This window comes from Gossypium raimondii, chromosome 6 (genome assembly GCF_025698545.1).
Source record: "Gossypium raimondii isolate GPD5lz chromosome 6, ASM2569854v1, whole genome shotgun sequence".
Lineage (NCBI taxonomy): Eukaryota > Viridiplantae > Streptophyta > Magnoliopsida > Malvales > Malvaceae > Gossypium > Gossypium raimondii.
This window is the reverse complement of record NC_068570.1, coordinates 1,694,060-1,766,148: the sequence shown is the minus strand read 5'-3', so window position 1 is coordinate 1,766,148 and position 72,089 is coordinate 1,694,060. Positions and strand designations below refer to the sequence as shown.

At 32.6% G+C, this 72,089-nt stretch overlaps 5 protein-coding genes and 3 pseudogenes across 5 annotated transcripts; 2 read left to right on the top strand and 6 right to left on the bottom strand.

Moving 5' to 3' along the window:
- The first annotated feature begins 8,144 nt into the window (after nt 1-8,144).
- LOC105773252 (polyadenylate-binding protein 2) lies at nt 8,145-12,337 on the top strand. The gene is made up of 9 exons (XM_012594978.2): nt 8,145-8,697; nt 9,453-9,571; nt 9,819-10,475; nt 10,577-10,654; nt 10,737-10,826; nt 11,049-11,180; nt 11,411-11,557; nt 11,653-11,796; nt 11,892-12,337. Exons 1-9 carry the CDS (start codon nt 8,448-8,450, stop codon nt 12,135-12,137), a joined length of 1,863 nt encoding a protein of 620 aa, XP_012450432.1. The 5' UTR covers nt 8,145-8,447; the 3' UTR covers nt 12,138-12,337.
- Nucleotides 12,126-13,360, bottom strand: LOC105774277 (protein ENHANCED PSEUDOMONAS SUSCEPTIBILITY 1-like; annotated as a pseudogene).
- A 1,751-nt stretch (nt 13,361-15,111) lies between these two features.
- LOC105774276 (protein ENHANCED PSEUDOMONAS SUSCEPTIBILITY 1) lies at nt 15,112-16,817 on the top strand. The gene has a single exon (XM_012596718.2). The coding sequence runs from the start codon at nt 15,312-15,314 to the stop codon at nt 16,677-16,679; it is 1,368 nt and encodes a 455-aa protein (XP_012452172.1). The 5' UTR covers nt 15,112-15,311; the 3' UTR covers nt 16,680-16,817.
- Nucleotides 16,818-20,017: 3,200 nt separating this feature from the next.
- On the bottom strand, nt 20,018-26,072 carry LOC105774807 (uncharacterized acetyltransferase At3g50280-like; annotated as a pseudogene).
- Nucleotides 26,073-35,385: 9,313 nt separating this feature from the next.
- On the bottom strand, nt 35,386-37,927 carry LOC105773317 (subtilisin-like protease SBT3). Its single transcript, XM_012595091.2, has one exon. The coding sequence runs from the start codon at nt 37,777-37,779 to the stop codon at nt 35,485-35,487; it is 2,295 nt and encodes a 764-aa protein (XP_012450545.1). The 5' UTR covers nt 37,780-37,927; the 3' UTR covers nt 35,386-35,484.
- Nucleotides 37,928-44,310: 6,383 nt separating this feature from the next.
- Nucleotides 44,311-48,785, bottom strand: LOC105772958 (probable E3 ubiquitin-protein ligase RHG1A). Its single transcript, XM_012594487.2, has 6 exons — nt 48,368-48,785; nt 45,515-47,201; nt 45,376-45,426; nt 45,019-45,117; nt 44,795-44,935; nt 44,311-44,718 (listed from the first exon to the last, which is right to left on the bottom strand). Exons 2-6 carry the CDS (start codon nt 47,159-47,161, stop codon nt 44,587-44,589), a joined length of 2,070 nt encoding a protein of 689 aa, XP_012449941.1. The 5' UTR covers nt 47,162-47,201; nt 48,368-48,785; the 3' UTR covers nt 44,311-44,586.
- An 8,114-nt stretch (nt 48,786-56,899) lies between these two features.
- On the bottom strand, nt 56,900-58,520 carry LOC105771656 (protein ENHANCED PSEUDOMONAS SUSCEPTIBILITY 1-like; annotated as a pseudogene).
- Nucleotides 58,521-69,620: 11,100 nt separating this feature from the next.
- Nucleotides 69,621-71,169, bottom strand: LOC105774857 (protein ENHANCED PSEUDOMONAS SUSCEPTIBILITY 1). The gene has a single exon (XM_012597429.2). The coding sequence runs from the start codon at nt 71,119-71,121 to the stop codon at nt 69,754-69,756; it is 1,368 nt and encodes a 455-aa protein (XP_012452883.2). The 5' UTR covers nt 71,122-71,169; the 3' UTR covers nt 69,621-69,753.
- Between the last annotated feature and the right edge of the window lie 920 nt (nt 71,170-72,089).

Here is a 72,089-nt window from a genome sequence, read left to right as displayed (position 1 = left end):
GGGCGGGCAGGGGGAAGAGACAGTGACCGTACAGAATTGAAAGTAGGCAGTTAAGACGTGGAAGGACTAAGGAGTGATTGTGATTTCTTTTTAGGGTCTTTAGATCAAGTTCGAGTTTTAGAGTTATATATTATTTGAATATCATTTTAAAGATAAGGATTAGACTTATATCGTACGGTGAATGAGAACCATAATTTAAACAATTTTCCGACATATTAAAAATTAAGTAAATTTATTCGAGTTACACCCATAACTCGCATCCGTAATGTGTGCATATAAATAATTAATTTGCTCCTACCAACTGTATAAAAAAATCTCCATAAGCAATTATAAAGTAACAAAATTTATATATGCATATAAAATTTGCATCACCTATTTGGTCGGCAGTACCAATTAGTTATATTATTTTATTAAGCTGATGTTCTCATGTTGTAATAAGCCATTACCATTTTTTAATGTCCCAATAGTTCTTAATTATTCATTTGCTACCTTTTAATAATTTTAATACTATATTGTCAAGACTTCTAACTTGATTTTTTATATGAAAAAAAATGTTTAAATGAGTTAATAAAATTCCCCACTATCTATATGGATTATGTGGAATGTGGCTCACATTTCGGATGAAACAGACGACAATATCGTGACGAGGAAGAGTCAACGTCAACATGGCACCAGTACCCAATGAGAAGAACCCATCGTCTCGACGACACGATGCATGACGTCCAGACGAGCTGAACATGACTTCATGACATAGCGACGTGTTCTCCACTTAATCAAGTTTCTTCTCTTAGTTAAACTCTGTTATCTTTTCTCAGTTTAACTTTGATTATTTTAGGAATGTTTCAGTCGTATTTTCACACGGATTTTAATCTATAAATAGGCATTTTAGCAACCCTAGATAGTTTTAAATAACAACAACAAAATGAAGAGAGAGTTTGTGGGAAATTCGGGAAAACTTTGTATTTCATGCTGTTTGTTCCTCCATCTTGTACTCCACTTTCAATTTTTGCCTATTTTAGTGAAGTTTGCTTTACTTATGATTTTTTATCCTCCTTGAATGAGATTTTTCTACATAAATATTTATGTCCAATTTTTTCGATTTCCATTTATATCCAATGCATAATTCAAGCTGATTCTAGATGATTTACTTATTATTCCTTCATATCTTCCTACTTTTCTAATAAAAATCTACATATTTACTAAACATTTTCTCACTCTCCAACCTTCATTCACCTTTTTTAATTATAATTTTTGTTTTGTTTTTATTATATGCTATCCAAAAATCATATTAAATTTCATTGTTATGTTCATAATTAATTTAGTCAAACTGCAATATTGCAATCAACTTGCTCAATTGGTGGTTGGTACATACATGAAATCTTTATAGTAGATTCAAAATTGACCTTTCTTTTTGTGATGTTATTTATGACTTAGTATTTTTACAAACTAACAATATATATTCTTCTTAACTTCATGAACAAAATGAAAAAAAAATTAAAGGTGTATGTGATAATTATTTTTGTTTACAATAGGTTACTAAGCTTATGTTAATTGATATATTCCTAAATTTTAAACAAGTGATTGTGTTAGCTATACGTTTTGCTTAGGATAGAATGGTAAAAGGTTCATTAATTGTTGTGAAATAACATGTCACCCTCACACTTTTATAAGTTGTGGGTAAATTTTTGTTTCCCTTATATTACATTTTAGTCACTTATGTTTGAAATATTACGTTTTAGTCATTTACATTATCGTTTTGTTACGAAGTGGTCACTCTATCGTTAAGCTCTGTTACCTCTTTAACGGCGGTCTTACCTGACAGTCCAAATTAAATTTATTTAATTAAAAACCTATTTTCATCCCAGCAACTGAACATTCAAGTTGGCATTTAAAACCCATTTGGACTGCCATGTAGGTCTATCATTAGGGAGGTAAAGGAGTTTAACGGTAAGTGACCATTTCGTAACAAAACGATAACGTAAGTGACTAAAACATAACATTTCAAACATAAGTGATTAAAATGTAATCTGAGGCAAACAAAAGTGACTATTTTTATAGTTTACCTTGAGGAATAACATGTCATCTTTATCATATATCCATGAGTTTGATGTTCTTAACTCACCTAAATGTGCATCATTATCTTATAATCAACAAGTGGTTTGTGTTGCTAACCCACTATTTGTTTGGGTAAGTTTGTTTGTGCATTTTTAGTTATGGGATGGGCTTGGAGATGTCCTTGGAAGAAGGTGGAGTGGATTTGAATGCTTTTGAGTAGACATGATGTTTAAAGGGAATCATTGCTTCTAATGCTAAATTCAATAAAAGATCTATTTTTGAAAATGGAATGAGTAAAGAAGATGAAGATGGAAATGAAAGAGAAAAGAGAGATCTCTTTTTGAGGGGAAATTACTATGAATAATATGTCTTGTCCAAAGGTTATCTATCCTTTATTATTGGTATGCAAGTGGGGTGGCATAATGGGTTGGTTTTGTCATATATTTGGTTAGATCAGTCATGTTTTCATATTTTGGTATAACAATAAATTCTTTATGTTAAAGCAGGTGAATATCAAAACAAACAAAATATATCATTAAATGAGCCTATTAAAAATGAGAGAGTCTAAAGATTTAGTTGCATCCTCTAGAGAATAGGAAATTACTATTAAGTAATAGGATTTTTGTACAATTAGGTCTCGTAGTTGGGAGCACTTATATAAAAGTCAAGTTGTTTGATTTGATATAAATAATCTCATTATAAGTTCTGATCATAATAATTTTCAGCGTACTCGAACCCACGTCCTCTTACATTGATAATAATCATATCCATACCAATCGAACTAAGATTCCATCAACAAATCAAAATGTTTTTATTTTTACTAGACCTTGTGGCTACGAGCATTTATGTGGAAACCACTTTCCTTAATTGTAATTTTTGCAAGAGAAGTTCTATGACAAGTTGTTTCGATTAGGATTTTTCACAAACATTTAATTTTTTTAAGTAAATAAAAATAACAAATAACTTTTTATATAATATTTTTTGAACAATATGTAACACCCCTTACCCGTATTCAATACCGGAATAGGGTACGAGGCATTACCAAAACACATGCACTTGTAAACGTATTTAACCGAGTTATAAAATTTCATCTAAATTAAAACTTTCAAAATAATTAACATGCTCCTATAACTTTTCACAGTATATCCTCAAAATGTTATAATCATAATAATTAGGGCTTACGAGACCCGATACATACTCATGCAATTCAATGCTTCATTTCCATTTCCTTCAATTCACAATTTCTCATGCTCACGATTTAGATCATATCACTAGCAATTTCCATTTAATTCAGGTACAATTCAATGACATCAAGTTCAACACTAATACGCATTTACCATTTAACTCAATGTTTATTGATTATACCATTCAATAACACATTTATGAAATTCTCAATTTTGCAATGAAAATATCACTTTAGCTTGAATAACAACATCGTCCTGATATAAATACACTACCACTTATCCATTTACTTTAATTCTTTTGGGCCCATTTGTCACTTACCATCCTTAATCAAATTAGGGAACAGTTATGGAAGATTGAGTACTTCACTTTCACCTTGCCATAGTATAACTATGGTCTTACGTATGATCACTTATTACTTGTCCCTGATCAGATAAGTATAGCTAAGGCTACCACTTATCACTTTGTCTCTTGATCAGATAAGTGTAGCTAAGGCTACCACTTATCACTTTGTCACTTGATCAGTTAAGTATAGCTAAAGCTACCACTTATCACTTTCTCACTTGATCAGATAAGTGTAGCTAAGGCTAACACTTATCACTGTGTCACTTGATCAGATAAGTATAGCACTTATCACTTTTTCACTTGATCAGATAAGTATAGCACTTATCACTTTTTCACTTGATCAGATAAGTGTAGATAAGGCTAACACTTATCACTTTGTCACTTGATCAGATAAGTATAGCACTTATCACTTTTTCACTTGATCAGATAAGTGTAGCTAAAGCTACCACTTATCACTTTATCTCTTGATCAGAAGTACTCAAATCCGGTGTTCCGCTTAATTTGATCATTTATTCGATTTTTCACATTTTTATTTTATTCTCATTTCAAAAATGAATACATTTCATCATACATTGTATAATTCATGAAATTAACATTTAATCATTAAATTTCAGCCATATGAACTTATTATTTCATTATCTTTCCACACTTGTTTCTATGCACATCACACAAGATATAAGCATATCATTCAACCATAGTTGCAAGCTAGTGTATTTAAACATAACTCTTTTTAGAACTAACCACACGATAAACCATTTCAATGCATAACTTATAAATTTAACGTGGCATAATCTAGCCACTACTTGGCCAAAGTCTAAGCATATACACCAAATATGTTAGCCAAATACACGTATAGCATAAGCATTATAAGCATGGATGAGCACAACATTTATTCATGTATCAGGCTTACCAACATGTGTTAATTCATAAACCATTCATGACATTATTTCATGCCAAATCATATACCGAATATACCATACACACATACTATGAAACTTTTATTTTCACACATGAGCTTAAACCATGACCAATAATGCACAAATATAAGCATCATTTCTATTCCATCGTTTGTCAGTTAAAATCAAGCATATGACCAATTATACACAAATCATTCATATATTTCCCAATTTTCCTCCTCCTCCTCTCCATTCCACATCCTTAATGTGTATAACACACTTAAACAACATTAGCTATAATTTCACTATTCACTCACATGTATATTCAAAACTGTTTATCCGAGTTAGAGTCACTAAATTATTTTTATCCGGAGCTACAGAGCTCCAAATTAAGATCCGTTAATTTTTCCTGAAACTAGACTCAAATATATTCATACCATAAAATTTTCAGAATTTTTGGTTCAGCCAAATAGTACAGTTTATTCTTTAAAGTTTCCCCTGTTTCACTGTTTGACAGTTCCAACCACTCTTCACTAAAATTAATTATCTCATTGTACAGAATTCGGATGATATTTTCGTTTGTTTCTTCTAAAAATAGACTCATTAAGGATTCTAACCATATAAATTATAACTCATAATAATTTTTTTACAATTTTTAATGATTTTCCAAAGTCAGAACAGGGGAACCCGAATTCATTCTGACCTTGTCTCACAAAATCTATTATATCTCATGATTTACAATTCCATTGCTCACACCATTTCTTTTATAAGAAACTAGACTCAATAAGCTTTAGTTTCATATTTTATTCATCCTCTAATTCAATCTCTAAAATTTTTGGTGATTTTTCAAAGTTACACTACTGCTGCTGTCCAAAACTGCTTTAGTGCAAAATGTTGATTTCCATTTTGCCCCAAATTTCACAGTTTATACAATTCGGTCCTTTCTCAATTAACCCCTCAATTAATCTAATTTTCTAAATTAATACTTTACCTAGACATTATAAGTTGTTACACAACTATTGAAATTCAGAATTTCCATATTTAACTCTATCTTCAAACTCTTTTACTATTAGGTCCCAAACATTCACTTTCTATTCAATTCTTTCAATAAAATCAGCATATGAACAATTTAAAGCTCTAATTTCATGATAAATCATCATATAATTCCAACACATATTCATATCAACTTTCAACTTCTTTCATAAAATCAAAAACTAATGAATTTAACAAGTGGGCCTAGTTGTAAAAGTCATAAAAATACAAAAATTTCAAGAAATAGTCAAGAATTGAACTTACTTGTAATAAAAATATGAAGAACCAGCTTGAAGAAGCCCTTCCATGGTGTTTTAACTGATGAGAATTCAGAAAAATGAAGAGAAATCTAGATAATTCCTCTTTGGTCCTAACTTTATTAAGCAAATTTTGCAATATTCCAATTTTGTCCTTAATTCTTCTTACTTTCTTGCTGATTTCATGTCTTTGCCGTCCAGCCCAAATAGACCTTGGGTCTATTTTCCTTTTAAGCCCTCTTCCTTTTATCATTTAAGCTATTTAATCATTTCTCAAAATTTTGCATTTGTTACAATTTAGTCCTTTTTGTTCAATTAATTATCGGAATTTTAAAATTTCTTAACGAAACTTTAATACTAACTTTTTAACACTCCATAAATATTTATAAAAATATTTATGGCTCGGTTTAAAATCCCCGAGGTCTTGATACCTCATTTGGATTCTAATTATTTTAATATTTATTTCTAGTGCACTATTCACTATTTCAAAAATTTTCCTAACTTCACATTTAACTTATACTTACTAAATTAATAATATTTTCTACCCATTTGTCGAATTTAGTGATCTCGAATCACCGTTCCGACACCTCTGAAAATTCAGGCCATTACAATTTTTTTTCTCGTAGGATTTGTGGTCCCGAAACCACTGTTCCGACTAGGCCTAAAATCGGGCTATTACACAATAATTTTTATATAAAATTTTAAAACCATTTTTACTATTAAATAAATAAGAAAATTAAATTTAAATATTAATTAAATAAAAATAAATTTCGACTCAAACTATTACAAATTTGATTTGTAAATAAAAATCATCCAAATACATGCAATTGGACAAGGATAAAATCCCAATAATTCTTAAATAAACAATATTTTTATCCTTAAATTTACAATTGTGCTTTTTATTTTTTTACAGCCTTACGGTTAATTGAATAGAACTAATATTAACTGAATTAACCGAACTTTTAATCATTTAACCGTTGACCGAACCGAATTTTTAAAAAATTAACCTAACAAAAATATTTCGTTAAGTTGGTCGATTAACCAAATTAACCGAACTTTATATGTTTTTTTTTGTTAAAACAAGTATAAAACATATAAAATAAATTTAGAATGTTCATTTGACCGAATTAACCGAATTAGTAATAGCCTAATGCATATAATATATAATATTATTTATTAAGTTTGGTTAATTAACCGATTTCGAACCAATTAACTATTAACCAAAATTCCAAAAAACTTCTAACCGACCTCCGAACGAATTAGATCAGGTTAACCGAATTAGATCGATTCGATTGGTTAATTCGGTCTTAATCAAAGTTTGAACACCCCTAACCTTCTGTTCCTTCAATAAATACATTGTTTATCTTTCTATATATAGTTTTATAATCAACCGAATTGAGTAATTAGAAATTTAATATCTTTTAAATAAAATCTTAATTTTGAATATCAAAATAGGAAACAAATTTTGGGAGACAATTCTTTCCATTTTGAATATTTTTTGGATTCTAAATTTAATCCCACCTTAATATAATTACAGAGAATTTTAGGAAAAAAGAAAAGGAACAAATTATTGGGTTTATTTCATTTGCAAGACTAGAGAACCCAAATTGATAAGGATCCAATATGATCTTTTTCAAACATTATTTTAGTGAATTTTGGTTATCACAACTCTCTTTATTGGGCTTTGATTAGCATTCACCTTTTATTTTTAAAATTTTAAAAATTTAATTATAAAGTTAATCACTCTAATTTATTAAAATTTAAATTAATTTTTTTAAAAATAAAAATAATCCAATTGAGTAACACCTTAACGTAATACAACTCAGATCACACCAAACGATAAATACTCGACCATCATATCAACATGGGTTCTAATATTTTTTTTGGTTTTCATAAAAGTTAATTTCATAAACTTTGTAAATAGAGAAATAAAATCTGTAATTAATTTGTTTCCATAAATAAAGACAAAACCTACCATTTTAAGTAGAAAACAAGATCTAATCCAGATATATAAGACAACAATAAAGGGACAAAAAGTTAAAAATTGTGGAGAGCAATTATGTAAAAAGAATTTCCATTTTAAATTTAATATTTCTATTTTTATTTTTAATAATTTAATAATTTTATTTTTAGATTTAAAATTAAATTTAATAAAAAATTAACTATGATAACCATTACACTTAAAATTTTAAATTTGAAAATTTAAAAAATTAAATAAAAAAATAACACAAAGATCTGACGGCAACCTGATTTTGACCACGATCATCGTACGGCTACAATTTAATTTCCATCAAAAGATCTGACGGCGGAGATCAACCTTCCTAAACGAAATAGGGTTTCTTCGAAACTATTCTACGTATAAATACCACACAGTTCTCCATCGCCGGTGCGGTGCAGTTTATGCCCTCCTAATTTTTAATTCAAAAAAAGAAAAATCAAAAACTTTATTTTTCTTCCGCCATCGTCGCCGCCGCCGTTTTATCTACTTCCGGTTCTCCGGCGATTCTATCCCAATTTACCCTTCCCTCTCCTCTTTTATCCCCAAATAGTGAAATTAGTCTCCATTTTTTTAAATAGTTCTTTTGTTTTTGTTTCTCTGTTAGTTTTTGATTGAACATCAAAGAGGAGAAGGGAACAAAAAAGAAAAAAAAGTAGAAAGGATCCATTGGAGTTGTTGTCAATGGCGCAGATTGAGGTTCAGCGTCAACCGGCGATTTCCGTACCAAACGCCGTCGCTCCGCAAACCGGAGGGGTGCAGTTCATACCGACGTCACTATATGTTGGGGATCTTGATGTTACCGTTACGGATGAGCAACTGTTTCAATTGTTTGGACAAGTTGCTCGGGTTGCTTCCGTAAGGATTTGCCGCGACTTGGCTACGGGCCGTTCACTCGGATACGGTTACGTCAACTATAGCAATCCTCGTGATGGTTAGTCTTTTACTTGGCTGTAAAAATTGATCTTTATTAATGAACAGTTTAAAAGGCTGTTCTAAATTTTGGCTGAATTCTTTTGGAATTTGAGTATAGATTAATTGTTGGGAAATTTTATGAATATACGTTTGGTTGGATGCTACAATGTAGTAAGAAAGTGTGTATATTGATGAATTTACTTTTATTCAATGTTCAGAACAGAATTTACTTTTAACTGGAAATCCATCCTAGCTAATTACATTACAAAAATAATTTAATTGCAAATTTTGGGCATTATAGTATCCATGTGATTTGCAAATTCCCATTGATAGTAAATTGGTAATGTTTTTAGAAAGTGCAAGTGTAGTCAAGTAGTATTGACCTTTTTTGGGGATAAGTATTATGTATCATTCATCCAAAAATGAGGATTACTTGCTACTCAAGCAATTTTCTATATAGAAGTACTATACATCGAAGAAAGATATACATGTGCTATACCAGTGCTATACGAGTCCTCAATTTAATTTACATAGTCCGTAGATAAAAGAATTTAAGTTTTGACAGTTTTGCTAATATAGCTTTGCATTATCATCCAAAGAATTGTTTGAGCTTCTGTGATATAAAATAATTATAAAGAAAATAAATGATCTCTTCACTATTTGTTCCTTTGATGCTCATATTTTAGATAATCATAACTTGGGAGCATCAGTTCTCTCTTTTGATTTGTTTTGAGTTAATCAGTGTTGCCTTTTTTTTGTTATTTATTTGTGCAGCGGCTAGGGCTTTGGATCTACTTAATTTCACTCCACTGAATAATAAGCCTATTCGTATCATGTATTCTCAAAGGGACCCTAGTCTTCGTAAGAGTGGTACTGCAAACATATTTATCAAGGTATTTAATGTCTCTTTACCCTTAACCATTTGTTTGTTTTTCCCTCCATTCTTCCATTTTGATGCCTGTTTCGCTCTTAAGAAATTCTCTTCCATTTGGTTGGATGTTATTTGGTTGAAATATATTTGTAACTGATCCTTCGATGGAACGAAGGCATTCACTTGCATGCATAATTGCTCCATTTGTAAGTTATATGATTGGCTATTTGTGCATACCTACACCTTTAACTGTTAATTTTTGACTGCAGAATCTGGACAAGTCTATTGACCACAAAGCATTACATGATACGTTTTCTGCATTTGGAAATATTCTGTCTTGCAAGATATCTACAGATGGTTTTGGCCAGTCTAAAGGCTATGGTTTTGTGCAATTTGACAGTGAAGAATCTGCTCAAAATGCAATTGATAAATTGAATGGCATGTTGATTAATGACAAGCAGGTCTATGTTGGACATTTCCTTCGTAAGCAGGAAAGAGAGACCACATCGAGTAAGACCAAATTCAATAATGTTTATGTGAAAAATCTTTCCGAGTCTACAACAGATGAAGACTTGAAAACAATTTTTGGTGAGTATGGTGAAATTACTAGTGCTGTAATTATGAGGGATGCAGATGGCAAGTCGAAGTGTTTTGGATTTGTCAACTTTGAAATTGCTGATGATGCTGCTAAAGCTGTTGAAGCTCTTAATGGAAAGAAATTTGAAGAGAAAGAGTGGTATGTTGGAAAAGCCCAGAAAAAGTCAGAAAGAGAGCATGAGCTAAAATCTCGTTTTGAGCAAACTGTGAAGGAAGCTGCTGATAAACTTAAGGGTATGAATTTATATGTTAAAAACTTGGATGATAGTATTGATGATGAAAAGCTGAAGGAACTGTTTTCGGAGTATGGCAAAATTATTTCGTGCAAGGTTGGTCAAATACTTCTAGATTGTTTGATTGTTGATGCCAACTTTGTAAACTTGTTTCTACTGGTATTTATTTTATGCCCCTTTCTCTCAAAATTTTATAGGTCATGCGTGACCCTAGTGGAGTTAGTAAGGGCTCTGGGTTTGTTGCATTTTCTACACCTGAAGAAGCATCACGAGCTGTAAGCTTGAATATTTTTTTTTTTTTGGGCTGTCATTTTAGTATGAGATTATAGTCTAATAAATGTTGCTATCCATCTACAGCTTGCTGAGATGAATCATAAATTGGTTGTTAGCAAACCACTTTATGTTGCACTTGCTCAAAAGCAAGAAGAGAGAAGAGCAAGTCTACAGGTAATGCGACAAGGAGAATTTCTAGGACCATTTGCACTTCCTTTTGGTGTTTATCTTCAGTCTTGTTTATGATCTTATGACGGGACATTTTATTTGTTATTTCTATATTTCTTTTCAAGTTCATATTCTCAATGACTGAGATGTAAGTTTTTCTGACAGTTCAATGAATCAATATACATTTCTTGTTAGTACTCTCTTATGTGTTTATTTCATTTCATTCAGGCTCAGTTTTCACAAATGAGACCTCTTGCTATCCCCTCGGTTGCTCCTCGTATGCCCATGTACCCTTCTGGTGCACCAGGTCTTGGCCAACAATTTTTATATGGGCAAGCACCTCCAGCTATCATTCCTCAAGTATATTTTTACTCCTTGTCCAACCTCATAACTTTACATGCTTGTTCTTTTGGATGTTTGGATTATATGTTTTTTTTTTTATTTTAGAAGAATCCTTGCTACTGTCATGAATAGTTGTGATGTGTTAGTACCATTCTGTGACTGTATTTGGTTTCATTGGCAACACTTTTTGGCATCACCTTGAGGATATTTGAATTTGAAAATGCTTGTTTGCTTGTTATCTATTCTAGGCTGGTTTTGGTTATCAGCAGCAACTGGTTCCTGGAGTGAGGCCTGGTGGCCCTCCTGTACCAAATTTCTTTGTTCCCATGGTACAGCAGGGCCAGCGCCCAGGGGGACGACGCGGAGCAGGTCCATTTCAACAGGCTCAACAACCAGTAAGTTGTTTTTATATGTATACTAACCTCCATTTCATGCTTATGCTTATGCTTTGGCTGAAGTCTTTTGTTCTAATTCACCAAACTTGTTCCAGATGATGCCTAGGGGACGTGCCAATCGATACCCACCTGGTTGTAATGTGCCGGGTCCATTGCAAGATGCTGGCACTGGACAGCCTATGCCTCTTCAACCTTTGGCTACTGCTCTTGCAAATTCAACCCCTGAGCAACAAAGGACGGTGAGTCTTTTTTTTCCAATTTCCATGACTATATATTTTGTTCAATTTAATTACCTTCAAGACCTTTATATTGTCAATTTGTGACTGGTGATCAGATGCTTGGTGAAAGCCTATACCCCCTTGTGGAACATCTCGAGTGTGATGCAGCAGCCAAGGTTACCGGCATGCTTCTAGAGATGGACCAAACTGAAGTTTTGCATCTCATTGAGTCACCCGAAGCTTTGAAAGCTAAAGTAGCAGAGGCCTTAGAGGTGTTGAAGAGTGTTGCTGCAAAGCCACAGGTCAACAATCCTGCAGACCAATTGGCTTCACTATCTTTGAATGATAACCATGTCTCTTGAGTGACTGGAATTTTGGTATTGTAGGGTTGAGTTTGGAACATTTATTTATGCTTTTGTTTTTTTTTTGGTGGTTGCAAGGATTCTAATACTTTGCTAGCATTGTGTTTTTTCGGTTTGGCTTCATAGGCTTTTTCTATTTACTGGATTGTTATTTATTACAATAAGTTTTGTTTAATGTCATTGGAACTTTATTTTTAACATCATTTGGATCTCATTACTTACATATCATGCTTTCGAAGATTTTGGACAGGTTTAAATTGTCTTAAGAGGAAGATGCTATTCCTCTCATGACAGTTCCATAACAAATTAAAATGTTGTATTAGTCCCTGTACTTCAATACGGTTCTTTACTTTAAGGTTTTGCTCCGGAAAGAAAATTAGAAGTAGAATGGAAAACATGGGACTCTGCTTGGTAGGAAAGATTGAAAAATGAAAAAAGGAATTCAAAATTTGTTTTTCATCTAAGGAAATAAAATAAAAATTTTTAAAAATACATAAATTTGAATTAATATATACCTTTCTCATTCATTTTTATGAAAAATCAATCTTTTATTTTTTTTTCTCTTACTTTCCCTTCCAACAAAGTACATTTAAATTTAATTTATTTCTCTTTTTTACTCCCATTCCTCCACTTTCTTTTTCGACTCACAAATGGTAGTGATGACTTCGAACTGTCAATGCTTTCCCTACCAAACTCATTTCCATATGTATTGAAACTTGTGAGCCTGTATCACTACAGTTTGTGGGTCAAAAAGCTGAGAAATCTGGTGAATAAAAGGTGAATGAAGCCAATCATTGACGAAGCCACGAAGTGATTTGTCTGTATGGTTAGCCACGGCTTGGTTCAATTTCCAAGCTGCCCAACCCAGACCATGTTCAAGCAGTTCACTGGCTGTGGTCACTGCTGTCAGCTTGAGTTGAGTTCCCAAAGCAATATGGGGGCAATGGTGACTCCAGTCTCGAGACAAAAGTGCAGTTAAAAACTGGAAGGAGGAGATTTTAGTGGTGCTAGATTTTGTGTTAGCTGTTTCTTTGAGCTTTGCAATGGACTCTGCCGAGAAGTGGAATATTTTCTCTAAAACATGGGGTGCTTCAACTCGGGTTATGAACTCATCTTGGTGAGTGAAAGGAAGGGTAAGCAATGGGCCATTGTCACCCTCTGGAAACCATCTCTCCAACACTCCCATGGTAAAGCAGGGCCAGCGCCTAGGGGGACGACGCGGAGCAGGTCCATTTCAACAGGCTCAGCGACCGGTAAGTTGTATACACGTGTATACTACTAACCTCCATTTCATATATTATATAATTTATTTCATATGAATAATAAAATATATTATATTCTTTTCAAAAAATATTATATTATAATGTAAATATTAAAAAATATATTAAGTTGCATATTTGTAGATTTAATAAAAAAATCATATAATAGTAATAAAATATATATTTATTAAAACTTAAATCTTCTCAAAATGAAAGATATATGCAGCTTAAACAAACTTAGATTAGTCATTTACAGATAACTAGATAAATTTTAAGGTCCATGTTTTAGTTAAACAAACCTTGAAAATCAAGGGCTTGGGTTTACATTTATTATATGTGCACATTTTATAAGCAATAATAAAATGATAAAAAATATCTAAAATACTATAAATTATAAATTATTTTATAAAATAAAATTTTTTTATCATTATTCAACTAAATTAATGTTGGATTGATTATTAAAAAATAAATGTGATTTTATAAGCAATAATCATCTCTTCTTTATTCCTTTATAAAAGGAAACCCTTCAAATCTGTGAACAATAAATTATTAAAAAATAATTTAAGAATTTTTATATTAATAGTTATATTAGGAATGGAAATGGATGAGATCAAAGATGGGATGTTTCTAAATTCATTACTGTTTCACAATAAGGGCAAGATCAGGAATTTTTTTAAGGAAAGGATGGAATTAAGTTGTATAATTTTATAAGAGTTATAATGTAATTTTACGATTTTAATAGTTTATATATTTATAAAATTTTAAAGAACTAAATCAAAATTTTATTATTTTAGGGATCAAAGTGTAATTTTATGCTTATGCTTTGACTGAAGTCTTTTGTTCTAATTCACTAAACTTGTTCCAGATGATTCCTAGGGGACGTCCCTATCGTTACCCACCTGGTTGTAATTTGCCTGGTCCATTGCAAGATGCTGGCACTGGACAGCCTAAGCCTCCTCAACGTTTGGCTGCTGCTCTCGCAAATGCAGCCCCTGAACAACAAAGGACGGTGAGTCTTGTTTTTCCAATTTCCGTGACTATATTTTGTTCAATTTAATTTCCTTCAAGACCTTTATATTGTCAATTTGTGACTGGTGATCAGATGCTTGGTGGTTACAAGGATTGCAATAACAGCATAGATAAATTCTCAATCGAACATTATATTAAATTAGACCCTAAGTCGTCAACCATTGCGTAGGTAGCTTTCCCAACTCTTAACAACCATCACTACTTGGATGGTTACCTACTTTTTAATGCGACAATCCTTTCTTCAATTCATTTAAATTGTTTTTATTCATGTGATTGGTGAAAGGATTTCTTTTTTTATTTTTTTTAAACTTTAACCATTAGTAGATTTAAGGGATATAATTAATATTGTTTGAATTAGGTTAGAATGATCAGATCAGATAGATTAATTGAATTGGAAATCGATGAGTGTATCAATCCGAACAAGGGTAATGAACTGAGAACCATTAATGAATCGAAATCGTAACTAATTGAACCGGTTAAAACATCAAATTGTTACGTATATTTGACTTAAACCTCTAAAATAAATGTAGACGGAAGATCAAGAAGTTTTTAATTTTAACTGATTGAATTTACGATTAAATCAGTCAAGTCGATCAAAATTGAGAATTAATGATTTAATTAATCCAATTACAAATCCAATTATTAAAACATCAATACATTAAAATTATTATATAATCAATATTGCTAAAATATTTAACTTGGTTCCCAGCAATTCAATAACCACATAAAGCCAAGCTGCGAATCAAAAGTAGACCAAGCAAAATAATTTTCTCTCTTCGTTTTTGGCAACCATCAATATATAAACACATCATTACTTCAATATTCAACAACCCTGCTAATCCAACCTCAATATACTTTATCCTGTTCCTCTCTAGCAACAAAAAGAATGGATCCATCATCAGTTCGAATCATCTCAGAATGTTATGTTACACCACAACATGTTTCTGATCAATCAAAACAGCCTTACTATTTGACAACATGGGATCTTGCTATGCTGTCGGTGCAATACATCCAAAAGGGTCTTCTCTATGCCAAACCAGAGGGTAACTGTGAAGAAAACTTGATCAACAATGTCTTGGGTCGGCTCAAGCAATCCCTTTCCATAGCCCTAGTTCATTTCTATCCCTTAGCAGGTCGGCTCGCAACGAAAATAGAAGAAAACCCGAAGTCTCATTTCGTCTTTGTGGATTGCAATAACAGCCCAGGAGCCAAATTTATACATGCAGCTGTTGATTTATCCGTGTCCGACATTGTTTCCCCTACTTATGTTCCGTTGGTTGTTCAATCGTTTTTCGACCATGATCGAGCAATCAACTATGATGGTCACACCAGGCCTTTGTTATCGATTCAAGTCACCGAGCTGGTAGATGGGGTGTTCATAGGTTGTTCCATGAACCATGCTATTGGCGATGGAACCAGTTTCTGGCATTTCTTCAACACATTGTCTGAAATATTTCAAGCACAAGGAGATACTAATTTGAAAATCTCACGTCCTCCAGTGTTAGAGAAATGGTTTCCAGAGGGTCATGGTCCATTACTTAACCTTCCTTTCACTAACCAAGATGAGTTAATTTCCAGATTTGAAGCACCCGAGCTTTTAGAGAGAATATTCCATTTCTCAGCGAAATCCATTGCAAAGCTCAAAGAAAGGGCTAACACAGAATCCAACACCACCAAAATTTCCTCCTTTCAATCTTTATCTGCATTTGTATGGCGGTCAATAACAAAGGCACGTCGTTTCCCAAACGAAACAGTCACTGGTTGTAGGTTAGCTATAAACAATAGGTCAAGGCTAGAACCAGCTTTATCCCCAGATTATTTTGGTAACTCAATTCAAACTGTTAGAGCAGTGACCACAGCTGGTGAACTACTTAACCATGGTCTCGGTTGGGCTGCTTGGAAACTACACCAAGCTGTGGTTAACCATACAGATAAACAAGTGCGTGGTTTTGTCAATGGTTGGCTTGATTCACCTTTCATTTACCAGATTGCTCAGCTTTTTGACCCACAAAGTGTGATGATGGGAAGCTCACCAAGGTTCAACAAGTACGGAAATGAGTTCGGGTTAGGGAAAGCATTGACGCTTCGAAGTGGATATGCTCATAAGTTTGATGGGAAAGTTTCGGCGTATCCAGGACATGAAGGTGGAGGAAGTATTGACTTGGAAATTTGCCTTCCACCATCTTCAATGAAAGCTCTTGAATTAGATGAAGAGTTCATGAGTGTTGTTTCTTGTGGTGGAATTGGTATCTGATAATAAAATTGATTTGTGGGAATAGAAGTCATCAAATTGAATTTTCCTTGATTAGGTGCTTTGGTTTGAAAGAGGCTTGCTTTGTTCAAACGTTTACTATTCCACTATATTAATCAATAAATGTTTCATCCCACCAAACACCTCAATCCTTATGTTGACATACAAGAGCCCATAGTTGAAGTGGAAAACGATTTAAAGTTGGGTAAACTACATAGTTAGTGACTCAACTTTTATAAATTTTTCTTTTGGGCACCGAAAATAAGAAGTTAGCAATTTAGGCACCGACCTTACATATTTTTATAATTTTAGTCATTAGCCGTTAATTTTCCAATAGATTCACTCATTTTAGTCACAAAATTTTAATAAATTTTCATTTTGATCACTCATTTTATCTTTTTAATTTTCTTTTTTAGAATTAATTTTAGAAACTTTTGGGGTTTTATAGGAAAACTTAAATTTTATTTGGAAAAACCATGTTATCTTTTTAATTTCATTTATTATTTTTCCTTTTAGATTTAATATTAGTTGTTTTAGTAAAAGAAAACTAATCTAGGGTTTCACAAGGAAAAATCTTGATTTTTACATGGAATTGGATACAAGTGAAAGACGTGGTTTCATCTCAATAATTAAATAGCTTAATTCCTATAAAAATTACTGGTTTTAAAAAAATCTTAATTCTAGAAAAGAAATTGAGTGATCAAAATGATTTTTACTAAAATTGAGGGACTAAATAAGTATATATAATAACAAATTAGTGATAAGTGACTAAAATGATAAAAGTATTTAACAATAATGATTAAAATAATAAAAATATGTAGCCGCAGTTTCTATTGGTTAATTAAAAGGTGAAAATTTGGTTTAGAATTTAGATGAGAGGCAAGTGATCTCATCCTTGAGAACACAAATTTTGAACTTTGAAATCGCATATTTTTATTTTATTTTATCAGTAAGGATTGGTCTCAACTCTCAAATCTATAAATGATTCATCCATAAATAAAATATACTTTTATAAGTGTAACAGGTAAAAGTAGCGAATTTCGTGCGGAAGGAGTTAAATTTTTTTAAAATTTTTATTAATAAATAAATAAATTAGTCTTTGTATGTTAATTCAAAGAAAAAATTAATTCTTTTTTTTTAAATTTTCATCCCTTTGTAATGTTAAAAATCGATGTGGCTGGATGAATAATCGAATAGTGACACATAACATGCCACATGTATCTCATGCTGATGTATAGAAACAGTTTTTAACAGTAGAAATGAAAAGAAATTTTAACAAGAAGACCAATTTACTCTTTGATCTAGAGTACAATAATTAATTTTCTCAATTTTAAATAGATAAACTAAAATGCAATCTAATTACTAGCTCATGAACTTTCACGATACTTTTATCAAATGAAAATATAATTAAAAGTGAAATAAAATTAACTATAGATCTGTTGACCATAGGACCTCTTCATAACTATCATATATAGGCTTAACATATGTTTTTCATTAAAAGAACATGGCTAAAGAAATTGAATGACATCCATTTCCTACGGAAATAACTTTCAATTAAGCAAACATTAATGCCATTATTAACTTAAGCATTAATTGGCATTAAGTTGACTCATTGTATTGTAGCAATGAAAATGCCTTTCAATTAAGATATAAGCAAAAAAATAATAAATAATAAATAAATTAATGGAAAGGGATTGTTTGAGCCTTACCAAGACATTGTTGATCAAGTTTTGTTCACAATTTAATCCCCTGGTGGTGGTTTGGTATAAAGAAGACCCTTTTGGATGTAGTGTAAGGAAAGCATGACAAGATCCCATGTTGTGAGATAAAAGGGCTGTTTTGATTGTTCCGAAACATGTTGTGGTTTAACAAAACAGCCAGAGATGATTCGAACTGTTGATGAATCCATTTTTTTTGGTGCTCAAAAGGAAAAGATAATTTGCTGGGAACTCGTTGTTCTCAAAAGGAAATTACCCATCTTTTTAAATCATTGATCTAAGCGAGGATGCCTGTTGGAATTCGAGCATCAACATTAATTAAGAAACTATTTCACATGCACCGAGGAGTTCTTGCTTTTATAATATTGCATAATAAAACTATTTCACATGCAAAACTTGATCTATTAATAAATTAATCTTGGATAAAAAAACATTGTACCATGTGCTTGGAACATAATGCCACTTTGGAAATTTTTACTTATTAATTTTGTTCAAATTATCAATTCGAAAAAAATTAATCGATTAATCTATAAAATATTGAAAATCTGTTGAAAAGAAAAAAATCTATTATTGAATTATTTGATTTCTTCAATGTAAATATGAATTTCTCGTTTTAAAAATCATTTAGAGTTGAATTATCCGATTCAAAAATCAGATTCCATCCACATCTAGCTTTAAGTGGAGTAGGTGCCGCTTCTATGATACCTTTCATAAACTCAATATAATTACTAGCTCATGAACTTTCACGATACTTTTATCAAATGAAAATATAATTAAAAGTGAAATAAAAATTAACTATAGATCTGTTGACCATAGGACCTCTTCATAACTATCATATATAGGCTTAACATATGTTTTTCATTAAAAGAACATGGCTAAAGAAATTGAATGACATCCATTTCCTACGGAAATAACTTTCAATTAAGCAAACATTAATGCCATTATTAACTTAAGCATTAATAGGCATTAAGTTGACTCATTGTATTGTCGCAATGAGAATGCCTTTCAATTAAGACATAAGCAAAAAAAAATAATAATAATAAATAAATTGTTTGAGCTATGAACCATGTGTTGGCCTGATAGTTAAGATATTCACTGTTCCATGTATGATATGGAGTCGAGTCACACTAATCGTGTTACTATTTAAGGTTTTGTCTTCCTCTTATAATTTATCAAAAAAATTTATTTGAGTTATGAAAAAAACTCTAATAATTTAAACAAAGCAAAGTACATTTAAATTAAAGTTCCATTTTTGGGATAGTGTTCTATTGGAAAAAAAAATCAAACCACTCCCCATTCATGTTACATGATTTTTAATTTGAAAGCTAAAATGAAAGCAATAATTAAAAGTTTTAGAAAATTAATAAGAAAAAGCTTCAATTTCATTCAATATTATAATATTAAAATAAAAGTATATAATTTAAGTTATGATGAAAATATTAAAATTCCGCAATTAAAAAGTTCAATAAAAAATTTGTTAAAAATAAACTTAAATTTATTTTTTTCAATTAACAAACAAAATATAATTAATAAACATAATTCAAGAATTTACCACAATGACTAATTACACATTTTAACCTAAATAAAAACATGAAACCCAGGGGGCAAACGACATCAAATGGGTTATGAAACAGCAGCCATGAACGCTTCGTCTGATTCAAGAGCATTCATTGAAAATGATGGAAGGCAAATTTCTATGTCAACACTTCCTTTTCCTTCACGGGCTGGATACGGTGAAACTTTCCCATCAAACTTATTACCCTATCCACTTCGAAGTGTAAGTGCTTTCCCTAACCCAAACTCGTTTCCATACATGTTGAACCTTGGTGAGCTTCCAATAATCACACTCCGTGGATATAAATGTGGAGAACACTGGTAAACGAAAGGTGACCGAAGCCAATCATTGACAAAACCACGCACTGATTTGTCTGAATGGTTAACCACAGCTTGGAATAATTTCCAAGCAGCCCAACCGAGACTATGATCGAGCAATTGACCGGCTGTGGTTATTGCTATCACGGTTTGAAACGAGTTCCCAAAGTAATTAGGGAATAATGGTGGTTCAAGTCTTGACCTATTGTTTATAGCCAACATGTAACAAGTAACAATTTCACATGGTAAACGACGAGCTCTTGTTATGGACCGCCACACAAATGCTGATAAAGACTGAAAGGAGGAGATTTTGGTGGTGTTGGATTCTATGTTAGCCCTTTTTTTGAGCTTTGTAATGGACTTTGCTGAAAAATGGAATATTCTCTCTAAAACATGGGGTGTTTCGAATCTGGTGATGAACTCATTTTGATGAGTGAAAGGAAGGGTAAGCAATGGGCCATTGTTACTGTTATGAGTATTAAGTATGGTTAGTTTAGCAGTTAGCAGTAAAGTTTAGCAGTTAGCAATAAGTGCAGTCAGTTAAACTGTTAAGAAACGGTTATGATCTTACTCTATTAAATAAGTCTGTATCCTCTCTTCAAAGAAAAAATATAGAAGTTTATTTCATGGTTATTCTATTCTTCAACATGGTATCAGAGCAATAGGTTTATAATTTTTTTCTTCTTCATGGCTTCTGATCCTGTACTTGGGGATGATACTCCTCATCACTCTTCTACTTTTGAGGGAGATCCTTCGCGAAGTTCTGGAAGTGCCGTGTCACACACAGTCCGTTCTTTTTCTAAACATGATACTATCAAGCTCACCGAGAGTAATTTTCTTCTCTAAAAGCATCAAATCTTGCTCATTCTTGAAGGTTATGATCTTGAAGGTTTTGTACAAGGTACTATTTTCGTCCCATCTCTTCTTGTTCTCGGTGTTGATGGTCAGTTGGTTGATAACCCGTTGTTTCATGCTCACAAGAAACAAGACAAATTTCTTGCTTCTTGGCTATTGTCGACAGTGTCTGATGAGGTTCTAGTTCATCTCACGTCAGCCAAGAGCAGTTCTGACATTTGGTCTGCTATTGAAAAATGATTTGGTGTTAAGTCTAGCATTAAGGTTTCAAAAATGAGACTTGATCTATATTCCTTCAAGAAAGCCAGCCTTTCGATTAAAGATTACTTGTCAAAGGTGAAACGGCTGAGTGATAGCCTTATTGCTGCTGGCAGTGCTGTATCTGAGCAAGAACAAATCAGTATTATTTTAGCTGGGCTCTCGCCAGAATTTGAGTCTGTTCGTGTAACTGCCTCAGCTACACCAATGTCTTTAGACCTCTTGACTGATTTACTTCTTGACTGTGAAGCTCGACAGTTGGACATGTTGACTGAAGTTCCTACGCAGGCAAATGTAACCTCCTATTCCAAGAATTCTAGCTCTTCCAAGCCTACTGATGGTTCAAGTAGCTATGGGTCAAGTGGTAGACAAGGTCCTAAGGAACATGGCAGAGGCTGGTTTCGTGGTAGAAGTCGCGGTAATGGCAGGGGGTTGACACGCTCCAGACCACAGTGTCAGTTGTATGGTAAGCTTGGGCATGTTGTTCAAACTTGCTATCATCGGTTTGATGAAAATTTTTCTGGTGTGGAGACTAATGACTCAAAAACTGTTAACTATCATTCTTATGAACAAAACCCTTCATCCTGTTGTAATTTTCATTCTCAAGCCCCTGCACAGACTTCTCAGTCTTCTGTTATAGGGTCTTCTGTTCAGGCTTGGTATCCGGATTCTGGTGCCACGAACCATGTCACTCCGGATGTGGACAATCTTTCATCTCCTTCACCTTACACAGGTATGGATAAGGTCTCTATGGGAAATGGTGAACAAGTCTCAATAGCTCATGTAGGCTCGTCATCGGTGGTTTCTGGTTCTAGACTATTTCATATTAGAAATGTACTTCATGTGCCTACTGTTTGCAAAAAATTATTATCTGTGGGTAAATTTGCTAAGGATAATTTGGTGTATTTTGAATTTCACCCATATATGTGCTTTGTGAAGGACATTCAGACAGGGAAGGTCCTCCTGGTGGGCCACATGCATAAAGGTATCTACTGGTTTGATGTGACTAAAACTGGTTCCTTCAAGTCACCTGCTGTACCGAGGGTCAATTCCATCAATGTGTGCCGTCTTTCGTGTGCTTCAGCACCTTTGTTGTGGCATCAACGGCTTGGGCATCCATGCAACGGTGTTCTCTCAAAAGTTTTGCAAAGTTGTAATATTTCTTTTAAGAACAATTGCCTGCCAAGTGTTTGTTCTGCTTGCCAATTAGGCAAATCTCACAAGCTTGCTTTTAGCACATCTACAACAGTGTACTCCGTACCGTTTGAGCTTGTTGTATCTGACGTTTTGGGACCTGCTCATGAGAAATCAAATGGGTTTTCTTACTATGTATCCTTTGTCGATATGCACAGCCGATATACATGGTTGTATTTTATTAAAGCTAAATCTGAAGTGTTGAACTGTTTTGTTCATTTCTAACGAATGGTTCAAGCCCAATTTGGGTTCTCCATCAAAATGCTTCAAACAGATTGGGGGTGAATATCGGTCCCTATTTGCTGAGTTGTTTAAATGTGGCATCCAGCATAGACTTACGTGTCATCATACCTCGGAACAAAACGGTGTGGTCGAGAGGAAACATCGACAAGTGGTTGACATAAGGTTGACACTCTTAGCACATGCGTCTCTTCCTCTGAAGTTTTGGTCTTCTGCTTTTTCCTATGCTGTACATATAATCAGTAGGTTACCCTCGTCTACTCTTCACGGTGTTAGTCCCTATAAGATGTTGCATAAAAGGTCGCCTGATTACTCCTACTTGCGCATTTTTAGTTGTGCCTGCTTCCCTTGTTTGCGACCGTACAACAAGCACAAGTTACAGTTTCGGTCAAAATGCTGTGTGTTTTTTGGTATTGAGGCTAATCATAAAGGGTATAGGTGTCTTGATGATACTGGTCGGATATTTGTGTCTCGACATGTGGTTTTTGATGAGACTTGTTTTCTATTTCAGCAACGCTCTCCTTCCAAGAGTTTGATTAATGGTCAGCAGCAACCTCGACAACAATCATATGTTTCTCTTGTTACACCTATAGTTTCCTCGAATACTATGGTGACTAGCTCTGATTACTTAAACTCTGTGGATGATTCTACACCAAGTCAACCTATCCCAAATATGTCAGCTCAGCCGTCTGATTCATGTAGTGAACAATATGAGTCTCTACCTATAGTTCAGTCAGATTCTCCACCCCGGGCTGTTGAAAATGTTCATCCTATGCAAACCCGATCTAAGTCTGGCATCTATAGGCCTAAGGTCCTTAATTCAGTGGTGACTACTAAGGAGCCAGTCTCTATAGAAGAAGCTCTTCAGAGTTCTGAGTGGACAGCAGCTGCACAAGCTGAGTATCGGGCGTTGATTTCAAATCACACATGGGATCTTCTACCGTTACCTGAAGGTAGGAGGGCGGTCGGATGCAAGTGAATATTCAAAGTTAAGAGGAATGCGGATGGCTCGATTGCACGATACAAGGGCCGTTTAGTAGTCAAGGGCTATCTTCAAGAAGCTGGCATTGACTTCCATGAGACTTTTAGCCCTGTTGTGAAAGCTACTACAATTAGAGTGGTCTTGACACTTGCCATATCTTTGGGATGGTCTCTCAGTCAGATTGATGTTAATAATGCGTTCTTAAACGGTGATTTGAGTGAAGAGATATATATGGTACAACCACCAGGTTTTGAACAACAAAGTGGTAATGGCCAGCAGCTGGTTTGCAGGCTAAGGAAAGCTTTGTACAAACTTAAGCAAGCCCCTCGAGCTTGGTTCCACAAGTTAAGGGAGTTTCTACTAGCAAATCAATTTGAAGCTTCAAAAGCGGACAGTTCCCTCTTTATTCACAAAGCTGGGAATCATTTGATGTATGTTCTTGTCTACGTTGATGACGTTGTGATTACTGGTTCTGATTCGAAAGCTGTAGATCACTTTATTGCTCGTCTCAACCACCAATTTTCTCTAAAAGGCTTGGGGAGTTTAAACTACTTCCTAGGGATTGAAGTAACTCCTACCACAAATGGCCTAATGCTGAGTCAGAAAAAACACATACTGGATCTTCTAAAAAAAGCATCAATGGAGAAGTCAAATTGCTCTCCCACACCAATGGTCTCCACTTGTCGTTTGTCCGCTCATGAAGGAAATGTGGTTGAAGATGAGAGTTTCTTCAGGAGCATCGTAGGTGCCCTCCAGTACATAGTAATAACTAGGCCAGACATTGCGTTTTCTGTGAACAAAGTCTGCCAGTTCATGCACAAGCCACTCGACACACACTTTAAAGCTGTTAAAAGGATTCTGAGGTATTTACAAGGCACCTTAGATCATGGTCTTCATTTTCATCGTACGTCCAAATTTGTGCTTGAAGGTTATTCGGACTCCAGCTGGGCGTCTGACATCGATGATCGAAGATCCACGTCAGGTTACTGTGTTTTTTTAGGAGGAAATCTTGTTTTATGGGGCTCCAGGAAGCAATCTGTTGTTTCACGTTCCACAGCAGAAGCCGAATATAGAAGCCTGGCAAATGTTACTGCGGAAATAGTCTGGCTTCAGTCCTTGTTAACTGAATTATGTGTCCCTACTCAGAAGAAATCTTTGGTCTGGTGTGATAGTTCCGCTGCAGTTGCTGTTGCAGGCAACCCAGTCATGCATTCAAAATTCAAGCATGTGGAGCTAGACATCTTCTTTGTAAGAGAGAAAGTAGCAGCAGGAATACTTCAAGTTGGACATGTGTCCAACCTCAATCAGGTTGCTGATATGTTAACAAAACCATTGTCGGCACTTATGTTCAACAAGTTCAGGCAACAATTACGGGTGGCTCCAAACGAAGAACAAGTCAACCGAAGAAAAGGAAGTCAGGACAGCAAGGGAAATGTTATGAGTATTAAGTATGGTTAGTTTAGCAGTTAGCAGTAAAGTTTAGCAGTTAGCAGTAAGTGCAGTCAGTTAAACTGTTAAGAAACGGTTATGATCTTACTCTATTAAATAAGTCTGTATCCTCTCTTCAAAGAAAGAAAATATAGAAGTTTATTTCATGGTTATTCTATTCTTCAACAGTTACCCTCTGGAAACCATCTCTCCAACATTGGAGAGCCTGAGATTTTTATTTTAGTATCTCATTGGGCTTGAAATATTTCGGACAATGTGTTGATGAAATGCCAAAACATGGTTCCATCGGCAATAGCATGGTTCATAGAACAACCTATGAACACCCCATCTACCAGCTCAGTGACCTGAATCGATAACAAAGGCCTGGTGTGACCATCATAGTTGATTGCTCGATCATGGTCGAAGAACGATTGAACAACGATTGAACAACCAACGGAACATAAGTAGGGGAAACAATGTCGGATACTGATAAATCAACATCTGCATGTATAAATTTGGCTCCTGGACTGTTTTTGCAATCAACAAAGACGAAATATGAGACTTTGGGTTTTGTTCTATTTTCGTTGCAAGCCGACCTGCTAAGGGATAGAAATGAAGGAGGGCAATGGAAAGGGATTGTTTGAGCCTTACCAAGACATTGTTGATCAATTTTAGTTCATAATAATCCCCTGGTGGTGGTTTGGTATAAAGAATACCCTTTTGAATGTAGTGTACGGAAAGCATGACAAGATCTCATGTTGTGAGATAAAAGGGCTGTTTTGATTGTTCTGAAACATGTTGTGGTTTAACAAAACATCCTGAGATGATTCGAACTGTTGATGAATCCATTTTTTTGGTGCTCAAAAGGAAATTACCCATCTTTTTAAATCATTGATCTAAGTGAGGATGCCTGTTGGAATTCGAGCATCAACATTAATGAAGAAACTATTTCACATGCACCGAGGAGTTCTTGCTTTTATAATATTGCATAATAAAACTATTTCACATGCAAAACTTGATCTATTAATAAATTAATCTTGGATAAAAAAACATTGTACCATGTGCTTGGAACATAATGCCACTTTGGAAATTTTTACTTATTAATTTTGTTCAAACTCAATTAAATTAGTCGATTAGATGGATTGTATCAAAAATTGATCACAGTATCAATTTGAAAAAAATTTAATCGATTAATCTATAAAATATTGAAAATCAGTTGAAAAGAGAAAAAAAATCCATCATTGAATTATTTGATTTCTTCAATGTAAATATGAATTTCTCGTTTAAAAATCATTAAGAATTCAAATTAATATTAAATTATTTGATTCAAAAATCAGATTCCATCCGCATCTAACTTTAAGTGGAGTAGGTGGGTTCTCTGCTTCTATGATACCTTTCATGAACTCAATATAGCAATTCCATGAATCACTCGGTACTTCGATAGGGTCACCTTTTTTCCCTTCAAAAGAATATGAGTATTCACTAGCAAAATTTGAGGTAATAGAGAGAGACGAAATTCAGACGAATTTAGTGAAGAATATATTTCTGACACATATGATCCCTCCTTACTAAGGTTTGTCCTAAATTTGGTAGCTTTCGTCACTGAATCGAACTTTGCACATGATGCCAAGTGCCAACAGATTTGAAAGTCATATTAAATCTTGCCATTCAACCATTGGGGCCTCACAATTAGCAGATAGATGAAGCTGAAACTTGATACAAGAGCAAGATTGGTTATTGGAATACTATTTGAATATCCATCCTCTCACTAAAACATTAAGAGTAATTTCCCAAAAGAAAGAAAAAAAGTCGGTCCTACAAATCATATCGAGCATATTGGACTTGAAAATGGGAGGTGTTGTTTATTTCCTACTGGTTGATACAATAGACTATTGTGGAGATAAGAACCACTGACCCACCATTCAAAATTTAATGGTGTCCCATAATGAGTATTGCTCACTTTCTTTTTTATATTGAAAAAACCTCTTTTCTTTTCTTTTTTCCTCTGGGATATGGCAATAAAGAAAATGAACATGGTAATTGTGTATTTGTGGGTCACGCATAGCAGTCTTTTCATCAGTAGGGTTTAACCTTGTGAGCCCACATTGGAAGGATATTTGCTCCACGAATGCCTCTTCTTTGGTCGATGATAAGGTTTTGACAGATATTTTTGCTACTTCAGGAATAGTTGTTTCAAATATTTTCTATATGAATGAGGTCTTTTTATTATGTATTAAAGATGGTATTTACTTTTTATAAATTTAAATAATATTTGGATTTAGATATTTTAATTATCGCAAAAGGTTAATAATTTTGAATATTCATTATCCGAATCAATCTTACTTTTGTAAATAGTATATTTAAATCTATTATTGGCTTTATTTTTAAATTTTTATTTAAAGATCTTGTTTATATTTACTAAATATAAAATTTAACAGATTTAGAAATTGAAGGTAATTTAATTAATTTAGTTTCATATTCAAATAGAAATGCTAAAATTTGATATGAATTATAAATGATTCAAATTTAAAAGCAAATTTACATATTCATATTCGGATTTTACAAAATTACAGATATCTAACCTAACGTCATCCCTAGGATTGTAGTGTGTACTTAGTGCATGAGAATTTAGACTTTAAATTGTTAAAGTAAATGGTAATAATAAAATTTAGAAATTTTTTTTATTTGCTAACATGTCAATTTAAGCTTGTCATGCAATAGGTATGTATGAAGGGTTGAGTCTAGAAAAGTTTTAGCAGGGTCAGTATTTAATTATAATTTTTTTATAAATTAAAATATAAATTTATTATGTATTAATATATAATTTCACTATTTTTGAGGGACTAAACAATTTTTTTTTTCATTTTAGGAGGAGTCAAAGTGTAATTTCACTTTATATTAATTTATAATTTTTCTATTTATAAGAGGACCAAACTGAAAATTTTTCATTTTTAGGGGATTAAGACCCCTGCCTGCCCCCTCAGATTTGCCTATGTATATAGTGCTTGTAATTTGACCCACATGTTTTAAATAGGCTTAAAAAAAAACCTTTTGAAGTTAAAAAAAATATTAATTAAACCCCTTCGTGAAAAACACATTCAATTGGCTCTCAAATATTAAAAACACATCAATTAAGCCCTTTAACTAACAACTTTTTGTTGTTGATCATTATTATGTTGACATGACCATTAACATCCGCTAAGTTAGCCATCATGATGTTTGACCTAGCACTATCATGCCAAGAAAAGAAAAAATTAAATCTAAAACGAATCTCAGTAAATGAACTTTCAAGTTTATTTGAATTTAAACCCTTATTTGTTTATGTTCATTTTAAGTGTAATTTTTAAATTATAAAATGTTTAAAAGTATAAAAGTATAAAAGTAATTAAAAAGAAAAATGGTGGTTTTTTCTTTTCTTACTATTTCAAGATAGGCAATTCTTTTTTTTGATAAGTTTTTAAAGTTCTTGTTATCGTTTTTTTTTTAAATTTAATAAAGTTGATTTATTCGTAATGTTTCAAGATCTCAAAATAAAATTGTTGATCATATGGCCGAAATAGGTTCAAGTGGATTGGGTAACGTATAACAGTTTTGGGAGTCTTTAGATTCAGTAAGGAATATACTGTTAACTGAGCATAATACTATTTCGAGAATACAAATTCAACTTTTTAAAATTAAAATTACATTCATTGAGAATTGAGAGATGTTGAAGGGATTGGTTTTTTTGAGAGAAGCTTTTAAAATGTCATTTATTGGGTAGTCGATTAGTTCCCTAACAACCGAATGTATTGTCTCTCGAGAGTTTTATTTGCCGAGACTAGTATGCCATGAGCGGTTGCCCTAAGGACCTAATTCACAGAGCTGAGAGTGCTTAAACCATACATGGGCATACAACTACCTGCAAAGGGGACGTTAGCATCTCACCCTTGTGCTAGCTGGCCCAAGTGGTGGTACCACTATCCTCGAAATGTGACCTATATGATAAAAGTCAGGGGTTCAAACCTCACCAAGGGCAAGATGCTCACTTCCCCTTGGTGGTTGGTCATACACCTACATGCAATCGAGGTGCTCCTAGCTTAGTGAACCAGGCCTCAGGGTAGCCGCTCACGACATGTTTGCTCTCGGCAGAGCACAAAAGACAAAATCCTCTTTGAGGGACAAAACCTTCGATTGTTATTGGGAGTTCAGTCGGCTCCCTGACAAACAACACTTCGAAGACTTCTCCTAAAGGAGTTAATCTACCCTCAAATGTAAAATTGGCTCTTAAATTATACTACTTTTTCCATTTAAGTACCTGATATTTCATCAAAAGAGGTACTTAAACTATTGATTTCGTCCTATTTTATCCCAAAACAATAATAGACAATAAGAACGTCACACATGGCATATTCTTACCGAATGTCCTACATGAAATGAACTCATAATTTTAACACCACTTTTGACCAAAAACCACTTTAAATACCTATAACTTATTCCAAATCACTCAACACTATTGAAAATTCCATTAGTCAAACGATGAAATTTTCTTCTCAAATTGTATAAAAGGTCTTTTTTTAGAATTGTATAAAAAGTCCTTGTACTATACATTTTTGGTAGATTTAGTCCTACTATAATTTGATCATTTTAATTTCTTCACTTGAAATGTATATTTCTATTCTTGAGGTCAACCTTTTCTCATTAATTCTTTAAAATAAATTGATGTAGCTTAATTTTTTAAACATATTGTAACACCCCTATATCTGGTTCGACCCAAGGAACCTGATATAGGAATATTACATGTGGTGTCAAAGTGATTTTGGCTAATCACTAATATATTTGAACATAAAAAAAAAAGTTGTCATAACTTATATTTTAGTCCCTACTACTTCGAACACACTTGATCTTCCTAAGTACATGTCATTTTATTCAAAATTTTGAAACATACCCTCTTGGCACTTGGAGATGTGATGAGATGGATGTCCACGACCTCAACTATGACTCTTCAAAATCACTTTACCTACGCATTAAAAATAAATGCGTTAAGTCGGTGAAGACTTACTAAGTACCCATGATATTTAAATTCTATTAAATTTCTTAATTTCCGACATCTTGTTTCTTTGTTTATTTATCATATTCATTTGTAACTTTTTTACTTATTTCATAATTTAGTCCTTAAGTCCTCAAATCAACTTATAACTTTTTATACATGTATCATATTTCATCATTTAGTGGAAATTTTCATGATTTTCTCACTATTTCTTTCACAATTTATTTTTAATTCAATATTTCAAACATGAATCAGAGATAAACTTTGACCTTTTAACGAAAATTATTTACCTTTTTAGCAGAGGCCAAGTAGACTAAACAGAACACTTAGGATATGTGGGACTGATACAAATGTGCATTATTATGCACTATTAAGCAGAGAACACTAAAGTGTTATACAGAGAGCACAAATGAGCTAAACAGAGAGCACTAATGTGCTAATAATCGGAGAGCATAACGTGCTAATAATCAGAGAGAGCGCTAAGGTTCCTTAATGGCATGTCACTAATATCCCAATAGTTCTTATCTCGTCTACTTGGGCAAGTCATAATATACACACGTCACTTTTACAGTTTTCGCATAATGCTTTTACATACTTTACAATTTAATCCTTGTACCAGTAATCCGTATACTTATATCTTCACTATCTTTAATACATGTAATATATTTCTAAATTCATTATTCTTCCATAATTCACTAATAATCCTTATCATGTATTTCACATATCACTTCTATATATTTTGTAATTTAGTCCTTAGCACAAAATTTCATGTAGCAATATATTTTACTTTTAATAACACATATAACATAATTCAATACTTATTAATATTCCAAAATTCACTACAACATCAATGTTTCTCTTTCTAAGTGTTATGCACTTCACTTTTCTATTTCTAATATAAAATTTCCTAGATTTACTGATTTAACCCTTAACTTTCCAAAACTTAGGAAATAATTTTAGTTTGGATTTCAAAATTCATATATTCTTTTATTTTCCACCATATGCTTTATTATTAATATTTCCTTGTAAACTTTTACAACTTACCTATTTAATCACTTTTTTTCATAAAAGTTCTCTATTCATTATTACACAATTTTTCTTTCACATCTCACTTAATTCACATAATTAATTCCACTATCTCATTTTCCACATCAAATTTTTATGTATTTCACTTGTATTATTTCCACCACATATATTTCTCAAGTCTTTCAATTTAGTCCTTATTTCTATAAAATTTCACATTTTCCCATAATTTCACTTATCTAATACTTTGTATATTTTTACTAACACATAACCCAACTATTATACTTTTATTACAATTTCCTCCTTCACTTAAGAAATTATTTCACACTATATATATATTTTACTTAATTACCACTTACTTTACAAAATCACATTTTAATCCTTAAATAACAAGAAAGTTTTTCTATCAAAATCTCTTGTTTTCTCTTCTCCTACCACTTGATTCACTTACTCAACTTCTCTCTTCATCAACATGTCAAAAACACAATATTTCCTCATGAGAAATCTTTACTTTAACACCATTTTTATGCTTTTCTATCACTACTAAACTTAAAAATAACATAAAACCTTAACATCCAAACCTTATTCTCTTGAAACCAAAATTTAACTTGACTTTCTCTCTCCTCCAACTTCTATTTTCTTGAATCTAACTTGATATTCTAGCTCCCCAAAGTCTCTTTATTATTTTTCTCTCTTGATGGCTATGGAAATTCATTTGATTTCTAAGTGAAAATGGTGGATTTTTGGTAAAAGGACCAAATTGTAAAGAAAAGAAAATTTTTTCTTTCTTTTCTTCTTCTCACATTGGAACCATGGAAAGATGAAGAATTCTCTTCATCTTTCTTTCCTTATATACTAAATAAAATAATAAAAAGTATAATTAAATGTCAAATCAAAATATTAATAAACTAATATTTATTTATGTAATCGCTCTTTAAAATTATCTTCCTTGCTAAATGACTATTTTGCCACTTATGATCCTTCAAAATTCCTCCATTGAATCATCACTCATTTTAGTAAAATTGTGATTTAACCCCTCATACTTTTTTCACTTATTCAATTTGGTCCTAATTCATCCATTTTCCTTAGTTTCTAGATCCTTCCGTCCTTAAAATATTTGCACTATTGGTCCTTCAAATTTTCCATATTTACACTTCAACCCCTCAGATTTTGAGTATTTTTTCTTGGGCCACAAAACTTTTTTTTACTTTTTCAATTTAGTCATTTCTTGAATTAATATATCATAATATACTTCTTAAATAGATTTTGTTGACATAACTCAAAATTTCCCTTTTTGTCAATTTATTTCCTATTTTACTATATGAAGGACAATATCTCACTTTCTTACTGTAACAACTTTCGGGGTATTACACATATGGTAATGTGACATATTACACATAGCATTTTTTATGGTTGGACAAACATTATACATTTTTTCTCCTTTTTGTGTCTTTTCAAAATCCGCAAAAGTTGTCAAATTATGCAAAAATGTCAAGATTAATATGTCATCACACCATATATTAACAAAAGTCATATCAAATTATTTGATAGAATTAACGGAAAAAACTAAAATTAAAATTAAAATACATATTTGAAAATTATTCTAGTTAAATCTCACGATTTGAACGATTGATTATTCAAATTAAAGCATAACATGTGAAAAGCCCAAATTATTCTTATATTTATACATATAAATGAAATCTAGTTTGATAGCATCTTTGTTTGTTTGCATTTGTAAGGAAACAACAATAATGTAGTCTATGATGAATGTAAACACCAATTCAAGTCTTTTATCCAAAAGAAGGAAACATCTATAAAATTTGGTATCAAAAGAGTAATTTTTCAGACAATACAGGGCGTGATTAGGGGCAGTGATTGGACTTAAAAATGATATTTTTCCATGAATCTGTAAATCATTGAATATAGAGATAGCAATAGCAAGCAACGTTTTCACGTCCATGATGTGTTACCTATCGTATCTTCCATCGGCAATTTATTGTAGGTCAAGTCATTCTCCACACATGGGTTAGCTGCTCATTTTTGTAATATTAATTGTGGGTCAGAACTGAGTATATTCTCACTGGGAAAAGAAAAAGGGTTATTATTAACTTTTTAAGGGTCGAAGATCTTGTATTTTAATTGGTATTAAGGACTTAATTACTATTTAAACTTCAATTTTATTCACATAGGTATTTCAGTAGGAATATTGTTAAAATAAGTTTATGTGGCACTGACAGTTTGTATCATAGTGGCATGTGGTAGTTCCACATTTTGACACACGGTAAAAAATTAAAAAAAATTTAAAAGATTTATAAATAAGGAATGAACTTGGACAAATTCTTGTCTATATACATTTGAACATGGATGCTAATTTGTCCAAGTTCATTCTAGACATTGTTTTAGTAATTTTATGTATTTTTAAATGTTTTATAAATCATATTTTATAATATTATTAAATTAAAAATACATAATATTTGATATTTGATAAAATGTATGTGTTATGCATTTTATATGTTTTTAGATTTTATATATTTTATATAAAACATATTTTATATATTTAGACAAATATATTTTATATTTTTTTATAAAATATGATATTTTATAAATATTAGGTTTTATATATTTTAATTTCATAATAATATAATAATATAATATTTTATTCAAATTAAAAGTATATTTTATTTGAACACCAGATTCATTATGTGTAAAAAGTTATAATTTTAAATTTTTTATTTTTATTTTTGCCACATGTCAAAATGTTGTGTTACCACATGTCATCATGCTATTGGTCGTTAGTGTCACGTCATCGTATTTTAACGATGTTATTGCTAAGATACTAAAGTGTGTGATGAAATTGAAGTCACGTCCCACAAAATTAAGTACCAGTTAGATATAAGTGGTCAAATTCAAGGGGCAAAAAATATATATTAACCCATTTTTTAACATAAAATTTTGATGTTAGTTGTTGTAAGATTTAGTTATTGCTAATTTGATCCTTTTTAGCTTTTATATATTTCAAAATTTAAGATTTTAGTCTCGACTCAAATGAAAGTGATTAAATATGGTAGGTCAAATTCTACTATTAGGTTTTTACAATTTCTAAGATGTGGGTTTAGTCTATATTTTCAATTTGGTTATTTTAATCTTTATATTTTTGAATGTTGAATTTTAGACTTCAATCATGACCGAATGTAGTCATTAAATACGTTAAACTAAAATGGCATGACTTTTTATGAGTGCTATGAGGAAATAATAAATTGGTATGGCATTACACATGTAGTAATATTTACTACACAAAGCGAGAATGCAAGAGGAGCCAAAAGGGACCATGGCCACTTAAAAATTAGAAAATTGTCATTAAGCCCTTCAAAATTAAAAAAAAAATTATTTAGGCCCTTAAATTTTTAAAATTCTAATTAAAATCTATAAAGGTCTTGAATATTTTAATTAAACCTTCTAACATTTTTTAATTCTCATTAAATTTCTTAATTTAAAAAAATTAATTAGATCCCCAATTTTTTAAAAATTTTAATTAGTCCGCCACTAAAAATATATTTGCCACATTAATTTTTGGTAATAGCAAAATTTAACTTAACATATTTCAAAACTACTATTTGGTGAGGGCTAAATTTCTAAAATTCAAATAGAACATAGATTAAAAATGACTAAGTTAAAGTATAAGGATCAATTTACAATTTTCACATAATATAAGTACTAATAGCAAATTTTGACTTCATTTAAAAAAAAAAGACTTATTTCTCTTATTAGGGAAATAAAAGACCATTTTAATGGAAATTAATGGCAACAGTTAATTGTTGGGTAGAATTTTATACTTAGGGGACACTCACCCAAAGCATTAAAATAAAATAGAAAAAAAAAAAGCAAAATGTTGGAAGACCTTTAGATTTTCAGTAATTTTGACTATTCTTTTATGATTAGCTGGAAAGATATGAAAATCATTCAATAATCATACATGACCTGCAGACAAGCAACAACCATAAAGCATTACAATTGTTTCAATTTATTTCATTGTTAGGAACCGTACAAAAACCTTAATCATATATGTCTTCAGCCTGTTAGTCTAAAAGCGATAAGTTCAATCAAAATTCACTGTAAAAAATAATAATTTGTTTTTGCTGAACATTTATAATTGCTTTATTCATTACCATAAAAACATTAAGATAATTTAAAGAAAAAACAATGGGAGTTTTGTCATTTTTCAATTTTGTAGCTTGTGGCAACTATTGGACTTGTAACAACATGTTCCTTTCCACTATCTTCCCATGTGAGATAACCAAACAACACAGCTTTATGCAATTGTTTTGGACCTTCAATGCTCAGCTTGTAGCTTTTCTTCTCGTATTTTGTCTTGAAAACCAATGTGTCTGGTTCCACTATTACCTTAAGTCCATTGATAGGTGTCACATTTGCTTTGTATGTAAAGCTTCCATCTCCGACATTAGTCACAGTTCTTCCAAACTCCACGACTGTCGTTGAGTTCGGTTTCGCACCCCTGTCGTTGAAAAACGCTATGAAAGAAGGGTAATTGAGATCAAGAGAAGGGTTGGAACAGTTGTTTGACGATGTTTTCGTGATGGTTTTAATTTGTTGTTGTGTGAAATTTAGACCACAAAGGAGATCAACGTAATCTTGAACCGTAGCATCGTATATAAGTCCGGGGTTTAAAGCTTTATTGGGGTTAACATGACCAGCTCCCATGGCTAAAGGATCAGCCGGTCGGAGATTTCCGCCTATATCCTTTATCGGACTACCTGTGTTATCGATTTGATCGGATGTTGTCATCAAAGCCGATCGAATTGCCGCAGGGCTCCAATTAGGATAAACAGCTTTTAAAAGGGCTGCTATACCCGAAACATGGGGACATGCCATGGATGTTCCCGACAATAAGTTGAAATTGGTGAACACAAGGTCTTGATTTACACGAGCTGCTGCAATATTTGGAGGCCATGCAGCGAGGACTGAGTCACCAGGTGCCATAATATCAGGCTTTAAAACCAGTGGACAACTATAGGATGGACCTCGAGACGTATAGCTAGTCACCCTTGGTGATGGCTTAATACCAAGGATTGTTTTTTTAAACACAATGCTGGCTTTTGGGTCAGTGTTGCTTTTAATGAAATCCACAACTGTGTCACCATCTTTTTGTACCAAGAAAATGGCTGGAAATGGGCTTTGGACGAATACATCGACACTGCTGCTATTCGTTATGAAGACAGCGGCAATGTTACCAGCGGCTAGAATGTTGTTAAATTGATCGTCGAGCGAATCTTCCTTGCCTGGATCTTGACACACAATGATCTTCTGCTTGATTTTGCTCAATTCGGTTTTGTTACTACATGTGTCCATGAAAACAATTGGGAATTCAGTTGATGTGAAATTCCCTGGATATTGAGCTAAGCCATTGATTGACACTTTGTTACTGAGGATTAAGGTTGCGCCGAAGTCACGGTCCATGGTGCCGGCGGCTACGGTTATAACCCAAGGTGTACCATTGTGTAGAGTCTCTACATCTGGTCCTTCATTGCCTGCAGATGTGGAAACGAAAATGTTCTTCTCTATGGCAGCAAATGTGGCTATTGCGATAGGGTCTTCGTATAAGTCGACTCCATCCAAGCCCAATGACATTGAAAGAACGTCGACACCGTCAGTAATAGCTTGATCAATGGCTGCAATTATATCAGTGGTGTAAGCTCCTTCTTCCCATAGAGCTTTATACATGGCTACACGAGCCATTGGTGCCATTCCTCTAGCAGTCCCCGGTGCATAGCCAAAATACGATGCATCTTTCACATAAGTTCCAGCTACAGTTGTGGACGTATGGGTACCATGTCCTTCAGTGTCTCGCGTGGAATTCATTGAGATGGTGATATTGGAATTATGAGCAATCAGACCTTTATTGAAAAACCGAGCACCAATAAGCTTTTTATTGCACAATGAGGAATTGAATTGGGTACCACTTTCACATTCCCCTTTCCATCTTGATGGAACATCACTCATCCCATCATCATTAAAGCTTTCGCTTTCTGGCCAAACCCCAGTATCAATCACCCCGACGATTACATCTTTGCCGAAGCTCGACACTGGCCATGCACCGGTACCAGAATTCAAGTCGAGGAATTCGAAAGAATGTGTTGTATCGACCTTTACAACTCTATCTTTAACCGATGAAACATACCCCGGACTATTTTTCAAGGACTCAAGCTCTGCGGGTGTGAGACTAGCACTAAAACCTTGAATAACATGGTTATAAGTATAGATAAGTTTAGAAAAAGGAGTGGTTGGGTTGGTTTCAGCTTTGGATTTGGCTGAAACAGATGAAAGAGTGGCCAAATACCAGGTGTGCTGGTTAGAGAAAGCTTTGGGCATGGCAGAGATGTCCATATGGACAATATAATTGTCAGATTTTGCTAGTTTGATAAACATAAACAAGACACAAAAAGAAACCCAACAATAAACATACAGGTGTTTGGTAATATCAGCTGCCATGGTAATGAATTATGAGATAGTTTTTTTGCTTTGGAAGACTTTCATGAATTTGGCAAAGCTTATATAGGGAATTGGTAAAGCTTGGAAACTTGGAAGTCTTAATTGCTATTAAGTATCTTCAACTTTGTCTGACTGGGATCCATGTAATGGATCTCTAAGGTCTAAAGTCAAGTCATCCACTACATGTTTTCCTACAGTGAACTAACTTGTATTGAGGTTCATAGTGTAGCTTCCGGTTTGGTCCGTATTTAGTCAGAACCAAATATAGTTACAATAGTAAATAGTGTTAAACCGAGTACCATTCGATTTGATCCTACCACATATCATTCTTTGTTTAAAAGATTATAGGGTAGTGATCAAGGACTGGGTGGCATCCTATTTTGCTTCCACAAGGACCACATAGCACTTTTAAAAGGATACCACAAAAAGATAATGTGTGAAATTGTTGCTTATCCGTTGCCCCATTATACCCCAGAATAGTAAAAAAAAAATTGATACTTAAGTTTGGATTAATTTTTTGGTACAACTCACTCATTAAAAACAAATAATCCTTATAATTCGAACCTACAAAATGTGTCGTGAAATGAACAATCATAATTAATAGATAAATATTAGAAATCGATTCTAAATTTATCTACGAGTGATATTTTAATCATTAATTTTAGTGCTTCTCTAGTTATAGATGTAACAAATTGGCTTTGGTACTTAAAATAAAAGATAAAATAAAAAATAAATGAACACCAATGATTGTAGGTCATAGAGCCCCCACCATGTGCAAGTTCACAACGAAACAAATCTTATGTCACTCAAGCATAATTTAATTGTTTATGATAATGTTCATGGAAAATTGATAGGATTATCAAGAGGAAGAAGAATATTATAAGTCGCCATGGGTTATCTTCTTATCTAAAACCCATTTTTGCTTGGTGTAAAATTTTTGAAGCCGACATTTACATTAAATTTGATATGGAATTGAGTTAAATTTTTTTAAAAATATTTTTTTTAATATTATTCTTTCCATTTATAAAATTTAAATCTGAAACTTTTAAACAACATCAAATCTTGACTAGGTCTAAATTGCTTGATGATATCCTAATAAGACTAATATTTATGATGATTTCTTCTTTGCTAATTGAAGAGATTCATTGACAGTTGACTCTATGGGTCATATTTAAGACGCATAAAGTGGGAGTTAAACGCGTGAACAAATAGGTAGGCTATAGAATAGTTTATATATAGTGGGGATGGGGTTACCCAAGTGATTAATGCACCGAAGCTTTCAATGTCAGCATTTTCCTTAACTTTTATTTGGCCAAAACCAGAAAGACATGTTGCTTGTGGTCCTTGGAATTTGTTTTTATTCACAAAGTGGTGCCTCTGTATATATCTTTCTCTCCCAAACCAATCATTCCATAGATTTCTACCATTACATCCGAGGTTACTAAATTATTAATAAGTTTATGTTTTGATCATTCAATTTCAAAAAGTTACAAAATGGTTATTGAACTATTTGAAAGTTTTCTTTTAAAGCATTGGGATGTTAAAATTGTTGATGTATAGCTTCCTCCTTTTACATCGCCCACACCAATCAAAAGCTCTTCTTCCTTTCTCTTCTATAGTTTAATTTTTTTTTCATGAAACAACTTTGAATCTCATGAATTTGTGAACCAAAATCTAAACAAATTTTTTCTCTGATTTTCAACAATGACCATCAGATTGAATTGGATTTAAGGTATGTTCTTTTACTCGTTTGATGGGAACTGATCCGCAGTACTAATCACCGAATTGTCTCTTGGAGCTCGCTAACCGAACTTTTAAAGAAAAAAAACTTAGCAACCAAGTGACTTAAATACTTGAATTATCCTCTAACTTTATTCTAGTTAGTTATTTAGTTAGAGCTGGAATAGTTATTCAGTTTAATACTTATAATGGTTGATTTTATTGAAATTATTGCTACTTCAAAAAAATGAGTACAATAGATATTTTTTCTTCTATAGGATTTCTTTTTATTTTAGAGAAAAAAATTGAAGCTACATTTAGAACATCAAATTGTGAAGCTAAGTGACTGCAACTCAGGAGTGAAGTTAAAAAAAATTTGGAAGGATGGCAGAACTTAATTATAAAATTTTAAGATATTAAAGTGTAAGTTTATCATGTATTAATTTATGATTTCATCATTTTAAAAGGATTAAATAATTTTTAAAATTTTTGAAGTCAATGTACAATTTTATCATATATTAACTTTTAATTTTATCATTTATAAGAGGACTAAAAGGATAATTATAATTTTAGGGGGCGAAGGCCTTTACGTATCCCTAAATTCACCTTTGTTGCAATGACAAGTAAGAGTTATTTCATATCAATTATGACTCAGACTTAGAAAATTAAATCCATTCCATTTGAAATCGAACTTGATTTAATTTGATTTAATCATAAGAAGTGAGTAATCAGAATCCTTACAACCCAAATCCAAATGAATCCAAACCTTAAAGTGACTTGTATCCTAAACATATAAACTCCAAATGATTTATACAAACTCAAAACAACACAAACCTAAAATAATCCAAATATAAAGTGATTATAACATGAAATGATGATCCGACCTCACAAATCCGGGTCTCAAACTCAAACAACTAAACCCTAAAGTAATCCTAAACTCAAAACTGTCTGAAGCCAAAATTGACCCAAGAGTCAAATGGCTTGGCGTAAGTGAATTCTCAAAAGGGCTTCTAAGCAAGGAAAAAAGAAATGAAGGTAACACGCTGTACATATATGATTCCAAGAAGAAACTTCCTCACAAGGAATCTTTGCATGGGGACTAAGCAAGACAATGACCAAATTGATAAATAAATAAATAAAAAAGAAGAGGAAAATAAGTAGGGGCTAAAGGTAAAGCTTTCACGGTTTTTTTTTTTTTAAACGAAAGAGCCTTTTTTGGTTTGCTGCCCGTAATAGCCGGTCTAATTCCTTAAATCATTGTCTCATAAGGGTTCCTTTCATACCAAAACTTGCAAGAAATCAATTTTATGGTATTCATTTTGGCCAATTTTTTCATAGTGTTGAAAGGCATAGAGGGTTGATGCTACCGTCAAATAAATGACATATGGATAAAATTGAATGGTTAAAATATGCTCCGAATCCCGATAATCTTTATATATTTGGAATTTAGTTATATTTTTTAGAATTAAAATTTCAAGTCTCATTGTTAATATCGTTAAAATTCCTGTTAAATTCAAGTTCATTACAACGTTATTTTTCTTTTGCTACCCAAGTGGGTATTTTTCTTATTTCAAAACATCGCGCCATTGAATTTAAGAAAATAATTTGAATGGTATTAACAATTGGACTTAGGTTTTTAAGTTTGAAAATAAATGAGCTAAATTCTTGGAAATATAAATAGAGGGACTAAATTCCAAATGTACAAAGAGTATAAGGACTTGGAGCATATTTAAACCAAATTGAATCCTCAAGATGATTGGCTTTAATGTAATTCATGTGTTTAGATAAAAGAGTTAATTCTATAAAATATCCTTGAATTATCGCTTAAATTTTAAATTGGTTCTTAAACTTCAAAACGTTCTAATTAAATCTTCAGAATATCAATATTGTATCAATCAGGTTTTTATGTTAGCCTAGCTATCAATTTAACTAAATGCTAGTTTTAATCTAACATTAAAAATTTTTAATACATATAAATCAAATTATAATCACGTGTATATTTACCATAAGACAGCCTCACTGATGTTGGTGGGTGCATAAGGGTTCATAATGGACGATGGGTTATTGGCTTCGCACGAAATGTTGGTATTTGTTCTACAACTGATGCTGAATTGTAAGGGGCAAATGACGGCTTGGCACAAGCATGGCAACTGGGGGCGCTAACGTTATTCTTGAGTTGGACAGTCTTAGAAGTAATTCAATTAATTTTGACCTCGGGTCATTTATCTAAGTTTAAAGGTTGGTTCGAAAAGCGGAAAGATTTTAATAAAAATATAAGCCTAAAAAATGTACTTAGACAAAAAAATAACTCTTTTTTTAAACGGGTCGAGTCTTAGGTAGGATTTTTTTCCCCAAGCCTAGCTCGAATAAGTTGTTTTGTTGTCATTTCACTATTATATTACTACTATTTTGTTGTTATTGTTTGGATATTGTATAAATTTTATTTTATTGTTAATTTTGTTACTATTTTAAAGGCATTTGTTTGTTAAATTGTTATTCAAGTACAAAGACTTTTTTTTGATGTATTTTCAATTTTTTGAAAACATTTATTTTTAATTTTTTTAGTGTATTTGATGTAATATATTTTTTAAATTTGTTAAAAAAATTAATATGGGTGAACCGGATCGGATTTGAGTTTAACATTTTTAATTTAAATCCGGCTTGGATAGGATTTTAGGCCCATTTTTTTAGTCGAACCCAAATCTAAAAACAGACTTAAAATTTTACATCGATGTAAACCGACCCGACCCATGATGCAACGAGATCTATCGAGGAGGTAATCGAGTACCCCGAAGCTTTGGCTTCCAGCGCTCTAGTTGACCGCTAGGGCTCTGCTTGTTTTTGCAACTGCCAGATGAATCTTTACAACCTCTCACTAATGATTTGAATGGTTTAGCACTACCTAGGATGATATCTTTGTAACCATTATTTCTCTCTTTGTATACCAAAAAGAAAAAAAAAATAGTGTAATTAAATTTACACGTAACATTTAAGTTGCTCATGAGATAGGTATACAAATATTTATAATTTGATCCACGTGTTTTAAATATACTCTATGTTAAATTTGAGCTGTCATTTAATGCCTAAATTAATGATGAAATTTAGGAAATACATTATTAATATGATATCAACCTTAGCTAATACTTGCGATGATGATTGAATTAAGACCTTTCAAATATCCATAATTAAAAGAATTATTTTAAAATGGAATTTGAAGCATCCATTAAGCAATCATTTAAGTTACAAGTGATAAGCAAGTTGAGTTGGGTTTTGGTTTGGATTGGATTGGGTTAAGTTCTAAATAGGTTATTTTGGTTTGAGTCGTTTTATGATTAGGTTATTTTTGGATTTATATGAATTTTGAGTTTAGATCATTTCTAGTTTAGGTTAGTTTGAGTTCATGTCATTTTAAGGTTGAGTTATTTTGAGTTTAGGTCATTAGTGTTTAAGATTCGAGTTTTTCGGTCAGGTCATTACTGGTTCAATTCATTTTAAGTTTCATCACTTTAAGTTCAAATTATCTTGGATTGCTTGTTCAATTTATTCTGGGTTCGAGTTACTTTATATTCAAATCATTTCAAATTCATATTAGCTTCGTATTCAAGTCAATTTAAGTTTAGGTTAGATGGATTTGAATTGCTGATGTTTTATAATCAAATAGGATTAATTGAATTTAAAATCAAGTATTGGGATATCGTGGAAAACTTCTTTTGATAAGTGTGGTTTAAAATTTAAGTGTTTAGTATTACTACCAAAAATTATTTTTGAGAAATAAAAATCCATTTTAAACATGATGTTATAAGTAATAAGATGCATTCAAATAATGTTCAAATTTGTTAACATTATGATATTTTAGTAATAATATAAAAATAATTTGATGTAACTCGTTATTAATATTTTAATATATGAAATATAAAATTTGAATATTTGTAAGTGATTAATATCTGTTATTTGTAAAATTTAATTTAAACATATTATTAAAATACAACCATTATAAATTTAAATATATAAAACATATATTCAAATAAATTTCAATATGAAAATAATTATATACTCAATATAAATATTACATAAAATATATTAAATTACAAATAAGTGTTAAAAATATCATTTTGGTTTCAAAAGTGTTTTCCAAAAGCAAAATTAGAAAAGAAAAATTAATTTCCTTTTGGGTGTTAAAATATTTTTGATTTTAAAAGTTGTGTATAGTATTTTAAAGCGCCGAAAGCATTTTTGAAAAACAACGGGAAACAAAACCATAATCCTAAAAGAGGTATTGAACAAAAAGTAATGAGTAACAAAGTCTTAATCTTAAGAGATGTATTAGACAAGGTGACCTGTTGTTGCCCTATCTATTTGTTCTCTGCCAAAACATTTTATCCTTCAAAGATACTTACATGAATCTTCCTAATATTCGTGAATGATTTAGGAGATAGATCATTAGTGGGGGATTATGAGTTTGAGTAAGATATTGGCACGAACTTGGCATGTACGTCGTGGGTTATCTGGTGCCATAGAAACAGTGGGATTCGACGATGACATTATGCCATCCATGACGATCAATGAGGAAAGAACCAAGCCTTGTCGCTAAGGCCTCAGCCACAAATGCGTTCACGATCTAGCTTGTGCGTTGATTCCATTGATGAGGTATTACAACTTGTTATTTGGTTGGGGTAGGAGGGGGTAGTGGTGTGATGGGATGGGGTGGAGTCCAAAGCACCATATGTAACAATGGACCACCTCCATGGCAAAAAGAGCTTTGTAAACTTATGCTTAATACAATGGCAGAAACTACAAAAAACCATATGCAAGTTACTTCAAAATGTAAAGAGAGATTCAATAATTTATGTCGCCAATGGGCTGAGAATCCATACATAAAAAAAGAAAACTCTAATACTGCAATGATTAAAAACTAAAGATGAAGGATATGTAGCTTTATGTTCCCAGTGCTTCAAACATTTGTGTCATCATCCACCAAGAACATTGCTTTATAAGGACGAGTTCTGAAAGAAAAATGCCAAGCCGCAATCTTTCGATGTCAGACCTGAAGGCAAGAACTAATCAGCCTTAAAAACCAAACGGTTCATCTCATTTATTCAGACCCGTTGTTTTACAAATGGGGCACAAGTTTTTGTGCATCAACCATTGTTTAATGCAATCAGCGTGAAAGTCATGGCCGCATTCGAGTGTTCCGAGATCTTCACCGTCGTTGTATTCTTCCTGCATGTTCATAAAAATGTTTACTTAATTGGTTCATAGAACGGGCAAAGAAACTGTTTACAAGAAAAATAACTACCTGACAAACACAACATGGTTCTGTCTCTAACCGAGTTCCTGGTACGCTAGAGTACTTTTGTCGTTTCAACTGGTTTGATATCATTTCTTCACTCAACCCCGTGTTTACATTACCAATGCGCTCTTCTAGAGCCAGTAACTCCTATTACCCACAAAACAATTCTATTGTGAGAACAATTTTAAAACTCCAGGAGTTATGGTGGATGCCAAGGATATAGATAATACCTCGTATGACATGTTATCAACATCGAGCCGCATATCCCTATGCCGGTCATGAATATCAGCTACCCCAAAAAATGCTGATTGATCGAGGATCACAACATCCTGCCATACAAGCCAAATTAGAAAGAGAAAAGTCACTTGTTTGGTGACAAGTAAATTCTTATCCGTAAACAAAACTTGGGGTCCTACAAAATGGCAATCCATTGCTCGTAGCAGACCAAATTCGAAGAATGGCAACTACATAAACATAGGGACAAATGAACAAGAAAAGGAGGCAAATTTTAATGTTTCCATGTTTCAATTGGTTCAAGATAAGAACTAAATCGAATTACAACATGATAGTAAATTTAAAAGCGTTACCTCGAAACGCAAGTTCTCACCCCTACGCATGAGATCCAAGACATTGCGAATCTGCACCATGAAAAGATTTTTCATAATAAATGGCCTTTACTATTGTGTTATCACTTATCAAACATAAAGATGCAGTTCGAGGGCAGACCTCAGGTACAACGAGCCTGCTTCTTCCTTCAGTGGCAGCAGCTAAATTTCGTAATGAATGGGGTACTGCGAGAAAACCAGCATCTTGTCTCTCCAACCATGACACTAACCTACGATATGGACGATGGTGCCCAGGATTAGTTACACTGGAGGAAAGCAGCATCTCTTCAGGAGAAGTAGGTCCGGCAGGAAGTGAAGGATGATTGCCCGGGCCACCAGACTCAGGGCCAAGGGAAGACATCAACTGTCGACGAACAAGTCCCGACAATCTCCGCGGATATTGAGAAGGGTGATTCGGCTGAGGAGCCCATGTGGGAACGGAAGATGCATTGGCACCAGAACTTGAGCCACCACGAGATGTCGAAGCAAAATTTCCAGGAACACTTAAATTTCCACTATTTACATCTCGATTCATTGGATTCCGAACCAAATTTCTCAACTCAGGTGCACGAACAAACATAGGATGATCTAACAGGTTCCTAGCCATGCTTCTCGATTGATGTCCCTCATGTGGTACAGCATCTCTATCCCCAGATATATTAGAACTTGATGTATTGCCAGTTCTAGAGCCAGAACCTCCATTCCACCTAAATGACTGTACATTTCGAGGCAAAGTCGGAACATGAACTGCGACATTCGGGTTTTGAAGACTTGCATTATCTAGCACTGGTGCTGACCTTATGTCCAAAGAATGATCAGTTGGAAGCCTTGACGATTGCTGTGAAGACGAAATAACAGACCGCCTGGTCATATCACCTGTAGAAAATACCCGAGGAGCAATAGGTTCCTGTATGCTTGATGGACTTACTCTTAGCCGGAAGTTCCTGTGGGAGCCCTTTGCAGCTGGTAAAACGATTGGTCCAGGGTTGGCATCAGAACCTGATCCTCCCACCTCTAAACCAAGTCTAGGGTGTGCCTGTCCCGAGGAGGCAGATATATTCATGCCGTTTCCTACACTAGAACTAGAAGAAACACCATGCCCGACGCTACTTTCTGCACAATGGAAGTAGCTAGAACTTCCACTCGAAGAGGACTGCCCAACGTTTCCTTCAAGAGCTTTTCTTTTGCAAGATGCACGGCGACCATCACTGGGTCTGTTATCATTATCATCCACAACATATCCACTACTTCTAGAAGCATGTATAAAACCTTCAGGACCAGCATCCGATGAAATCAGGTCCCTTTCAGATCCACTAGGCTTATTTTGGTTAGACCGTTCCGTAACTTGACAGTTATTATTACCGTGAGCAACTATGGCTGCATTTAAGTTGAGACTCCGGGAAACTGTATTAGAATTGGAATTTTGGACAAATGGAGAGTTCTTTTCAGCAGTCACAGAAGCACTCATGGAAGACGACCATACATGGTCTATTTTCCTCTCATCATGATTGACCTCATTCTGTGTGCCGCTAGAGCTAGGCTCTTCTAAGCTCCATCTGCCTGGCTCCTGCTCCTCTCGACCAATGGAGTTCACATATCCAATGTTTATGTCATTATGCGAAGGCAAACAATCAGGAAATCTATTTTCTATGGGATTTTGAATATTATTCCAGCACACCTGCTGGTCTATAGTAGCATTACTCGATGTAGAGCCTTGATCAAAGAAGGTTTCAGAAAAGGAACCAAAAGCACCCTTTTGCCCCTGCATTAGGGCTTGTATGCACTTCAATACAAATTATTTCGAAGTCCTGAAAAATATGTACATCAACAATTGGCACAAGGAATTGAAAGAGACAAGGTAGTGGTATATAAAAGATACAGTAAAACCGATTTTCAGATCTCTAACAGTAAGAAGTAGGATAAAAGTCACCTCATTGCAACACTTTTTGCCTCTCAGATATGAAGAAACCAATTGTAGCAAACAATTCTCACCATAGAAAGCAATGCCGTGCAAATGCTACTTCTAATCTACAATCATGCATGATTCAAGATGGTATGCATGCCGACAACACAAATGAAAACAAGTAACATACATATAGAACATTAAAGCAAAAGCAACTTCATTTTAAATACATAATAGCTAATAGTAATAACAAGATAAAAATGACGCTTTGGAAGTAAGGCGGCGACTAGAAGTTATAAGCAAACCCGGTAATATGCAAGAAATAAGCAATAACTAATTAAGCCAAGTGATATCTCAACCTGCAACAAGTAATACAGAGTTTAGACAATGTAATTAAATCAACAAAGATCATCGAAATGTGGTGCTAGTAGCAGGGTAAATTAACCTAATACTAATGTGGATTAATCCCAAGTTTTTATTTTAATCCACACAAGATATTCATACATTGTTATTAATCACAAAAAGGTTTGAATCCAAAGGGCACCTAACAACTAAATCTGGAATTTTTTATAGCATTGGCAAGAATCAAAATCAAGCAACAATGAGCATCAAGTAACACAAGATAATCCCAAATGCATACCAAAATGAAACAAAACAAGAACATGAGACCCCAAAAGCATAAAAATGTAAAATAATCTGAAATCATAAACAAGAAAGAGCAAGAAACATAGAAAACAACCGAATCAAACACAAAGCATGAACTAAAATTAGATAATCTTCAGGTCAAACATGGCAACTATGAGCAAAATCTCTCTATAAATCAGCTATAACGAGAGATGGTCTCAATGATCAAACATCCAGGAAAAACACAACAAAAAATCAGAATAAAAAACATAAAGATCAAAACTTTGAGGAAAAAAAAAAGGGTACCCTTTCAAAAGCAAGATAACCCAAAATCAAGGGAGAAAAGAGGAAAATAAATAACCAAAGAGAACATATCATCCATATCTAATCTGATAATCAACCGATCAAACAAGAAATAATATGAAAAAGAGGACCCAAAGGGCTCACCTTGCAGGTGGAAATGAAAGACCTTGATCGATCTAAAAGAGAATCTTAACAAGAAAATAAAGGATTAGACCATAAAAACAGGAATCATAAAAAATAAAAAAGCAATCTTTGAAGCTATTCTCCTCTCCTTTCTCAAGAAAAAAAGAAAGCGAGAAAGAAGAAGAAGAAAATATAAAAACCCCCACCAGAAGAAACAATGGGAGGAAGAGAGAGGACCTTTGAAAGATAAAATGAAATGGGAAAATAAAAATACTCAAATACAAAGAAACAAAGAAGAGATTAAAAGATGACAATAACCATTAATTTACCAAATAACCCTACAGAGAAAGAGAAAGAAAAGAGCAATTTCCTAGCAAAAAGAAAACAATAAAAACAAATTACTTAACAAACAACACCACCACCACCACCACTTAGGCAAAGGTGTCATTCTAGGCTGGTTACCAAATGGCTTTCATTGTCTCCTTTATTCTCTCTTATATTAGAACCAAATATTAATCTCAAGTTGGGTTTTTTGAATATTTTTATTTTTTTAATATACATTTTCCTACTTAAACTTAGTTGTAGGGTTCAAATTGATATGTTTTTTTTTCAATTAGGTACTCAAATTCTATAATTCAAATTGGTTTAAATAAGTCGAACCAAAAAGATAATCTAACGTATTAATTTGAATAGAAAAATCAAGTTCAGTTATCTAATTTGACCAAAATAAAGCGTTAAAACTAAGTTCAAGTATCTAATTAGTCAATAACCTCTTGGTCTAGTAACAAACGCATTAAGTTGTGAGATATGAGTGCTTGAATTAAATCACCAGCATCTCATTCTATACCCCTAATTATAAAAAAGAAAATATCTAAGTAAGAAAACTTTAGGACCAATTTGAACTTTGAAATCAACTTCAGATACTAAAAGGTATATTTACCCTTTAAAATGATTTTTTTTCTCAATCTATCTCTAGAACCAAAGGTAGATATGAATGGATGTACGAAATATTATTTTTATAATGTAATTAAGACCCATCTCCTAATGCGGTCCATAGGCACCCACAAAACACTAAAAACACCTTCTCTCTTTGTTTTTGTTTCATTTCCATCTCGTTCACGCCAAGCACCTGCCCCCTTTCCTTTTACTTTAGGCCTCTTTTAGTCTTTTACTCCATCAATCCACATGCTTATCTTTCTTTCTTTTCCTTTCCTTACCCATTCATCCACCCAAAAAAAATCCCATTAAAATCTTTAATTAAAAACTAAATCACTTTCCCCAAATAATGCTTAACATAGAAAAAATGTTTTAGTACAAACATGGCATTGTTATTAATAGGGAATTTGGCCCCACTTGTATGATTTACATTTTCTTACCATTTTTCTAGATTAATTGTATTAAACATCTCGTGCTTAAGTTTTAAAACATTTTAATTGATTATCAATCAAGTATTTTCATTAATCGAGCATTAGTTTAAGCATCAAATGTAAGCTCTCAGTTGGATAATATTTAGCATACACGGATCAAAAGTTAAACATGTATATACCTACTACAATGACAGCTTGAATATGATGCGTTGATTACCTTAAAAGAATAACGTTTCGAAACACATAAATTATTTTAAAATTTGAACCACGCTTTGAAAATGTAAGGTAAAATTTTAATTATTGTTAAATTGTGAAGAAAACACCCCTACCCCCAATCTTGTTTCTTTCTTTTTTTCTCCATCACACGTTTGTCAAAGTAAAAACAAATAAATAAATCATGTAGGTACGATTGCCAACTTAATGGTGAGTTACATAAATAAAAATAAAAATTAGGCACTATCTTGAGAACAGGAAAATAACTTTGATTTCTATGTCGGCTTAAATTTAGGTGGACTATGTCAAATATAATAGAAGTTGCATTGGTGTATGCATAGAAATATCATGGCTTTGCTTGAAAGAAGTGTGAATACAATGACCTCCAAAAGTCCCCTCCAATGGCTTTGCCCCCAAATTTTCTTTACCTCTAATTATGCTTTGTCTTCTTTGAATTTTAAATTTTAATCCTTCTGTTTTTCAATTTTAAGTATTTTAGTCCAAAAGTACAGGACGGAGGGCATAATTAGACCTTTCCTTTATGCCTTTCATTGTTCATACCTCAATCGTGGGGGGCCTATTTTCTTCTTAGCTTGTACTGTTTTTCTATTGAATTTTCTTCATCTTTCAGAACCATTCAAAGGTGGTTGCTTTGGCTTTACCTTCTTCTTCTTTTCTTTTCTTTTTTATCCTACTAATTTGTACATTTGGACAAATGGGTTATGCAGATACAGCCACATTAATTATGTTATATCCTTTTCATTGAAAATGGATTAAATAAATATCAGCATTGATGATTCCCCATCTTCCAAAACCAATATTATTAACTTCTCCTTTACTTTTGACTACAAAATAAATAAACAAATAATTAAAATATTCCACAACTTATATATGACTGTCATTAATACACTGTATAACATTAGGCACTAATTCCAACAATGAAACATAATGTGTATTTTAATTTTCTTCATTAATTTTGTCAAATAATTTATTTTACTAAATTGTCGATATTAGTATTGTTGTTACTGTAGAAAAATCTGAATTCGAGTATGTTAAAGTGTATTAACCTTCTATTTAAGGATTGGAGAAGGAACTATGAATAATTTTAGACATTATATATATATATAAAAAAGCATAATATAGGGAACTTGACCAACCATAAAATATAGAAAAAAGGTGGGGGTGGAATTGGAAATAAGGGTGATTTTAACTTTTTGTTAAAAAGAGGACATGCTTGCAAGTTGGAAATGATGGGGCAATTGGGCATATTGGTCAATAAAATCTTTAAGAAAGGGTGAGTCACTTAAAGGACAAAGGTTTAGTTGTAGCAATTACTATGTGATTTAACCCCTGTTTTTGAATGATGGGTGTGGGTGGTGATTGAATCAATTAATTGAAAAGGGAGGAAACATAGCTTATGAATTATGTTCCTTTTTTTTTTCTTTAGGAGCCTGGAATGAACATAAAAGGACCAAGTGACCCACCTCTTATTAGCCTGTGAAGAAGTGTGGGTAGTGGTGGATGTTGAATGTAGTCATAATGATTAACTGATTATGCACATGGGAATGGCAATGTTTTTGCCATGCAATTTATATCCCGTGGTCCTATTGGGAATGTGCTATGCGATGACTATGATTATAGTTGAGTCAATTTTTTTCATAACATGTCAACATTTGAATTTACATATAAATTGTTATTGAACCGATGACTTGTTGACAAATTGAAATTAAAAGTATAGTGTCAAAATATTGCCAAATAAAAGCTTATAGCTTTGTGTAAGAACCTTTTAAATGGATTGTCATCAGTGGTTGAAGAATTCAGATAATAGGTGAATCACTCGATTTTGAAATTTTTTTGAGCTTATCAATGGTATCGTGTGTACATATTTTTTCTAAAGCACAACTTTATATTATGCACATGACTGTAGCCTGCAAGGTGAACCAAAAGATAAATTTATTAAAACCTTTATGGACAACAAAAGGGGAATGAGAAATGACCTTACGAAGGTAAGTTTTCCGGGCATCAGAAAATCTATGTATTCAGATATGAACTCTTCTCCTACAATTGACCGTAACTTGTCCGGTAGTTAACCGAGACCGCACCTACGTAACAGCCAATGAACAACATGCATATATGTGAAAAAGAGGGGTTCGAAACAGATCGAAAATGCAGACTTCATATAAAACTTTCACAGCTTGTCAACATCTTTTTTAATCAAAAGAACTTACATGCATAACAAAATTGAAGTTACAGGGTATGCAATTGAGACTTGAAATACATGGTAAGAACATAACCTCCATGACAACACATTACCGGATCATTGCGCAGGTCCGGTAGGATGCCTAAATGAAACTCAAAACTGCCAACAGAAACAGCTCTGGTTGCTATTGGATCATCTAGCTATAGATAGATCATGGTGAATACCGATGTGATGTAGAGCCAAAATACTTTCTTCTGCACAACAACTTAAAACGTTCTCGAATACGGTATTTCCAAAACGAGGTTTAGCGAATACTCGGCATAGCACGAAAGGAGCCTGCAGATGGGAAGAGACGTCACTTTCATGAGAGTAATAGTTCTAAGCTTAAATTACACATGTTTGGCCACAAACAAGCATAATTTAATGCAACAAAAGTTCATATTTTTGAAAGAGTTGGCACCTAAAAGTCTAAACTTACTAAGATTTTAGTATTAATGGGCATGGGTGAAGCCATAAGTTTTTTTTAGGATGAGTTGAGATTAAATTATATATATTTATGAGAGCTAAAATGTAATTTCATTCTTGTATTGGCTTATATTTTTATGCTTTTGTAAAGGACTAAATCAAAATTTTAGTATTTTTGTAAAATTAAAATATAATTTTATCATATACTAACTTATAATTTTATGAAATTTAAGAGGTGTAAAGAAAATATTTCCTATTCTACGAAGGGAAGGCTGTTGCCTATACTCACCCTTAGCTCCTCCCAATAGGGCACAATTAACCTAGTGAACCCAAAGAAATTTTGGAAAAATTCAAAGTTAGTTTTGAATATTTATTTAAAGTAATTTTTGGAGTTCGAGTAAAATCGGACTCCTAAATGAGGTAAACTTTTCTAATATCATTTTCTCTCTCTATATTTTTGCTACACACTATCTTCTTTATCTGTAAAACTTCATTTCAAAATTGAACTTTTTACCACTTGACTAATCAACCACCATCACCGAACATTAATAATGGAACATCTTTTATCCGATTCGATCGTTGAGTGTCTTTCAGGTCGTTACAAATAATCACAAAAAATTTTTCCAAAATATTATCCATAAAACCTAAATAAAAACAAATTTGTTTTACCTTGAGATGGTGAAGTGGTGAAGGAAGGGAATATCCGTACATAATTCAAGAGTCTTAATTGTTGTTTTAATTGAATTAACCTCATAAAACACAAATTGTGTTCTAGTCCCCAACACTACTTTTTCTTTATCAAAAACATCCCTAGCTTTTCCTTATTTCCACCAAAACCCTCCATTTGCCCTTGTAATCGAATAATTAAGGTCCATGGTCAAATCGTATTTGTACAAACCAACATAATCGGGTGTGGCGGAAATGTTTTTACCAGTGAGATAATGGTTGAGAAGCTCTTACTCTGAAAGTTAAAATTGAAAACATGATGGCAGGGACAGCACCAAGGGGGTGCAGACAGGGCCTTGGCCCCTCTGAAATGGCAAATCATCATTTTAGTCCCTTTAAGTTTTTAAAATTATAAGTTAATTTAATGGTAAAAGTACACTTTGTCCCCCTAATATGAAAAGAACTCAATTTAATACTTTTTAAAATTCTAAAATAATATGCATACAGAAAGTCAAAATTGTACTTTGACCCTTTTAAAATTTTAAAATTTAATTTTAGTCTCCCAAAAATAAACTTTTCACTTCGTCCCTGCCTGTGGAAGATGTTATAAAGAGCTCGTTTTGGATAAATAAACTCTTCCTCCTATTTCTATCAATAGAAGAATTGAATCTTGATTTTTGAACATTTTTCAGGGAAATTTTTTTTACAGATTTCTTTTTTGTGGGAATTTTTATTCGTTTCTACAGGGAAAAAATTATTTTTAACTGGGGTTTTGTAGCAAAATGGAAGGTCATAAAAGTCCCCCTATTGTGTACTTTTTTAGATTTAGTCCTTCAAGTGTGACTTGATATTTTTAATCTTTCTAATTTTTATAATGTATATTCTCAATCCTAAGGTCAATTTTCCCACTAAATTCATTCAATAATTTGAAATCATTTTTAAAAAAATGTGATGGTCGGAAATGCACACATTGGTAATTTTTTAATAGTTAGATAATTTTTTTGCACTTTAAAAAATTAAAAAAGCTTCATAAAAAAAGATGAATAATATTTATCTAACTATATAAAATAAAAATGCTAAGGTGTATATTTCATATAATTAAAAAAATAAGACTCGTGTTTAGGAGGCCTTAATTTAATGGTAAGAATTAGGAAGAGACCTTACGAACTTTGAGGCCTTCGGTTCAAGTTTCATAATGCAAGAACTCTATTTAAGTATCAATTTGATTTTATATTGTCATGATTGATTTTAAATTAAAACAAGTCAAAATATTTGAAAAAATTACAGAAAAGTTGATTTCAGGGTTGAAAATAAGCAATTTAAAAGGTAGAGATCTAAAATAACTAAATTACAATAAGAAGACTAAATTCATCAAAATAAAAAATACAAGGACTTTGATCAAAATTTCACCAAAAAGAAAAAAGAATAAAGCGTAACCCTTAAGCTTGGAGTTTGATTTAGTTACGGACATTCAATGACGTGGATAAATTTCATTGGCTACTATTCGTGAACACGTTGACGGCGGAAAGTGTTAAACTGACTGAGACATGGATTTGGTCAGAAATCTAGGGAAGAAACTACCGTCACTTTGGTTAGTTGAAAGCCCTATGATTTCTTACATGTCAGCCGTTAGATTCAAGTTGTTTGCTTCGTTGGCAGTTAGATAAGATTGTGTGGATTGTCAGGTAGTACCAAAAAAAGGTATTACAGTGGATTACTTTAAGCAAAACTCTTTTTGGCTTTTTCCACATGTGGAGCAAGAAGTGAAGTATCGATGGTTTTGCGGTATGTTGTACTCGCAGTAAGTGCTGTTAGATTCGAAAAGTGGACACGTGGCTAAATATTAAACCGAGTTTTAAGTGGTAGCGCGTACGTACTACTAAAAGACAAAAGACAAAAGACATAGTTGCTTCGAATGTGGGGAACAAATGTCTGAATTGTCTCAAATCTGGGATATTTCATTTTTTAATAAAAAGAAAAATTAAAATTAAATTCTGATTTTTGGAGATGGGCCGGTGCTAACAAGGCTAAGCCACAAAATTGTTAAAGTTGATTTTAGTTTCTTTAAAAATTCTAATATAACTAAGGTACTCTACCTCATCTTGCATTTTGGTCCTACTAAAAAATGGGTATATTAGTTCTTATACGTTTGATAAAAGTGCAATCACCCAACTTTTAACGCGCTTTGATTTTAGTCACTCAAGCGTTAAATGTGAAAATGTGATCACCCAACTTTTAAAAGTTTTGTTTTCTTCACTTTATCACCTCTTTCGTAAGTTCCCTTTAGTTTATCCCAAACAGTCTTTGGTGTTTCAAGATCCATATGCTTGTAAAAATGTGATCTACTAGCCTGGAGTGAATGCACGTTAATGCTTTATCCTTTTTCAAGATTTCTTCATCATAAGCTTTGACTTGAGCAATGGTGGGATTTTATCTCAGTGCTGGTGGATCTTCATCAGTTTCTACAACCTTCCACAAGCCAAAAGATCTTGATATGAAATGAACGGAGAAAACGGAAGAAGGATCGAATTCAAGTTGTTTGACTCGAAAAGGAAATATTCGGATCTGATCTAAAAAAAACATAAACAAATTTAGTAATAAAGAAATTAAAAACAGTAAAAGAAGAAATTTGAGAAAAAATAACAAATAATAATATAAAAATAAATAAATTGACGAAATTTAAAGTGAAAGATGGATTGAATAAACCGATGGTTATAATGAATAGAAGAGTAAATGTCCAATTGAACCCTTTAAGATATAAATCCCAACAAACTCAATTAATAGCTCAAATCAACCCTCCAGTAAATAATTCTTGGCAAATTGAAGGATGAAAAATGGGTTTCCACGACTTCTTAAAGAAAATCGTGAAGAAAACTACTTCTAAAAACTATAATAAAGAAATCTTGCACAAGAAACAAACTCCCTGAATTGAAAACTTTATTAATGAAAATAGTTGTCTGCTTAATGAACAATGAATAAGCCTTTATATAATGGCTAGCTAAGTGCATCCAAATAAAACTCAAAAGTATAATAAAACTTCAATTAATCTAAACAAGTAGTTTTAAACAAAACTTTCTTGTTAACATAAAACTACTAAATAACTTAAAATACTTAATAATTATAAAAAAATTATAATAAAAAATAATAAAATAATAAGAGATTATAAATACAATATTGGGCTATGTATAATAAAAATTAAGTCTAGGATCCGAACCCAATATAAAATGCCTAAGCTTGTTAACATTCTTTATATGGGCTTATCATCATAGATTAAGAGTTTAGGCCCACAAACAAAATTAATCCCTTTTAATTCATCCTTGTTCCAAAATCTATTGTCTTGAAACTTTAACTCTTTTTCTCAATTTTTTTTGTGATAAAGTCTTAAATGATTAAGTTGAGGTTTGACTTTAATTGCTTGAATTTGGATGTTGTGGTTGAGTCTTGAGGGAAACTAATCCCATCTCTATTATGACATTTGAATTGGACCGAATTGCTCGTATCAAATCTTAAATAAATTTTTATCTTAATTCTCCAAACATGATAATGAGTTTCTGTGAAAATAGGAACAATGTTGAAAAAGCATTGGAAGAAACCATTAAAATCACTCAAAAATAGTAGTAGAACCTCACAGCCCTCAAGAAGAAGCTCTTAATACCACTTTTGTTGTAGTTTTTGTTACAAAGAGAGGAAGAGAAGATACTAGAGAAGGCTATCTATTCAACTTCACACGCACATTCTTTTAAGTTTTACAGCTGCCTAACACTAGAATAAAAAAAGAAGAAGATAAAACATAAAGTAAAAAGAAACTTACAAAACAACTAGCATACAAAACATATGTATGATTTTCGATATCAAATTCAAAATACATCAGCAGAAACAACACTCATGAACTCTTCATCTGATTCAAGAGCTTTCATTGAAGACGGCGGAAGGCAAATTTCCAAGTCAACACTTCCACCACCTTCACGTCCTGGATACGACGAAACTTTCCCATCAAACTTATGAGCATATCCGCTTCGAAGCATCAATGCTTTCCCTAACCCAAACTCATTTTCATACATGTTGAACCTCGGCGAGCTTCCAAACATCACACTTTGAGGGTCAAAAAGCTGAGCAATCTGGTAAATGAAGGGTGAATCAAGCCAACCATTGACAAAACCACACAGTTGTTTATCTGTATGGTTAACCACAGCTTGGTGTAGTTTCCAAGCAGCCCAACCGAGATTATGGTCGAGCAGTTCACTAGCTGTGGTCACTGCTCTAACAGTTTGAATTGAGTTTCCAAAGTAATCTTGGGGTAAAGCTGGTTCTAGCCTTGACCTATTGTTTATAGCTAACCTACAACCAGTGACTGTTTCGTTTGGGAAACGACGTGCCTTTGTTATAGATCGCCATACAAATGCAGATAAAGACTGAAAGGAGGATATTTTGGTGGTGTTGGATTCTGTGTTAGCCCTTTCTTTGAGCTTTGCAATGGATTTTGCTGAGAAATGGAACATTCTCTCTAAAAGCTCGGGTGCTTCAAATCTAGTGATGAATTCATCTTGGTTGGTGAAAGGAAGGTTAAGTAATGGACTATGACCCTCTGGAAACCATTTCTCTAGCACTGGCGGACGTGAGATTTTCATTTTAGTATCTCCTTGAGCTTGAAATATTTCGGATAATGTGTTGAAGAAATGCCAAAAGGTAGCACCATCACCAAGAACATGGTTCATTGAACATCCTATGAACACCCCATCTACCAGTTCGGTGACCTGAATCGATAACAAAGGTCTGGTGTGACCATCATAGTTGATTGCTCGATCATGATCGAAGAACGATTGAACAACCAACGGAACATATGTAGGTGAAACAATGTCGGACACAGATAAATCAACAGCTGCATGTATAAATTTGGCTCCTGGGCTGCTATTACAATCCACAAACACGAAATGAGACTGGGTTTTCTTCTATTTTCGTTACGAGCCGACCTGATAAGGGATAGAAATGAACGAGGGCAATGGAAAGGGATTGCTTGAGCCGGTCCAAGACATTGTTGATCAAGTTTTCTTCACAACTATTCTCTGGTTTGGTATAGAGAAGACCCTTTTGGATGTACTGTACAGACAACATAACAAGATCCCATGTTGTCAAATAGTAAGGCTGTTTTGATTGATCAGAAAAATGTTGTGGTGTAACATAGCATTCTGAGATGATTCGAACTGTTGATTGTTCCATTTCTTCTTTGGGTTACTAGAGAGGAAGAGGGTAGAGTATACTTAGATTGGAATAGCAGAGTTGTTGAACACTGAAGCAATGATGTGTTTATATATATAGTGCTTGGTCTACTTTTGATTCAGCTTTATTTGGTTGTTCAATTGCAGAACCAATTAAATTATTTTTTTAATTGGAAAAATTTAAAAATATAGTTTATATACAAATAAATTATGTTTCATCATTTCTACCTGAATAAATATTGATTTAATTTATTTTGAAATAGACTTTACATTTCGAAAGCACATGCATGACATTAAAACTCCAACGGTTGAGTATGACTCCTATTTCAGTTAAATTTGAGAAATAATTTTCAGTTAAACTCATTTTATTTGTTTTAATCAAACTCGATTAGTCTAGATTATTTTATTATTATTTGACATATAAATTTAGCCTATAAATAGGCTCTTTTACAACTTTAAAAATACACCCATTAGAGATTAGAACTCATAACACATTTAAAGAATTTTGTGTTTACGTTTTGAGGTTTTTTTGTTTTCGGATTTTGTTTTTATCTCAATCTTTTATACTTTTCGTTCTTTTGCTATTATAATAAAATTATCTTTGTCCGTGGTTTTTTTTATCCTCTTTGGATGAGTTTTTTCCCGTTAAATTTTTGTATTCAATTTCTCAATTTATTCCACTATTTTTTTACTTGTTGTTTAATCAGGTCGATCCCAACACCAACCAACCTTGAAAATCTGACAAATATTAGAATTTATTTATCTTTCAAGGAACAGTATGGAATTCTCTGATCAAAGTCTCTTTTAATTAGGCCAAACAATATATATGCCTTAAGGTTGTACAGCCCAATTTCAAGCCCGGGCCAATTAACCCCTAACCCAAACTAAACCTTACCCACCAGCCCAAACCCGAACAGCCCAATTCCAAACCCACCTAGACTAAACCCAAACCCGAAGCCCAGTACCCAAGGCCCAATTTCCCCAAAAAAATTTGCCTAGGGTTTTAGAAATGAAACCCTAGGCGCTGCCCCTAGGGTCTTTGACCCTTGGCCTTCTGCCACCGCCGCCGGATGTCCCATCCGCGTCCATCACCGCCCATCCACTTGCACCGCCACCTGCAAAGAAAAAAAGCAAGCAAAGACAGACAAACAATAGCAAGAATCGGCTATAAAAAGCCAAAGAAAATGTTATTAGAGGTTCTTCTTCCGATTTTTGTAAAAAAAACACATTAGCAAAAGAAATAAAAAACAAAAAAACAGATTCAAGGTGATTTTCTTTTTTTTCTTTCATTTCTTTTCGATTTTGTAGATCCGTTTTTTTTTCTTTTTGTTTACACATATAAATAAAGATAATAAGAAAAAGGGAGAGAAACTCACCGGGGGGGTCGCTGGCTTTCTCCTCGTCGGAGGTTCCTTCTCCAGTGACTAAACCGACTATAGGGGAGCCTAACGACCTTTTCCCTTTTTGTTTTGTGGGCGTTTTGAGGACAGATTCGGGCTTAGGGGGTCAAGTTTTTTAAAAAAATGTATTTTTACCCTCGCCGACCACCGTACACGGCGTCGCTGGCGCCGGCGCCGGAGATCAACGGTCGATTCGGTGGCCTCGGCCGGACCCAAGGTCGGAGAAAGGGGGGCTTGAGAGGTTTTTAAGGTTTTTTTTCTTGAGAAAAAGAAAAAAAATGAGGAATTTTGAAAAAAATTTTGGCTTTTATAGCCTTTACCAAACGACGCCATTTGAGGCCCCCTGACCCGCGCGGTGACCGGACCTAGGGGAAGGATCCGCGTGTTTTCTTCAAATGGAATATTTGTGTGCGCAGTCCCTCCGACTTTGCAGCGTGTTGCAATTTGGCCCTTTTTATTATTTTCTTTTATTTTAATTTAGCCACAAAGTTTTATTTTTGTCTCATTTTGGTCCACTGCAGCGCAACGTTTTGGGGCTTTGGTTTATTTACCATTTTGGTCCCCCCTCTTTCGGCGCGTGTCGCAATTTAGTCCTTTTCGTCTTTTTTATTTCGAATTCGTCCAGTATTTTTGTTTTTATTTCGATTTAGTATGTTTATTAGCAATTTTATTATTTTGTTCATTATCTCAATGTTATTTATTATTATTATTATTATTATTATTATTAATTACCATTAGTTTTATTTCCCTTTTATTTAATCATTACAATTGTGTTAATTCATTAACTAGTTTTTTTTATTAGGGTAAACTACACCCATGCTCACTTTTGTTTACCTCAGGTTACATTTTAGTCACTTATGTTTGAAATGTTATGTTTTAGTCACTTACGTTATCGCGTTGTAACATTTTAGTCACGGAGTCGTTAATTGTCGTTAACGGTATAACAGTAAGCTGACGTGGCACATTAAATCATCATTTCAAACAAAAATTTTACAATTGGTCCCCATATTTTTTTGCTTTGAACAATTTAATTTTTTTTTCTTTTATATTCTTTTAACTTTTCCTTTTTCTTTTTAATTCTCTTATACTTCTCCCTCTATTTTCCTACCTTCTCCATTTCTTTTAACATATCAAGAAGTCGAATTGGCAGTGAAGAAAGAAGCATGGTATGGGTTTATGGGTTTTGGTTATAGACAATGATGACTTTTGACTTTTTGCTTCATTTTTCACTGCCAATTCGACTTCCTGATATGTTAAAAGAAATGGAGAAGGTAGGAAAATAGAGGGAGAAACAGAAGAGAATGAAAAATAAATAACTAAAAGAGAGAAAAGTTTAAAGAACATAAAAAAAATTAAATTGCTTAAAACGAAAAAAATATGGAGATCGATTGCATAATTTAACTTAAATTTTTTGTTTGAAATGATTATTTAACGTGCCACGTCAGCTTACTGTTACTCCGTTTAACGGAAATTAACGACTCAGTGACTAAAATGTTACATCAGGATAACGTAAGTGACTAAAACGTAACATTTCAAACATGAATGACTAAAATGTAACCTAAGGTAAACAAAAGTGACCATGGGTGTAGTTTACCCTTTTTTATTATTTTAGCTTTATTATATATATATATGTAGATATATTTACATACTCTTATATTATAAGCTTAAAGTATATATATACATGTCTTTTCCTTATTTCTCGTAGTCATATATATACACATATATGTTTTTTTAATATATATACATGTGTATATTTTTATAATTTATTCATACATATATGTACGTATCTATATACATATATATATTTATTTTATAATATTTATACATACTTACACATCTTATTTATATCTTATGATTTCTATATATGTACATACATATATCTTTTTACATTTTATAATTCTATTCATTTTATTTTATTTTATTATTGGTTTGAAGGAATGCTTTAATTTTATTTGCTAGTATACATTGTTATTTCGCATGTTATTGATCTGTCTATTTTATTTATTTTATTTTAGTTGCTTTTGCTTGTATTATTTTTATACTTTCGTATTCATTATGGTATTGCCATGCATATCAACAATGTAATTTGTTTTCACATTCTTTTATTACGACTTCGTGTTTCATTTTACTCGATATGTCAAAACTTGTTTTAAATAAATGGCATTTCGTGTTTAGATTCGAGAAGGTCGTACCCTAACTTACTGGGTTTCGATTTTCACAATAGATCTAAATAAGTGAATGTTCTCAAACTAAAGTTTCAAACGATCTCGGGAATTAAAAAGAGGTCGTGTCCTAACTTACTGGGCATGATCCTTTTTTTCTCAAGTTCTAAACGATCTCGAGATTTGAAAAAAAGATCGCATCCTAACTCACTAGTCGTGATCCCCCTTTTTAAATCTGAGATAGCTAAATATATTTTAAATAAGTAAATTTTTTGCATTCGTTCACGTATCGGGAATTCGAGACATTGTGTCCTAACTTACTGGATATGATGCTTTCTTTCTCGATTAACGTGAAATATGCCCCTTTTCCCAAAAATTTGCAACAAATTAATACAAGGATAGTATTTTTAAATTCTTCAAAGTTTTCAATTTTCGACATTAAGGCATTAACTAATCAACTAGGTACCAATTTTGGGCGTTATGAGGGTGCTAATCCTTCCTTGTACGTAACCGACTCCCGAATCTGTTTTTCTGAATTTTGTGGACCAAAATCGTTGTTTTAATAAAATCAAATCGTTTATTAAAAACAACCACTTTTCGAGGTGATCCAATCACATCTTATTAAAAAGGATTGGTGGCGACTCCCGTTTTCGTTTTCGTTTTCAAAATCCAAGTCGACCCCTTTTTTTCATCAAAAAAATGGTGTCAACAAAGGTAAATGAATTCAACTTTCAAACCCCATTATCACCTCCGCCTAAGTTTAGTAATTGGATCCAGCTAAATTCCAATGAAGTTGTTAAAGAGAGTGCTAGGATTGCTATGATTGGGGTATTCTTCGTGATAAATACAGAAGTTGAATTATTGGGTATAACCGATTGATAAACACATCTACAGTTCTTGATGTTGAATTGTGGGGCATTTTTTAAAGTGTGGCAATGGATAAGGGATTTGACAGAATTCTTATCATTTCAGGCAGTCAAGAGGCTATCCAAGCGATTCAAGGGAATCTTACCAAGATGTCGAATTTCGCTTTGGTCAGAATAATCATATTTCTCTTAGCTAAAATGAGTTTTTGGTTAATCCAACACATTCCCAGAGACTATAATAAATAAGCAGATAGTCTAGCCAAAATGAGAGTTAGTAATAATGGTTGTATCCAATTTTTTCATACGTCTCTTTGGGGGCATGGGTGTACCACTAAGTAATTTTTTGTAATGTTTTTATTTCACCAAAAAGATGAGGTTTTTTTTAGAAAAATATCCAATTTTTTTTATTTACAAAAATGATTCATCTTAAAAATTATGTACGTAAATGATCTGTTTTGAATAATGAACCCTAGTGCTACGTTGCCATTGGTGGCACCAGTATGTGTATCCCTGCTTAAAAATGTCGGTATTCTAGAGGAAAAAGAAAAAAAAAATTTTAATGGGTGTCGTCGTAGTCATTGGCAGCATCGATTTTTTGTGATTAAAAAGTTGACTTTGTTTTTTGGTCCCGTTGTTGCCATTGGCGGCATTGGACATTTTTTGTCAAGAAATTTGAATGGAACCTTCGTCATCGAGTGAAGAAGCATGAGGACAAAGAAGAAGAAAAAATGATATATACTTAGCTAAAAACAAAAACCCCAATGGTGAAAAAGGTGAATCTAGAATTAGAAAAAGAAAATTGAAAAACTTCCAAGAAAATAGAATTTTACGAAAGAGATCGAAGAAAATTTGGAATAAAAAAAGGGTTAGATAATTGGATTAATTAGCATTAACATCATTAATTAATGCAATTAACATCATTTTTGAACCTTTTTCATTGAAAGATTTTAATCAAAAGCTCCATTCGAGTTTTCTACTTCAGCATAAAATTGAATCCGTTAGCAAGGAAAAAATTAATTGCATTAATTAACAGATTTTAATTGCATTAATTGATGGTGTTAATGCTAAATAATCCAATTATCTAAGTTTTATTTATTATTTCATCTTTTCTTCAAATTTCCCCATATTTTTTTTTTATTTTTCTCAGAAGTTTTTCAGTTTTCTTTCTATCCTTCTCGATTCATCTTTCTCACCATTGGAGTTTCTGTTTTTAGCTAGGTATATATATATATTTTGTCATCATGCTTCTTCACTCGACGACCAATGTACCATTCAAATTTTTTGACAAAAAAAAGTTAGGTACCACTAATGGCAACGACGACACCAATCTAACTTCCATTCTTTTAAAATAAAAGCACTAGTGCTGCCAATGGCAGTGGTGACACCCATTAAAATATAATTTTTTTTCTTTTTCTCGTAGAATACCTGTATTTTGAAGTGGGTCTATAAATACACATATTGGTTTCGCCAATGGCAATGACAGAACCCAAAGAAATTATTTTTTATTTCCACGGATCAATCATTGGGTGATTGTGATGGGTGGTGCCACCAATGACAATGACAACCCCGAAGTTTACTATTCAAAACGAATAATTTACGTATATGATTTTCATGGTGGGCCATTTTCATAAATAATTAAAAGTTTTGTGTTATATTTATAAAAAAAATGTAACACCTCTAACCTCTCTCTGTCGTCAGATTAGGGTCACGGGCATTATTAAAAAATCATAACAATTAATCAATCATAATTAAAAATGTAAGTTAACCATTAACATTATATTATACAGGGGCAGGTCATGACAATCTAATACTTTCATACTAGAGTCTTATACAATCGAATAACGAATCATGCTATGCAATGCTAAACTTGATCTTCCAGTGCCTACACTCTTATCACTATTTATCATTGCTAAGCTTGGTCTTCCACTGTCTACAGTCTTATCACTATTTATTCCCTCTTGAAAGCTAGAAGTTGGATACATAACAAAACTATTCCATCGATGATATTAGTAGAATGACCTACTTCACCTAATTCAAGTTTGCTAATTCACTCCAAATCAGAGTAAAAATAATCCTACAGGCCTTAATTTGAGTCTATATATCCCTAAATATAGCTTACCAACAAACATGGACTAATTTGGAACAATTCTGAAAGTTTTAGGGCAATTTCAAAAATACCTAGAAACAAGGGACACATGGCCGTATCGTGTGACTTTCAAAGTTGGGACACACGATCGTGTCCCAACCCATGTCTCTGCCCGTGTAACTCACTGACTTGAAACACATGATTGTGTCCCAGCTCGTGTCCCTGCCCGTGTAACTCACTGACTTGGGTCACACGGCCATGTCGCAGGCCGTGTGCCAGTCCATGTGGAAACAACATCTATACTATTTTTCAGCATGCTCAGGGCACATGCCCGTGCATGTTGCCCGTGTGTGACAGAATGTGTCCCAGGCCTTGTGTACCTAAATGTACTTTAAAACTCAAGTTTACCAAATTGGGTTTACTTGGACATTAAGCAACCAATTCACTAGTCATTTAACCTATTTAAAATACAATTAAATATGCTCAAAAAAAGCCAAAACAACCATCCTAAGTGCCTAACCAATATACCCTCATTGGTACCACATTTTATAGCTTCAAACATATTAACAAAGCATCATTCATTCAAAACCTTCACTTATACCAAATTTGCCATGACTAACATTTAGCTACTTAGGTTACCAAACCTCAAGCTAAATACATACCAAACTTTAAGCTAAGCTATCATATCAAACATAGCCTCAACCTGAACCATATATACAAATAACCATCAGTTCACTTGAAAACCAAAATATCATCACATTATAAACAACCGCAAACAAAGGACCTTCTAGGTACATGTCATTACAAAATAAAACATAATCACACTTAAGCTCGGGATTGTTGTTGGATGTTGAGCCAACAATAAGCTGAAGGTACCTAACCTGCGCACGAGAAACAAAATCGCACGCTGAGTATAACTTAATGGTATTTCTATAATCCGAACAATTTGGACTTTATATAAGTAATTAGGGTCTGTTTGTTTACATGTAAAAGGTTTTACGGAAAATGTTTTATGCATTTCCCTGTGTTTATTTCATAGAAAATAGCTTGGTCAACAGAAAATGACTTACAGGTCAACAACGTAAAATAAGCCACTTTTCCTGTAAAATGACTTACCCTTTTGAAAAGCATAAGTCATTTTCTGGAAAAGAGCTCCTCTATAGATAACTTTATTTTTATATAAAAATTAATTTAAATCAAGCTTAATATTATTATATTGATAATAAAATTTGTTTTTATTTTTAAAAATATTTAAAAATATTATATTTTAAATATTATTAAACATACATATTTAATTATTTATATTTAGTCATAAAATAAATTATTAATATAATAAATATAATTTATTATCTTAATAAATTATTTAATATTTCAATTTTATTTTAATATTATTTAATAATAATTTTAAATAATATTATTCACATATTATTGAAAATATTCAATATTAATATTTTAATAATAAATATTTATTACAATTATAAATATATTAATACTAAATATTTTATAGTATAAAGTTTAAAATATGTCATAAGTCTATGTACACTTCACGATTTGCAATTTAGTCTTTGTACTTTTATTTTCAAGAATTTAGTCCATTTACTTTTCAAATTTAAAAATCAAGTCCAATTGTTGACATCGTTAAATTTTTTGTCAATTTTGTAGATGTCACATGTTAAATAAAAATATTCACTTGGTAGTCATGTAATTAAAAATGAGTTGTAATGAACCCGAATTTAACATAATATTTTTAATATATGCAAAAACAATGTAAAATATAAAATTATAGCTAAAAATAAATTCAATTAAACAATGAAAAAAATAAGAAAATCTCAAATGTATGCTTGTTTCATTGAAAACAACTTTTATGAAATATTTTTAAGAAATCTACCAAACAACATAAAATATTTTACACAAGTTCATTTAAACACCAGAAAATATTAGCTTTTCCAGAAAAGTAAATCATTTTCTAGAGATCATTTTCCGGAAGTCATTTTCAGTGGAACAAATGGAGCCTAAAATGTAAGAATGCAACAAATAATGTTATGAACATATGTTTCAAATCAATAATATAAATTTGCTCATTCTTTACTCACATCCACTAGATTCCACATGTTTTGGTACTTGACAATGACATTTGCATATTTCAACTCATGCAATGGCATGATTCATCTCTTTGATCAATACTTGAATTCATTTCAAAATTCACATCTCATTTCATCATTTCATTTCTCATCCCATATTCATTTCTCATCTTTGTCATCTCAATATCAACACATAAATTTATTATTTAATTTCCCCTATTAACACAACTTAGACTCGGACTCGAACTCGGATGGATACATATATTCAACTAACACACCAGTTTGGCACCTAGTGCCTCATTGGATAAAAACTGCGCCCCACGCTATATAAGTTGACACCCAGTGTCTCATCGATTAAACCGAAGCAAATTGGCACCTAGTGCCTCATCGACTCAAGGTCGAAGAAATCCCTAAACTCTTTCTATCCTATGGCATGCCATTTATATCCGAGCCCGAAACAGTTAATAGGGTTTCATTTCACTTTTAAATACATCTAATGTCCCAATCTCATATATATTCACATAAGCAACACATTTCATAATATGCAAAATTAGTCAATTCCAATTAACCATGGATTCAATTCAACCCAAAGTACAAGAGTACTCACCTCACATGCTTACCATACATAACAACTCAATATGCAATAGTTTATAACTAAATTTGGATTATAGAAACACAAATCGTATATTCCAAGTTACTCGACGTAGACCTTGTCTTTTACCCTTCTTACTCGAGGATTCTGAAACGACGTTTGCTACGGAATAAAATAATTACAATTAATTAATAACATACCACTCAATTCACAAAAAAATCAATTTTTCTACTATATTTTGTTTAATCCTCAATTTAGTTCCTAAACTGAGACTAAATTTAATATCCATATTTAACCTCAAATTTTTATACAAATTTCACTCCAAGATAAATTTAGTTCATTATTTTCAATTACACCCTTAATTTTAAAATTTTCACAATTTAGTCCATATTGCTCAAAATTAATAATTTACTCCACAATTTAGTCCTTTTTCACTTCTAACTTAAAAATCTATCAATAAAATCCTTAAAGCTTAAACTAATCAACAATGATAACATCATCAATCTTAAACAATACTAAAAATTACAATATGAGTCGAGTAGCTCTAAGTACCAAAATTCTAAAAACATAAAAGTTATAAAAAAATACTAAATTACACGAAAAAATTAAATTACACTAACCAATTTAGATTTGAACTCCAAACCCCTAAACCGTGCGTGTTGTTTTTTTTCTTTTCTTTCTTTGATTTGCGTGCAATAATCTCTTTCTACCTTCTTTATTATATCTTTTATTATGATCTCATTTTATTTCTTCTTCATATTATAATATACATACATTAAGGTTAACTTATATATATATAATATACACATGCAATTCCATTAAGCCTTAACCGGCCAGCGCTCACCATTTAAAAATGGTTTATTTGCTACCTTAGTCCATCATATTTACTTCAATTTATAAATCAACTTTCAACACCTACGCGATTTAGTCTCTGTACCTTAATAACTCCTAATTTCATGAAAATTACTTATCCAAAATTTAATTCGTCTCTAAACTAACTTCATAAATATTTAATAAAAATATTTACAGGTCCAGTTTATAGGAACGGAGTCTCGTAAATACACTTTTTGACACCCCTGACTATCGATCTTTATAAAAAAAAAAAGCCTAATAAATGAATGGTTTTGGGAAAAAAACAACTAACTTTCTTGTGTAGAGAAACCTAATTTTAGGCTGATTTTTTATTTAGTATTTGAACCATGAGATTCGAAACCATACTAAAATCCTTCATTTTGAAATTCGTTATTTTTTCGCTTTAGGAGATAGGCTCAGTTTTCTCACAAAGTCATAATAGCATCAAGTAAAAAAAGACTCGTTGATTAGATATTGTGCAATGTACAGTTGGAAGAACTGATGCATCCATAATTGTTGTAATCATCTACCAAATAACAAGTTGGCGTGACTAATTGAGTGAGTGATTAGATCTGTCAAGGGAAATAGCAATCGAGTTTAAACGATCTATGCGGTTGAGACCATTAATTCGAGTTGCGTCTTTCTAATTCGCAAGGCAACCGATGAGTTAAATTGTCTATGCGTGTTTTAGGGTTGTTCGCTCGGTTAGGGTTAGTTATGGGGCATTTCTGCAGTTATTTTACACATGGAAGGCTGGTGGCTAAAGGCGTTTCCTTGATCACTATAACCAAACTTACCAGTTATTTTAAGAATGTTATTAGCATGTTCAAATTGATGATACAAGTAGCAAAAAAAAAAACGATGATATCACTAGTGATTATTGTTAAAGTAATTATGACATTGATATTTTTACTCAATAATATAATAAAAGCATATAAAAATTCAATCAATCATGTTCAACTAATAACAAATATTTTACAATTTTTTATAAAAAATTCACTTTAATGATAGAAACTAAATGAATTATCAATTTCAACATTCTAACAACATTATAAAAATATAGAATTAAATAATGTGAAATGAAATTATAGAAATACTAAAATCATAGTTAAAGCAATCCAAATTTAGTGGTGGTTGTTAGAAGGAATAATTATTTGGTTTTTGTCAAATCATGAAAATTAAAGCTAATTATTATCAAAAGCTAATTTTTCTATCCATTCCACCCACAATATATTTTATTATCAAATATCAATTCCACCAGAAGAAACAACACTCATGAACTCTTCATCTAATTCAAGAGCTTTCATTGAAGATGGCGGAAGGCAAATTTCCAAGTCAACACTTCCACCACCTTCACGTCCTGGATACGACGAAACTTTCCCATCAAACTTATGGGCATATCCGCTTCGAAGCATCAATGCTTTCCCTAACCCAAACTCATTTTCATACATGTTGAACCTCGGCGAGCTTCCAAACATCACACTTTGTGGGTCAAAAAGCTGAGCAATCTTGTAAATAAAGGGTGAATCAAGCCAACCATTGACGAAACCACGCACTTGTTTATCTGTATGGTTAACCACAGCTTGGTGTAGTTTCCAAGCAGCCCAACCGAGATTATGGTGGAGCAGTTCACCAGCTGTGGTCACTGCTCTAACAGATTGAATTGAGTTTCCAAAGTAATCTAGGGGCAAAGCTGGTTCTAGCCTTGACCTATTGTTTATAGCTAACCTACAACCAGTGACTGTTTCGTTTGGGAAACGACGTGCCTTTGTTATAGTTCGCCATACAAATGCAGATAAAGATTGAAAGGAGGAGATTTCGATGGTGTTGGATTCTGTGTTAGCCCTTTCTTTGAGCTTTGCAATGGATTTTGCTGAGAAATGGAACATTCTCTCTAAAAGCTCGGGTGCTTCAAATCTAGTGATGAACTCATCTTGGTTGGTGAAAGGAAGGTTAAGTAATGGACCATGACCCTCTGGAAACCATTTCTCTAGCACTGGCGGACGTGAGATTTTCATTTTAGTATCTCCTTGAGCTTGAAATATTTCGGATAATGCATTGAAGAAATGCCAAAAGGTAGCTCCATCACCAAGAACATGGTTCATTGAACAACCTATGAACACTCCATCTACCAGTTCGGTGACCTGAATCGATAACAAAGGCCTGGTGTGACCATCATAGTTGATTGCTCGATCATGATCGAAGAACGATTGAACAACCAACGGAACATATGTAGGTGAAACAATGTCGGACACAGATAAATCAACAGCTGCATGTATAAATTTGGCTCCTGGGCTGCTATTACAATCCACAAACACGAAATGAGACTTTGGGTTTTCTTCTATTTTCGTTACGAGCCGACCTGATAAGGGATAGAAATGAACGAGGGCAATGGAAAGGGATTGCTTGAGCCGGTCCAAGACATTGTTGATCAAGTTTTCTTCACAACTATTCTCTGGTTTGGTATAGAGAAGACCCTTTTGGATGTACTGTACAGACAACATAACAAGATCCCATGTTGTCAAATAGTAAGGCTGTTTTGATTGATCAGAAACATGTGGTGGTGTAACATAACATTCTGAGATGATTCGAACTGTTGATTGTTCCATTTCTTTTATTGGGTTGCTAGAGAGGAAGAGGGTAAAGTATATTTTGATTGGATTAGCAGGGTTGTTGAATATTGATGCAATGTTGTGTTTATATATATACATATATCGGTTGCTCAAATGGAAGGTAAAAACCTATTTTGCTTTGTCTACTTTTGATTCACACCTTGGCTTTATTTGGTTGTTGAATTGCTGGGAATCGAGTCAAATATTTGAGCAATATTGTTTATATATTATATAATTTGCGTATTATATGCATGATTGAACCAATTAAATTATCTTTTTTATGTTGAACTGATCCCCCAAAAAAAAACAATAGTTTATACACAAATAAATTATATTCTATTACTTTTTTCCGGTTAAATTATTAAAATAGATACTTTTATTTATTTCAAGTTATATTTTATTTATTTATATTTGAAATTTTAAGTTTTAATCATTTTATTATTGTTTTGCTATGAAAAGGTCACTTTGACGTGATAATTAAAATGAGTTTTACATGCCGATATTAATATTTAACTATTGTTTTTTTGACATTCATGTTGGCATGTAAACCCATTTTAACTGCTACATCAGATTGTTATTTGAGAGGTAATAAATCTTAACGGCAGGATGGTCATTTCATAACAAAACGATAACATAAATGACCAAAATATTTCAAATATAAATAATTAAAATATAACTTGAAACAAACGAAAATTTTTACCCATTTTTTTCTGAATAAATATTGATTTTATTTATTGAAAAACATTTGGAAAGCATGCATGACATAGAAACTCCAACCTACCTAGAAAATCTGACAAATTAAAATAATAAATGAATGCTTTGGGAAGAAACCACGAACGTTCTTGTATAGAGAAACTTAACAACTAAAGAGACAAAAACTCTACCTACTTAAAAGATTAGAAAACTTACCGGCCTACTATAATCTTTTCAAAAGCCGTCCCTTTAGGGGAAATTTTCTCTTTTTT

Bases quoted from the DNA above. Each gene is read 5' to 3' on its own strand.
- LOC105773252 (XM_012594978.2), top strand. From the start codon at position 8,448: ATGGCGCAGATTGAGGTTCAGCGTCAACCGGCGATTTCCGTACCAAAC. The intron at 8,698-9,452 runs GTTAGTCTTTTA...TTATTTGTGCAG, and splicing joins CTATAGCAATCCTCGTGATG to CGGCTAGGGCTTTGGATCTA. The intron at 10,476-10,576 runs GTTGGTCAAATA...AAAATTTTATAG, and splicing joins GCAAAATTATTTCGTGCAAG to GTCATGCGTGACCCTAGTGG.
- LOC105774276 (XM_012596718.2), top strand. From the start codon at position 15,312: ATGGATCCATCATCAGTTCGAATCATCTCAGAATGTTATGTTACACCA.
- LOC105773317 (XM_012595091.2), bottom strand. From the start codon at position 37,779: ATGGCAGCTGATATTACCAAACACCTGTATGTTTATTGTTGGGTTTCT.
- LOC105772958 (XM_012594487.2), bottom strand. From the start codon at position 47,161: ATGCAGGGGCAAAAGGGTGCTTTTGGTTCCTTTTCTGAAACCTTCTTT. The intron at 45,118-45,375 runs GTAACGCTTTTA...CTTGTATGGCAG, and splicing joins GTGAGAACTTGCGTTTCGAG to GATGTTGTGATCCTCGATCA. The intron at 44,719-44,794 runs GTAGTTATTTTT...ATGAACATGCAG, and splicing joins AACCATGTTGTGTTTGTCAG to GAAGAATACAACGACGGTGA.
- LOC105774857 (XM_012597429.2), bottom strand. From the start codon at position 71,121: ATGGAACAATCAACAGTTCGAATCATCTCAGAATGTTATGTTACACCA.